Source organism: Geotrypetes seraphini, chromosome 3 (assembly GCF_902459505.1).
Source record: "Geotrypetes seraphini chromosome 3, aGeoSer1.1, whole genome shotgun sequence".
Lineage (NCBI taxonomy): Eukaryota > Metazoa > Chordata > Amphibia > Gymnophiona > Dermophiidae > Geotrypetes > Geotrypetes seraphini.
This window is the reverse complement of record NC_047086.1, coordinates 39,504,368-39,576,456: the sequence shown is the minus strand read 5'-3', so window position 1 is coordinate 39,576,456 and position 72,089 is coordinate 39,504,368. Positions and strand designations below refer to the sequence as shown.

The 72,089-nt window shown below is 45.6% G+C and overlaps 1 protein-coding gene across 2 annotated transcripts; it reads left to right on the top strand.

Moving 5' to 3' along the window:
• The first annotated feature begins 34,055 nt into the window (after positions 1–34,055).
• Positions 34,056–47,627, top strand: PRSS35 (serine protease 35). Of its 2 annotated transcripts, XM_033935536.1 has the most exons (3): positions 34,056–34,242; positions 38,915–39,080; positions 45,747–47,627. In XM_033935536.1, the coding sequence occupies exons 2-3, from the start codon at positions 38,968–38,970 to the stop codon at positions 47,017–47,019; spliced, it is 1,386 nt and encodes a 461-aa protein (XP_033791427.1). In that variant the 5' UTR covers positions 34,056–34,242; positions 38,915–38,967; the 3' UTR covers positions 47,020–47,627. The 2 variants fall into 2 exon arrangements, with proteins under 2 accessions (XP_033791427.1, XP_033791428.1); XM_033935537.1 differs by lacking the exon at positions 38,915–39,080 and having other exon boundaries at positions 34,057–34,242; positions 45,747–47,624.
• Positions 47,628–72,089: the final 24,462 nt, after the last annotated feature.

The window sequence follows — 72,089 nt, the reverse complement described above, 5'->3', positions numbered from 1 at the left end:
CCCGAACTCCAGTATAACCCTCTCTTACTCTCTCCACTAACAAATTGTACCTAAACGCATATAACTTTCCTTAAACTAAACTACTGTATTTCCCCCTTCTCTCTTTCTGCTATACTCTCCCTGTATTTAATTCTCTCCAAAATCTATAAATCCAATCACTAGACCTGTTGTACTACTTGAAACGAACAGGATCCGTTTCTAGGCCCCGAAATAACATTCTGTCATCTGGAGGCAATTCCCCTCAGAAAGAAAGATAGATAGCCAGTATTCTAAAGAGATTTTTGCCTGATTTATTATGAGTCTGCAAAACATTTATATATCTGTTACATGGGTCAGTGGTAACCATCACAACAAAAGGGGGATAGAAACATAGAAACATAGAAAGATGACGGCAGATAAGGGCTACAGCCCATCAAGTCTGCCCACACCATCGACCCTCCCTTTTAAGTCTAATGTCCCATTTAAGTAGATTTGTAAGAATGCCATTCTACTGCCCCGCTCTTTCAAGTCTATACCCTAGTGATCCTATCCTTTGGCTGACCCTCGTAGGGATCCTACATAGGTATCCCATTTATTCTTAAAGTCTGGGACGCTGTGTGCCTCTATCACCTGCATTGGAAGCTTGTTCCAATGCTCAATCACTCTCTCCGTGAAGAAGTACTTCCTGGCATCTCCACGAAACTTCCCTCCCCTGAGTTTGAGCGGATGACCTCTTGTGGTCGAGGGTCCCTTCAGGAGAAAGATATCATCTTCCACCTCGACCCGTCCCGTGATGTACTTAAATGTCTCAATCATGTCGCCCCTCTCCCTACGCTCCTCGAGAGAGTAGAGCTGTAACTTGCTCAGTCTTTCCTCATACGGGAGACCCTTTAGCCCCGAGACCATCCTGGTGGCCATCCGCTGAACCGATTCAACTCTGAGCACATCTTTACAGTAGTGTGGCCTCCAAAATTGCACACAGTATTCCAGATGAGGTCTCACCATGGCTCTGTACAATGGCATCATGACTTCAGGCTTCCTGCTGACGAAGCTTCTCCTGATACAACCTATCATCTGCCGTGCTTTAGATGAAGCCTTCTCCACTTGAGTGGCAGCTTTCATATCAGCACTGATGATTACTCCTAAGTCTCGTTCTGCCGTAGTTCTGGTTAAAGTTTCTCCATTCAGGGTGTAAGTTCTGCAAGGGTTTCTGTTTCCGAGATGCATGACCTTACATTTCTTGGCGTTGAAGCCCAGCTGCCAGATCGAGGACCAGCTTTCTAGAGTACGCAGGTCTTGCTCCATAGCATCCTTTAGATTATAGTCGTTTACTATATTGCATAGTTTGGCATCATCAGCGAATAAGGTTACCTTGCCTTGAAGCCCTTGAGTCAGATCCCTAATGAATATGTTGAAGAGGAGAGGGCCCAGGACTGAACCCTGTGGCACTCCACTAGTCACTTCCGACATTTTAGAGAGAGTACCATTAACCACTACCCTCTGAAGTCTGCCACTAAGCCAATCTTTGACCCATGTAGTTAGAGTCTCTCCCAACCCCATTGATTTCATCTTGTTCAGCAGCCTGCGGTGTGGGACGCTGTCAAACGCTTTGCTGAAGTCCAGGTACACGACGTCTAAGGACTCGCCTGAGTCCAGTCTTTTTGTTACCCAGTCAAAGAAGCTGATAAGATTGGACTGGCATGACCTACCCTTGGTGAATCCATGTTGACTGGGATCCCGGAGATTTTCCTCGTTTAGGATCGTATCCAATCTATACTTAACCAGTGTCTCCATGAGTTTACACACTATTGAGGTGAGGCTTACCGGTCTATAGTTCGCAGCCTCAGCCTTGCAACCCTTTTTATGTAGAGGAACGACGTTGGCAGTTTTCCAGTCCAACGGTACTTTCCCCGTACTTAGTGAAAGATTGAAGAGCACTGCCAACGGTTCTGCCAGAACATCTCTCAATTCTCTGAGCACTCTTGGGTGTAGATTGTCCGGTCCCATGGCTTTGCTCACCTTGAGTCTTGCCAGTTCGTTATAGATGTCCCCAGGTGTGAACTCAAAATTCTGAAACGGGTCATCCACGTCTTGTTTCTCTTTCAACTGTGGTCCATGTCCTGGTGCCTCGCAGGTGAAGACTGAGCAGAAATATTCATTTAGTAGTTCTGCTTTCTTGGAGTCCGCCACTGCGTAGCTTCCGTCCGGTTGTCTAAGGCGTACTATACCGTCTGTGTTCCTTTTCCTATCACTGATATACCTAAAGAAGGATTTGTCCCCCTTTTTAATGTTTTTTGCCAGATGGACAAGAGAGGGGAAGGGGTGCGTGAGCAGGATATGTACTTCATTGTTTAAATCTTAAAGGTGTTAAGAGCTGTGGGGGGTTGAGCCTTCCTGTCTCAGACAACTAACCTAGTTAACATAAATTAAATGACCTCTTCCCAAATCATTAAGAGAGTAAACACCCAACATTCTACATTTGATTACTTCCAGCACAGGCAGGAACAAAAGACATAAAATATGTGTGTCCTTTTCAAATGTGTCCTTTCATAGACAGAGACAGAAAATCTATCCTTTCATTACACTACTTATATGTCTAGTTACTCCCCACTGTGTATGTTCATTTGTAAACCGTTCTGAGCTACTGGGAGGACGGGATAAAAATCCAAATAAATAAATAAATAAATATTTAGCTAGCACTGACTGCCACTGGCTGAATTAGCCCCCTGTGTTCAGTGCTGGGCCATGTCCGGGCACCGGTACTGAATATTGCAGGCTAAGTGTGAGCGGGCACGCTCGAGCTTATGCAGGTGTGAAAAATAAGGGGAAAGCCTTGAAAAAGCTTCAGGCAAAACATGTCGGCTGCATTTTCCCTAATCATGAGACCACAAAGTAATTGAAAATAAAAATGTTTAAGATATAGTAATATTGAATTGAAAAAAACCACAAATGCTTTATATTGTTAAGAACCAATGACAAATGGGCACATAAAGCTTAAGGCAATGAAATGCTTGAGCCTTAAGTAGTGTCGCTGAGGTTCTTGGGAAATAGTGCTTTAAACCTTGGGAGAGAGAAAGTGGGTATATGTTTAGAGATCTATATACAAGTATGTATATAGCACGATTATCTTTGAACCTCAAGAAAAGATTTGTGCCAGAACTGAAGATACATTATCTCAGATCATACTTTAACGTGGCCAAAAAAGACTCTGGTGGGCCCCAGGGCGCCCGGAAACATGCTTCCCTTCTTTAAAAACAAACAACCTATGGCCCAAATCCTCTCTATTTGCAGAAACAATTCCTAGTAGCACAAGTAGGCCATAAACCCTTCCTCAGCCCTAACTTATTAAATGCCCAGAGGCAAGAACGATGTTCATTCACTCCTGCCTTTGTTATCACCATCTTGGAAATTGATACCACCTAACCCCTACCATCAGTTCTTTACTGACCCCTGGTGGTACATTCTGACATGCCACCAGGAGTCGGGTACTGTTATTTCAAAGCCAATGATGAAAGAAGAGGATGTCACTGAATGCTTCTCTGGGACCAGGCAGTGGTAGTGTAAGGGGGAAGGTGGGGGGAGGGGCAGGGTGCACTGGCTGGCATCTCTCCTCTCTCCCTCCCCTCGACAATTGGGAGGGGGAAAACATCTTAAAGTCTTCCTGTTCTTCACTGGCAGTGAGCAGGACCTCCTCCTGCTGCTCATGCCAGCCCTGAGCCCTCCCTCTGACACAACCTCCTGTCCGCAGGACCAGGCGAGTCGGCACAAGCAGCACAAGCTCTCTGCCGGTGAAGAAGACTTTAAGAGGTCCTGGGGGAAGTGTATTTGAGAGACCTCCAATCACTGGGGGAGGGGGCGTGGGGGAGAATGCCAGGCACCATCTTCCAAGTTTTATTTAAAATTTGATATCCCGTCAAGCGATTAACATCAATTATTATACAAAATTTCTAAAATTTAGGGGGAACCTAATTAAGACTGAACACCAACAGGACTCATACAAATGAGCAGGGAAGGGGGGAGAAGCACATAAAAGGTTAGTTTTATGTACATGAATGGTGGGGTACCTCGCTATACCATTGGGACCAGGTGAATATTAATGGTCCATAGGCTGTTGCAGTTATGAAGACTCTGTGGTCACTGATCTAGGACCTTAAGGTTTTTATGTGGTTTGCTATGTTGACTTTTATATACCTGTATATATTTTTAATAATAGAGTGCATCTCAGGAACATCATCGCTCCACAGTGTTTTTGGGGGTCTTTCTTGGACTCTTTATTCTCTGTGGATCATCCAGGGTCAATTTCTTTGTTTTCAATGATCTCTTTGCGCCAGATACCCAAGCCAGGGGTGCCCTGTTCCTGAGAACCTCCTTATATGGAGAGAAATATAAAAAGTAAGACTTCTTTCTGTTGTAGAAAACTGCCTCACGACTCTTGTGTGCGGATTACTCTGCTCGTTGGAGAGGTGTAGATTTGATTCCATTTCTGCATTCCATAGAAAACTTGAAGCAATCGACCAGCTGATATTCAGCCTAAGGCGCTTAAATCATAAATTCAGTGCCGAGCCCTGCACAGGCTTTGACACTGAGTTTCCTTTTTTTTTTTTTAGCACTTGACCAGTCAAATTAATACTCAGACTTAACCAGCCATCGGTTAGCACATAAAGATTGGACAAACACTTATGCGGTCCTATCTATGCGCTAAACCTGGCTGGTTGGATCTGAATATTGGGGCCTGACTAGACTCTGCCCCCGGAACGCCCCCAACATAGCAGGCCTTAAATTTGGCGCAGCCTGTTAAACGCCGCTGATAACGACAGGATACCTGTAACCAATTGAGTTAACCAATCGGTGGCGAGTTAACTGGCCAATTAACTTGCTTTGCATTGGCGGCTGTTTAGTAAATGTTGGCAGATAAAGAGCTGCATGGTCCATCCAATCTAACAAGGCAGCCAGAGCCGTATCCACTGCTCCATGCAGGCTGCAGTTCTTTCATGATTGAACAAACTGGGCAGTAGGCAACCAGTTATGTATGATGTAATCACACAATTAAGGCAACAATATTGCTAACAACATTTTACTCTTTAATTTCAACCTTAAAAATGTCTTCAACCCACTCCCACTGAGATACACAGCACTTGCACTCAAAGCAGATGATATGAATATGATGGAAAATATGCATACTTGCTTCTGATTTGTCTTGGCCATTGTTGGAACACAAACTGTTGAAGTCTGCCAAGCCCTGGACTTATTTTCCAACTACTGGAGCCGCCTTCAAAGTACCGCTCCCACCCTTCCTGATTTGTCTTTGCCATTTTTGGGACACAGATCGTAGCAGTCTGCCTGGCACTGTTCTTACGTCTCAAACACTGGAGCTGCTTTAGAAGCCACACTTTTTTTTAACACCGCGCTAGTTCGCAAACCCTTACAGAGGGAGTAAAGCAAGTTGTTTGGGGTTTTTTTTTTTTAGGACATGCATAATAAAAAAAACTGTGCTCTTAAGCTCAGCACATAGTTCTAACACATGGCTTGTTACATCAGCCCCTCTGAGAGATGCAGGTCATTTCCTCCAATATAACCCCCTCCCTGTATCCTTCTACATAGTTTCCAAGCCCCCTAGATGGAACAATGAATAATTTTAACATAGGCTTAGCGTGCTCCTCGGTTCTAAAACCTGGATTCTGAGTCGTAACTGTGGACATAATTACGGGCTTCTTTTACGAAGGTGCGCCAGCGTTTTTAGCGCACACACCGGATTAGCGCACGCTAGCCGAAAAACTACCGCCTGCTCAAGAGGAGGCGGTAGCAGCTAGCGCCTGCGACATTTCAGCGTGCGCTATTCCGCTCGTTAAGGCCCTAATGCGCCTTCGTAAAAGGAGCCCTATGTTAATTACAGTACCGTTGTTATCATGCGTATCTGTGAACAGGAGGGTTTCTGATTGATTTATTCTTATTCTTTTCTGTAAACACCCTACTTCTGTAAACAATTTACGGCATTTTTATTTTACAGAAGTGGTCTAAACTTTACATCCCCCACCAACATACATTTTTATTATTTCCAAGAAATTAGAGGTAGGGCGAGAACATCTGTCCATCTGTATTTGGGAACCATTTTGGCATGGAAGAAAATGGTGAAATGAGTCAGACTGGATCTGGCATTCCAGCAAAATAACCTCCATCACAAAATAGCCTAGTGTATTTCTTTCTCTTTTAATGTGTTTATTCGTGATTTTTATTTTTGGTTGCAAAAGAAAGAAATACCTTCAACCAAGAGAGATGCCATTTGTTATAACAATAATATGAATATCCCTGTACTTCTCACACAGACTTACTACTATACAGCTGGGTTTGTGCCTTCCATGAACAAGTTAGCTCTTCATTATTCATAACCTAAACTAAACTAAAACATAAGTTTGTAGACCGGATCATCTCCAAAAGTTGGAGCTCAACTCAGTTAACAATCATTAGTTAAATTACAATAAAGAAACAGAATACAGAAAAATGTAAGCCAGAAAATCATTTTTTAAAAATAAATCTTTATTCATTTTAAAGCCAAAAATAAGTGCTACATATTATACAGTCAGTTAGGGTGCTGGTCTTTGACCAGAGGGACGACGTGTGAGCGGACTTCTGGGCACAATTGACCACTGGTCTGACCCAGTAGCAGCAATTCTTATATTCTTATGTACTTTAACAGCACTTAAATTCAATCAAAATTATATTCTTTAACAAATACATATATCACCCCTCTTCTACATATCCAACAATTTGCACTCAAATTAAAAATATATCTTCCCACCCACCCTGGACGTGTATTATCAAAGGGCAAAATCAACAGTCACTCCTTACAGAATTCTGTCAATGGCTCCCAAACATCCATAAACTTCCTATAATGTCCCTGTTGTATGGCCATCATACGTTCCATTTTAAAAGTGTGACATAGAGATTCCTACCAAAAAGTATAATCTAACCGCTCCCAGTTTTTCCAGTTCCTCAGAATAAGTTGTATGGCAACCCCTGTCATTATAAAGAGAAGTTTGTTATTCCGAGCAGATATTTGGCTTTTAGCCCTCGTTAGCCAGAAAATCATTGACGTAAAAGAGAAAGACTACTTTACCGAACTAATTCATTCACGTTTTGAAAACAGCACAATCCTCCATCTCCTCATATTTCATAACAGTCATATAATACACATGGTACACATTAACCATCACTCGGGCCCATCAGGCAGATCGGCTTGCTTCCACCTGCTGGTTATTGACAGTCTCACCACCACATGTCACACAAACTGGACTTTATGCCAGTCCTTGGGCTCTTTAATAACCATATCATCATTTCAGATCCTGCTCCACCCTCAGCACTTACCCCACCCATGCAAGTACCCTGCCAAAACGCTTCTGCTTTGGGGCAAGTCCACCACATCTGTTTATATGTTTCCAGGGCCCCACAACCTCTCCAACAGTCCTCATTTCCCATTTTGTATATTCACTGCAGTCATTGTATACCTGTTTGCTATCATACAGCTTAGCAAAGAAAACATTCAACAGCCTCTCCACTCAAATGGTTTGAATTAGTACCCAGATTCTGCCGCATTAACTCTGGAAATTCTGTGGCATTCCCAAATTGAATTATAAGAATCTCAAAATGTGCGATATGGCTTCCTTAAGGGGGCCAAAATAAAAGACTCCGTGGAGAGTTGATGTTCCTGAATTAGACTTTATTATAAGTTATCTTGATAAATCCACATAAAAACCTAAAGACATTGGATCCCATGTTTCTAGTGGATTGGGTCCACTAGAAGTCCACTTTAAGTTTTTATGTGGATTATCAAGATAACTTTTAATAAAGTCCAATTCAGGAACATCAACTCTCCACGGAGTCTTTTATTTTGGTTCTACATTAGAGAATGACACGGTGACAAAAATTCATCACCGTTCCCGTCCCCGCAGATAACCCATCTTCATGTCATTCTTTAAGGAGAGAGGGAAGAATCAGAATATGAATGACCACAACCACTGACCCGCAAGCTTTGCTTTGAAGAATGCTGGTGTAGAAGGACTGAGGTTGAAACAGACACTACAGAATAACAGTCTCTGGTATCCAGAGCAGATATTGTGATGTCATAATGCCTCATTCCACCAGTGCCTAAGAGCCAATCACATCAGTGATGTCACAATGGCTTAATTATCCTTGGCTCACATAAGAATCAGAGTATGAATGGCCACAACCATTGACCCGCAAGCTTTGCTTTGAAGAATGCTGGTGTAGAAGGACCGAGGTTGAAATAGACACTAGAAAATGACATGGGATTATTTCCCGCGGTTATCCGCGGGGACGGGAACGGTGATGAATTTTGTCACCGTGTCATTCTCTATTCTACATTTCTCTACTGTGGAGTTATTGGATCAATTTTTTGTTTTTGTTCCTTAAGGGGGTCCTATGTATATTTCATTTTACACTGGAATCTCCTCCTTGACCAAGTCCCACAATGCTCTCCTCTTAATATTCATAATATTGGAAATGGTCTCACTTGTCCTGCTTAAATCTAGCACTCAACTTCTCGGAGAAAAATATTTCAAAATCCAGAAGCCGTTACTTCCCAGTTACATAAAAACTTAAGCATAGTCTTACTGGGTCAGACCAATGGTCCATCTATCCCAGAATTCTGTTTAGGACAGTGGCCAATCCAGGTCATAAGTACCTGGCAGAAACCCAAATAGTAGCAACATTAAAAGAACCAACTTCTTGTCCTGGTTTAATTATATTTTATTGGAGTATAATAAAAGTACTGCAGACAGAAAACTGTTTTTCGGACTGGACCATATGGATCATAAATGGGTTGGGACTATAACCACTCTTCCTTCTAGGGGCCTTTCAATGAAGTTACAGAGTAATAATTTAAAAACCAATATGAGGAAATTTTTTTTCACTTAGAGAACAGTTATGCTCTGGAACGCATTGCAAGGGGATGCGGTAAGAGGGGTTAATGTAGCTGGTTCAAAAAAAAAGTTTGGACAAGTTCCTGGAAGAAAAGTCCATAGTCTGTTATTGAGAAAGACATGGGGAAGCCACTGCTCACTCTGGATTGGTGGAATAGAATGCTGCTATTATTTGGGTTTTTGCCAGGGACTTGTGACTTGGATTGGCCTCCGCGAAGACGGGATACTGGGCTGGAAGGACCAGTAGTCTGACCCAGTAAGGCTATTCTTATGTTCTTATTACTGGTAATCAGGATAATGACCACAAAGGTCTCCCAGGCATGGACTGCTGTTCATTAAGAATTCAATGTTTACAATGCAGCACACTCTTCTAATCTGCAATAGAACCACCATATAACAATTCTGAAAATTGGAAATACTCAATCCCCTCTTTGGCTAAACTCAGGAATGGTCCTTGTTGCAAATGTAGCTAAACACTTTGTGGTAGAGGATCCTAAAGTTCTCTTCAGGTAGCCCAAACGGAAGAACCATAAAAAAGATACAGAAACATAGTTAAGCTCTGGAGCGCATTGCCATAGGTTGTGGTAAGAGCAGATAGCGTAGCTGGTTTTAAGAAAGGTTTGGACAAGTTTCTGGAGGAAAAGTCCATAGTCTGCTATTTAGAAAGACATGGGGGAAGCCACTGCATGTCCTGGATCAATAGCATGGAATGTTGCTACTCCTTGGGTTTGGCCAGTTACTAGGGACCTGGATTGGCCACCGTGAGAACGGGCTACTGGGCTTGATGGACCATTGGTCTGACCCAGTAAGACTGTTCTTATGCTCTTACATGTGCCAAGTATAGGACAATCAAGCCATTGTAACATCACTGATGAGGATGGCTCTGAGGCACTGTGGAATGAGGCATTATAACATCACAATCTCAGCTCTGGAATGTTGCTGTCATTGGGGTTCCGGAATCTTGCTATTCTTTGAGATGCTACTCTTTGGGTTTTAGCTAGCTACTAGTGACCTGGATTGGCCACCGTGAGAACGGGCTACTGGGCTTGATGGACCATTGGTCTGACCCAGTAAGTTTGTTCTTATGCTCATGTGTCAAGTATAGAACAGTCAAGCCCTTGTAACATCACTGATGAGGTTGACTCTGAGTCACTGTGGAATGAGGCATTATGACATCACAAGCTCAGCTCTGGAATGTTGCTCTCATTGGGGTTCCGGAATCTTGCTATTCTTTGAGATGCTACTCCTTGGGTTTTGGCCAGGTACTAGTGACCTGGACTGGCCACCGTGAGAATGGGCTACTGGGCTTGATGGACCATTGGTCTGACCCAGTAAGGCTATTCTTATGTTCTTATAAAGAAAAGCATCGTATTAATAGCATTTACCTAGCCCACCCAAAAGGGTCCAGGTCAGTTTTCTTTCTCGAGCTCATTTGCCATGTCCCTAGTATAATTTTGTTCATACAGATCACCCCAATCTAAGTTGAACTTCATCATCATATCTTCATTTTTCTTATGATGCCTCTGCTACAATGTCAAAAATAATGTACAGTATATCAAATTTATTCAATAGCACTAAATTCTTGTTTCAATGTTTGTATGAGGCTAATAGAACGATACTAACATTGATGTAATTACTTCAAAAATACATCCGTTATAACCCTCACAGCAAATAATTTTTCAGGTCCTCAGCGTCACCACCTTAGACCCAAATAATCTCACTGTCTACGTCATTGGATCTTGTTTATCGTAAATTAAATTTAGGGCTCCTTTTACGAAGGTGCGCTAGCGTTTTTAGCGCATGCACCGGATTAGCGTGCGCTAGCTGAAAAACTACCGCCTGCTCAAGAGGAGGCGGTAGCGGCTAGCGCGCGGCATTTTAGCGTGCGCTATTCCGCGCGTTAAGGCCCTAATGTACCTTCGTAAAAGGAGCTCTTTAATCTTTAACTTTTATATTTGTATTTATGCTTTAATGCTTATATATATAGCACAGTTACTTACCGTAACAGGTGTTATCCAGGGACAGCAGGCATATATTCTCACATGTGGGTGACGTCATCTACGGAGCCCCGATGCGGAAGCATTTTCAAGCAAACTTGATTGAAGATTTAAGTTTGCTCTGCTGCTCCACGCATGCGTGCCTTCCTGCTCCACTAGGGGGCGCATCCCCTCGTGGTCTCCAGTTCACTTAACTAGCCAAGAAGCCAACCTCGGGGAGGTGGGCGGGTTGTGAGAATATATGCCTGCTGTCCCTGGATAACACCTGTTACGGTAAGTAACTGTGCTTTATCCCAGGACAAGCAGGCATGATATTCTCACATGTGGGTGACCTCCAAGCTAACTGAAAAGGGATGGAGGGAAGTTGGCAATTTAAGCAAATAGATTTCGCAGTACCGATTGGCCGAACCGGCCATCGCTTCTGGACAGTGAGTCCAGACAGTAGTGGGAGGTGAAGGTATGAACCGAAGACCATGTGGCAGCCTTGCAGATTTCCTCGATAGGTGTGGACCTGAGGAACGCTACGGAGGTTGCCATCGCTCGGACTTTGTGTCCCGTTACTCGACCATGCAGCGCGAGACCAGCCTGAGCGTAGCAAAAGGAGATGCAATCGGCCAGCCAGTTGGACAAGGTGCGTTTGGAAACTGGGTGGCAGGGGGTCACGTGATGCACTCATCCTGATCAGACGTGTCTGAGTACCTCTCCCGAACTCTGGGCTGATTTTTAGCCATATCCCGCTATATATCTGCCTCTCCAGCCTGTTTTCTTTGGCTATAGTTTGGGGCAAGTTCTTGGCTGCTCGTCTGTACCAATTCTGGCAGGGGCTTTCCGTTATGCCGGCCAGAGTCCAGAGGTCTGCTAAAGTTGTAAGAGGCCCTGCTACACCAGCTAAGATGGCGGACCATACTCCATCTGACCGCATGCAGCTCACCCCAACCATCATGCTGCAGGCCGATGCGATCGAGGAGCTGAAAAAACATCTTACAACCTTTTTAGATGACAAACTAACTCGATTGCAATCCACGGTCGACGGTCTTAAGGACTCGGTGGAGCGGCAGACCACTCGCCTGCAACACGTGGAGGACAGGGTCTCAGCGCAGGACGATCGCACGGTGGCTCTGGAGGCGGGAGTCCGAGCCCTGGAGGAGAAATGCCGCAAGCTGGAGGACCGGGCTGAGGATATTGAGAACAGGAGCCGTAGAAATAACATACGGCTTATCGGACTTCCAGAATCATTATCGGGTGCGGACTTGCATGCCCTGGTCTCCACGTGGTTACCCAGGGAGCTGGAGATGGATACTGGAGATTCGCCCCTCCTGGTCGAGAGAGTGCATCGGATCGGAGCTTACAGGGAGGGAGAACGGAAGCCGAGGCCGGTCATTGCCCGCATTCTTAATTTCGCTGATAAGAATAAGCTTATGCTTCAATATAAAGCGAAAGGCAATGTCACGTATGAGGGCCAGCGGCTTCTCCTGTTTCAGGATTACTCTCCTCGTGTCTCCGAGCAGCGCCATGCTATGGCTCCGTATTGCACGCAGCTCCACTCGAAGCAGCTGCGTTTTGCCTTGCAATACCCGGCAAAACTGAGGGTCCACCATGCCAACAAAACGCATTATTTCAACACCCCGGCGGAGATTCGATCCTTTCTAGAGGGCTTGCCAGACTGAGTATCCTGCCCTTGACTGTACCTTACCTTTCCAGTCTGCACCGCATTGGAGGCTAGATCCTGCTCTGTGCCCCATGAGGATGTTACCCTGCTGCAACATTGCTGATCTGGACATTTTGCGATATTTACTTTTCTGCTTTGGCTTCTTTCCTCCTTCTCCCTCTATTCTTTGCTGTTTGGGGTCCCATGGGATCCGGGTGTGAACCGTTGTCTCCAGTTGGGAGTGTGAGCTGGTGATCCTTGGGCCCTAGACCGAGCGGACATGGCTTCGGGGTCCTATATCTTGTTCTTCCTACTTCTTTTTTCTATCCTGCACCTGCGATCTGACTATGCTTATTCTTCTTGCTTGGAGGGGGCTCGGGGCTGTGTGCTCCTTTTGTAGGCCTGCTTCTGCTCGTTGCTGCCTTCATGGCTTCTGTTATCAGCCGGGCAGTGAGTGGGGCCCTTGCTGTTGAGCCCCCCCCCCCCCCCCCCGCTTTTCTGATTTTCTCCTTATCTGGGGTTCTGTTTGCTGTCTCTACCGTCTTCTCACTTTCCTCTCCTGGACCTTGGGGGGGGATGGGGGGGTATCTGGGACCGGGGTGGATTGTTTGGATATGAGGGGGTAGCCGTTCTCTGGCTCTAGTGGGTCTCCGGGTGCTTGTACTGAGAAATAATTGTGCTTTGCTCCTATCTTGCTTTGTATTTGCTTATCGATTTGACTGGTTTTGCCCCCTGATGGGATGCTGTTCTTAGGACTGCTGGGCATTTCATCGGGGCATGAGGGGATTTCCTTTCCCTTATTTTTGGGAGGTAGGGGCTTCCGGGTTTGTTGGGAGTATTGCTTTGTTGGGTATGAGTTAGTGGGCAGGGGATTGGTATAGACTGGGGTGTTTTGGGGTGGGGTTGGGAGTCAAGGTTCGTTTAGCGGGATTTTCTTTTCTGCCTGATATCGGCTGAGGGTACGGGAGGGGGGAGGGATGGTTGAGTGCAGACAGTTTTCCTTGGGATTGGGGTTTTGGAAAGTCAGGGGAGGACTTTCCGGGAGTGGGGAGCGAGGTGGTAGGTGGGGTAGGATGTGTGTTGCATGGCTGTGGATGTTTGTCGGGGGGTGTGTGAGTCGGGGGGGTGGGGTGGAGATTAAGGGTCGTGATGAATGGGGGACTGGAGGGGCTGCGGGACGCCTGTTTGTCTCTGGAGCCGGGCTTGGCTGGGAGGTCCGGTCTCTGGCATGTTTTTCTTTCTTTGCAAATAGATTGCTATGGTGGCTTTTTCTGCTCAGTAGCTATGGTTAATTTAACTGTCGTTACTCTGAATGTAGATGGTATACACTCTCCAATTAAACGCAAGAAAATTCTCACTTGGCTTCGGCAACACCACGTTGACGTAGCCTTCCTGCAGGAAACACACCTGACAGGTACTGAACATGAGAAACTACGGAGAGAATGGGTGGGAGATGTGAGTTACTCCGCTTACAATGGAAGGCAGAGAGGGGTGGCCATTTTAATGCACAAACATATACCGTTCCACACTCATAAGATTATTCCAGATAGAGATGGCCGATATGTCATTGTGTTGGGAGAGGTCTGGGGTTCTCAACTCCTCTTTTGCAACCTTTATGCCCCAAATGTTTATAGTCATAGTTTTTTTTCTGGGCTGCTGGGAATTCTAGCTCAATATCCCACTTACCACTTGATTGTGGGGGGGGATTTTAATATTGCTGCTGATTCGACCTTGGATTGCTCTCCTGCCAAGCCGCGGCCTAGACAATATGCTCGCATGGGGGTGAATTTTTTATGTGCTCAGCTGGAGGTAGTGGACGCCTGGAGAACTCTTCATCCATTTGATAGGGAATATACCTTTTACTCTAACCCTCATTCTGCGTATTCCCGTTTGGACTACATTCTGGTGTCCACTAATTTTTTCGCCTGCGTGGATAGGGTTACTGTTGAAGATGTCTCCTTCTCTGATCATTCGGCGGTGGTGCTTACTTTAGGGATCACGGGTCTGAAGGGGGATAGAACTTGGCGGTTCCCTGCTGCTTTGTACTCGGACCGGGATTTCGGAATCTATTTGCGGACCCATTGGCTGGAGTATATTGCGCATAATGATACCCCTGACGTGGACGCCGAGGTGTTCTGGGACGCCTCTAAAGCGGTGATGCGGGGCCATATTATTCAATATGTGGCCACTAAAAGGAAACAGCAGGGAGAGAAACTTCTTGCGCTCGCGGACAGCTTGGCTGTGTTACGTACCCGTCACCGGACGTCCTTAACGGAGTCGGATGGACAACAGATCAAATTATTACGCCGTCAGATCAATGAGATCTTGGACTATCGGGCTCGTCAGGATCTCTATTATCAGAGGTTTCGGCTTTATCGGTGGGGTGGTAAGGCGGGTAAACTTCTTGCGAACCTAGTTAGGCCCTATCGGAAGAAACAAATCATCCGGCAGGTGAAGAATGCTAGGGGGGATAGCTTTACGCAGGAAGCCCAAATCCGGGAACAGTTTGTGGCTTTTTATAGCGCTCTTTATGCGCGAAGGGATTTTACGGAGGAGGACCGCGATTCCTTTTTCCGGGATATTTGTCTCCCACGGATCTCCATTACTCAGGCTGAACAACTGAGTGCCCCTATCTCTCTAGAGGAAGTCCGTTTAGGGATCCGAAAGTTGAAGCTTACTAAGTCTCCGGGGCCGGATGGTTTCGGTCCGGAATATTACAAACTCTTACCTGATCTACTTGCGCAGCCCTTGGGGAATTTCTTTAACTTTCTAGCCGCGTCTACCTCTGGTCTCCGGAGCAACATAGCCCACATCACCCTGCTCCCTAAACCCGGAAAGGATCTTACGCAGGTAGGATCCTATCGACCGATTTCGTTGCTGAATCAAGATGTTAAATTGTTGGCTTCCATCCTGGCAGCACGACTGAATTTGGTCTTGCCCCAGCTTGTCGCGGATGATCAGGTTGGTTTTGTTCCCCAACGGTATGCTTCTATGAATCTTCTTAAAGCTTTGACGGCGATCCATGAACATCGTGATGGAGGGGGCACCTCTGCTATTGTTGGGTTGGACATGGAGAAAGCCTTTGACAGTATTTCGTGGCAGTATCTCTTTTGGGTGCTTCGGGAGTATGGAATGGACGGGAACTTTCTTATGTGGATTCAGGGCTTATATACCTTACCGCAGGCCAGACTTATCATTAATGGAGGCCTTTCATCATCCTTCTCGCTATGTAGGGGCACGCGTCAGGGGTGTCCCCTTTCCCCTCTTCTTTTCGTCTTAGCACTGGAACCGCTCGCCATTAAGATCCGTAATACGCCTCTGTTGCGGGGTATCCAGATAGGGAGCGTGGAGTGCCGTATCACGTTGTTTGCGGATGATATCTTACTATTTTTGGACCAGGCGCCCCTTCATTTGCCGGTGGCGTTGCGTTTGGTAGCGGAGTTTGGTGTATTGTCGGGTCTCCAAGTAAACTGTGCTAAGTCCGAGCTTCTTCCTCTATCTGGCCTGGGCCCAGAACCTTGGCATGCTAATTTGCAGATACCGCCGGTGCAGAAGCCGATGAGATATCTAGGTATTTATCTTCATACTGATCCTCGGGTTATGTACAAAAGTAACGTGCTAGTTGCTATTGATCAAATTCAAAACTTGTGCTCTGCCTGGCGAGATCTCCCGCTGACCTTGTTGGGGAGGGCGGCCTTGGTTAAAATGATCCTCCTACCCAAATTGCTGTACCCTTTACAAACTGTGCCCTTTTGGGTGCTGCAGCGAGATGTTGGGCGGCTTCGGTCCATTTTTACCTCGTTTTTATGGCGCCAGAAGGCGGCAAGGATAGCTTATGTGAAATTGACTCTTGCTAGACGAGAAGGGGGCTTGAGCCTTCCGGACATCCGTGCGTATAATGTGGCGGCTCTCTTGCGTTTTGTCCATGAAGGGGTGACTGGAGTTGCTCGTTTTTCTCCGTCTGGGTGGCTGACTGGGTGGTGCGCACCTTACACTTTTATCAACCTTCTCCATGTGTCCTCGAGTAAGACGGGGGGCGGAGCGTTGCTCTCTAGGTTGCGGTTCTTGCGCCCTTTTCGTTTAGCCTGGCAGTGGTGGCGTAGACTACAGGACAGGTCCCCGATTGCCTCTCCATTTTTGCAACTTCAGGGTAATCCTGGCTTCCCCCCGGGTCTCGGCCATTCTCCATTCGACTCCTGGGCATCTAGAGGGGCCTCTAACCTATCTTTTCTGATTGAGGCTGATACGGGTGCTTTTGTCTCGTTTGCTTCTATTCGGGACCGATGGGGCATCCCTAACCAGCAATTTTTTGCTTATTTACAAGCCCGGCACTATTGCCAGACTTTGCATCAACAGTTTGGAGCGGATTGGCTGTGTGGCTCTTTGGATGATTACCTACTTAATATCCCGGCTTCTCAGGGCTCCTTGTCGGTATGGTACAGGGTAATTCGTTCTGTAGCCTCCCAGGACCATTTCTCTGCTCTTAGAGAACGATGGAACAACGATCTTGCCGCTCAGTATACCCATGATACTTTTCTCGATCTTTTTTACACTTTGCATGCTTTTGTGAAGTCTGCGGCTTGGCAGGAAACTCAATTTAAAATCCTCCACAGGGCTTACATTACTCGAGAGCGAGGGGCGGGCATGGGATTATGGGAAGACCCGATGTGTACTAGGTGCTCAGGGGCCCCGGGGACGCTCATCCACTCCTTTTTGGAGTGTCCTCACCTCTCTATCTGGAATTTTTCTTTTGCACAATTGCAGTTGGTCTTGCAGCGATCAGTTGAGTGGGATTACAAGACATTGCTCCTCGGGGACCAGTCTCTGTTGGAGGAGCAGGGTTTCACGGTGCCGCAAAGGCGCTTCATTTACATGACTGTACTGACGGTTAAACGTACAATCTTACAATATTGGGTGCAGGCAGGATCTGTCCCCTTGGACAGCTGGCTGAATCAGATGATCGAGCTGGCGCGTTTCGAACTTTGTTATTTTAACTGTTCTTTTAACCCTGAGATTCTGGCTTACCTGGCTCTTTGGAGGGTGTTCCTGCAGCTACCTCTGGTTCTCCGGCGTGGGGTGGGTGGGGAGGGGGGGATGGTGTGACTGGATGGGGGGAATGGAGAGTATGGAAGGGGTTTGCATGTCTGGTTGACTGATCTGCGTTGGTTGGTATGTGTGCTTATTCCTTTCTGGGACCTTATAGGGGGTGGGTTGGGTCTGTTTTCCAACAACACAAAAAAAGTCCTGAGGCTTACATAAGAGGCGGGCTGTTACTATTTGGAATGACTTGTGCTTGGTGGTTTCTTTTGTTCTTCTGTTGAGGATTGTTCTGCCTCTGTATTGCCAGCATGTATCTGCAATTTTGTTTTGCACTTGTGTTCTGTATTATTGGATTTTTGCCTGTTTCTATTGTGGTCTCTTGAATAAAAATGATGTTCAAAAAAAAAAAAGGAAACTGGGTGGCCTAACCGGTTTGGGTCGAAGGACAAAAACAGTTGTGGGACTTTCCGGTGTGACTGAGTGCGTTTTAGGTAAAAGGCCAACGCTCTCTTGCAGTCAAGAGTGTGGAGCGCCACTTCTCCGGGGTGAGAGTGGGGCTTAGGGAAAAATACAGGTAGGACAATGGACTGATTGAGATGGAAATCAGACACTACCTTAGGTAAGAACTTTGGATGGGTGCGGAGTACCACTTTGTCGTGATGGAATACCGTGAAGGGTGGGTCCGCTACCAGAGCTTGTAGCTCACTAACCCGCTGGGCGGACGTGAGCGTGAGTAGGAAAATTACCTTCCAAGTGAGGAATTTTGGATGGCATTTGTCTAGGGGCTCGAATGGAGGTTTCATTAGTTGAGCCAGAACCACGTTAAGGTCCCAAACCACCGGAGGAGGTTTGAGAGGGGGGTGGACGTTCAGCAGGCCCTTCATGAAGCGAGAGACTAAGGGATGGAGCGAGAGGGCTTTCCCTTCCAGGGGCTGATGAAAGGCCGCAATCGCACTGAGGTGTACTCGAATGGAGTTGGTCTTTAGGCCGGAATGAGATAATTGAAGTAAATAGTCAAGGACCAGGGGGACGGGGACCGACACTGGGTCCTGGCTGTGGGCGGAGCACCAGGTTGAGAATCTGGTCCACTTTTGGGAGTAGCAGGTTCTCGTCGAGGTTTTTCTAGAGGCCTCCAATATCTCCTTGACTGATTGAGACACGGGTAGAGCAGTCAGGGGGAGAGAAACCAAGCATTCAGATGAAGAGATTGAAGATTGGGATGTAACAGTGAACCCTGGCCCTGTGATAGTAGAGAGGGAAACAGAGGCAGAGGCAGTGGATCTCTGACACTGAGTTGAAGTAGAAGGGAAAACCACGGCTGGCGTGGCCAGCGGGGGGCAATCAGGATCAGGGTGGCTTGTACTGTTTTGAGGTGTACAAGCGTCCGCAGTATCAGAGGGAACGGCGGGAACGCGTACAGGAACCTTCCCTCCCAGTCGAGGAGGAAGGCGTCGGCCTCGAGCCGGTCCGGGGTGTGTATCCGGGAGCAGAAGAGAGGCAGCTTGTGGTTGTGAGGGGATGCGAACAGATCTATTTGAGGCGTCCCCCACCTTTCGAACACCCATCGTAGGGTTTGAGAGTGTAGTGACCACTCGTGTGGCTGGAGGAGGTGGCTGAGTCTGTCCGCCAGACAGTTTTGTTCTCCTTGTATGTACACCGCTCAAAGGAAGGTGTTGTTGGAGATTGCCCATTTCCAGAGGCGCAGGGCTTCCCGACAAAGGGGCCAAGACCCTGTCCCCCCCTGTTTGTTTACGTAGTACATCGCTACCTGGTTGTCGGTTCGGATGAGAACCACTCGGTCGTGTAGCAGATGTTGGAAGGCTACAGCTGCGAGATAGATGGCCCGAAGCTCTAGCACGTTGATGTGGCAGCGACGGTCTTGTGCTGACCACATCCCTTGGGTGCGTAGGCCGTCCAGATGGGCTCCCCAAGCATACTCCGACGAGTCCGTGGTGAGTACCTTGCTATGGGGTGGGGTGAGGAAGAGCAAACCTTTGGAAAGATTTGAAGAGTCGGCCCACCAGAGGAGCGATCGTTGCAATGAAGGAGTCACTGTCACGGGACGGTCGATCGGGTCCCGGTCTTGACGCCATTGGGATGCCAGGGTCCATTGAGGGATTCTCAGATGGAGGCGGGCAAAGGGTGTGACATGGACGGTGGAGGCCATGTGGCCCAGGAGAGTCATCATCTGTTGAGCTGATACCGAGGTCAGCAGGGAGATCCTTCAGCTCAGGCTTACTAACGCCTCTAGGCGCGGAGGGGGGAGGAAGGAACGGAGGCGAACCGTGTCCAGCATGGCCCCGATGAACTGTAGGGACTGCGAGGGGTGTAGTTGGGATTTTGGGAAGTTTATTTCGAACCCCAGACTTTGTAGGTAGGTAATAGTCTGTTGGGTCGCTGAGATAACCCCTTCCTTGGACGGGGCTTTGATTAGCCAGTCGTCCAGGTAGGGGAATACCTGGAGGCCCTGGGAGCGTAAGGTTGCTGCGACCACCACGAGGCACTTGGTGAAGACCCGAGGTGATGATGCAAGTCCGAAGGGGAGGACTCGGTATTGTAGGTACCAGTCCCCTACTTGGAAACGCAAGAACTTGCGGTGAGCGGGGTGCACTGGGACATGTGTGTACGCCTCCTTGAGATCGAGGGAGCAGAGCCAGTCGCCCTCGTCGATCAGGGGGTAGAGTGTCGGTAGGGAGAGCATCCGAAATTTTTCCCGTACCAGGAATTTGTTGAGGCGTCTCAAGTCTAGTATTGGGCGTAGGTCTCCCGTTTTTTTCGGTACCAGGAAGTAGCGGGAGTAGAAGCCCTTCCCCCGTTGGTCGGGGGGAACCTCCTCCACTGCTCTCAGGCGAAGCAGGTCTCGAGCTTCGGAGAGGAGTAGGGGTAGCTGAGTCCGGTTGGGAGGGCAGTTCCTTGGGGGGTTGTCCGGAGGAATGGCCCGAAAGTTGAGAGAGTACCCTGATGAGATCACGCCAAGGACCCATGCGTCCGACGTGGTTTGTTCCCAGCGAGGGTAAAAGGCTTTGAGTCGACCCCCGATGGGAAGGGGGCCTGTGGCTATGGCGGAGGGGGCCCGCCCCCTTCTGCATGTCCCGTCAAAAGGACGGGGATGGTTTGGTGGTCACAGGCGGTTGGGATTTGGGCATGGCCCGGTGGTGGGCTTGCGGGCGCCTGGGTGGGGGCCGCGAGAAAACCGGGGTGGACTTTTGTGGGTAGCGGCGCGGAGGGGCCCTATACGGCCTGGACGTGGGCGGTTTGGGCTTTTGTCGGACCAGGGAGGCGAACGAGCGTTCGTGTTCGGAGAGGCGTTTTGTAGCCGCCTCGATAGTGTCATCGAACAGTTCTTTTCCCACGCAGGGGAGGTTTGCCAGCCGGTCCTGTAAGTTGGGGTCCATGTCGACCAGGCGCAGCCAAGCTAGTCGGCGCATGGCGATAGCAAAGGCTGCCTCTCTGGAGGAGAGTTCGAAGCCATCGTAGGCCGCGTGGAATAGATGAAGGCGCAGGTTGGAGAGGGACTCCAAAAGTAGGCCGAACGTTCTTTGCCGGGAGGCCGGTAGGTCAGTCTCAAAGGCTCTCAATAGTCCAATGAGGTGTTTGAGGTAGGATGTGAAGGTGAAAGTGTAGCTTTGCACCCTGGAAGCCATCATTGCGTTTTGATACAGTCTCCTGCCGAATTTGTCCAAGGTTCGGCCTTCTCGGCCTGGGGGGACCGCTGCTGAGACCCGGGATGGGTGAGCCTTTTTCAGGGAGGATTCTACTAGCAGCGATTGGTGGGAGAGCTGTGATTGTTTGAATCCCGGGTAAGGTACTGTGCGGTACTTGGCCTCCATTTTGGAGGGTACGGCTGTGACCATGTAGGGGGTCTCCAGGTTCCTGAAGAAGGCCTGTTGGAGTACCGGGTTAGGTGGTAAGCGAAGGGACTCTCTGGGCAGTGATGGCATGTCCAGCTCTGGCAGGTACTCCTTGGAGTATCTGGAGTCGGACTGGAGGTCTAAGTCTAGGGCGTGGCCCATGTCCTGGACAAAGCGGGTGAAGGATGGGCGGGATGTTCCCGGGGCCCCGTGCGGGGTCGGTGAACGAGACCTTCGTCGGGTGGAGAAGGATGGGGAGGCTTCCCTCGAATATCGAGGTTCCTGCTCCGATCCATGCTCCGAGGCCGGGGAAGCACTGTGAGAGTGTTCCGGGGTTGTGGATCTTCGGTGTCTCGAGGAGCCCCTCGGAGACGATGCCGGGGTTCGGGGTACCGATCGATGTCGAATCGGTGACCTCGATCCGGACTCCCTCGGAGAATACCTGCGACTTTGGGTCGGGGTTCCGGTCCGAGGGGGAGTTCGGAGGATGCGCGGGTTGGAGAGTGATAACTCAGCTACCCTTAGTGGTCCTGTACGAGGTGTGGGAGAACGGCCTCGTAGAGTTGGTGAACCTCGGGCCTTCTTGGAGGTACGGCGGTTCGAAGTTTCTGTTGTTTTAGCCCGACGTTTTGCCCCTCGGCGGTCTGCGGAGGGAGAACGTCTCGGGCGCCTCGGGGAGGAGTCCGAGGAGGATGGGATGCGGCGAGAATTGCGCACCTTTCCTCGAGGTTGCTCGATGCGAGGCTCAGGCTGGTCTGGCACATTCGGGGTCGAGGTCGAGGCCAATTGAAACTGGGCCATTGCAGCGGACAGCTCCGACGTGATCATCGCTCGGAGTAGGTCCTGGAAGACGGGCACGGACAGCATCGAAGGCATGTCCCCTGCCTCGGTGCACTCCACCGGGGGCGACCTCGTGTCAGAGTATTCCCGTGTGGTGGAGGCACGGCCCGAAGGCTTGGAGGGCTTAGCCGGGGCTGTAAGCATGGGGCTTGCACCATGCGTCGACGTTGTCCCCGAGGCTGGCTTCTTCGATGTTAGGGAACCTGAAGAGGGAAGAGGGGACTTACCCGGAGCCGAGGCTTTCTGTTGTCCCGAGGACTTCGGAGTCGAGTCTCGAGGTGAGGTATCCTGGGCCGAGGTCAAGGCCGGGGCTGAGGCCGAGGCCGGGGCCGACCTCGAGGCCGAGGTGGAGGGTTGGTCCGGGGTGAAGAGGTCCGCCATGCGGGCTTTTCTTCGACGGAAGGCCCGGTTCTGGAAAGTAGCGCACTGGGGGCAGGAGTCGGTTGGATGAGCCGCCCCCAGGCAGAGAATGCACCGGCGATGCGGATCTGTGAGGGAAAGAAGCCGCTCACACCGGGTGCACTTTTTAAAGCCGGTCAAAGGCCGGGACATTAAATCGAAAGTAGCCGCGGCTCGATTAGCCACGCGGCCACGGGGACCCGGAAGCCTCCGGGTCGTCACAAACGAAGCAGGAATTAAGTTAAAAAGTAAAGAATTCGCGCACAGCGACTTAATCGTGAAAACAAAAAAAAATCGCGGTGCTAGAAGGCAGTTGGGGCAGAGCCTGAAAAAACACGACTTCTAGGCTCGAGAAAAATTTTGAACTGGAGACCACGAGGGGATGCACCCCCTAGTGGAGCAGGAAGGCACGCATGCGTGGAGCAGCAGAGCAAACTTAAATCTTCAATCAAGTTTGCTTGAAAATGCTTCCGCATCGGGGCTCCGTAGATGACGTCACCCACATGTGAGAATATCATGCCTGCTTGTCCTGGGATAAACTTCATATACAGCGGTACCTTGGATTACGAGCATAATCCGTTCCAGGAGGATGCTCGTAATCCAAAATGCTCGTTTATCAAAGCGAGTTTCCCCATAGGAAATAATGGAAACTCGCTTTGATATGTTCCCCCCCCCCAAGAACCAGCAGTGCTCCCCCCGAAGGCCCCTCCCCGCGAACCGGCACCCTCCCCCCCTGCGATCCGGCACCCCCCCTCCCGCCGCCATCAGGCACCCCCCCGCCGCGATCTGAGGTCCCCCCAACCCACCCGAACCCTCTTCTTACTTTACTATAGCCTCCGTGCCGGATCGCAGGGGGGAGGGTGCCGGTTCGCGGGGGGGGGGGGGGCGCTTGCAAATCGAGGCGCGCTCGGTTTCCGAGGCGCCGATTTTGCGAATGTTTTGCTCGTCTTGCAAAACACTCGCAAACCGGTGCACTCGTAAACCGAGGTACCACTATACTTAAAACGTACTTAGCTGCATGGTCTTTATCACTTAGGGATTATTGAGCCAACATGTTTCACCATTCAGGTTTTGTCAAGGCTTTCATCCCTAGTCTATTCATGCCAGCTCCACAGACCATAATGGTCACATAAAACCTTAGACAGTGAGATTGAGGGGTCCTTTTACAAAGGCGCGGTAGCGGTTTACCGCGTGGAATACCGCACATTAAACCGCCTGCCGCGCTAGTACCTAACGCCTCCATTGACGAGGCGTTAGGATTTTAGGCTGCCGTGGGGGTTAGCGCTTGATGAAATGTCCGACGCGCTAACCCCCCCCCCCCCGTAGCGTGCCTTGATAAAAGGAGCCCTGAGCCTGAGGTGGTGACGCTGAGGATCTGAAAAATTATTTGAAGTGAGGGTTATAACGGATGTAGTTTTGAAGTAATTACATCAACGTTCGTAGAAATAATATATAAACACAGATATGATGAAGTTTAGGATGATTTTCGCAGTTTGAATGATATGTGGCTTCTTTATCGAAGCTATGGTGAATTTGAATTTGCAATTGTGATGAAGTTCCTCCTGAAGAAGTTTTAAAGTGAAACTCGGCCTGAGTTGAAGAATCTGAAGGGGATATATTTTTAATAAACTGTCATGCACGAATTATTTAGTCAGACACTTTATTTTTCACTTTTCACTTGTTATTTTTTGATTGTGGATGCTGTGGTGAATTCGGGAACTGGTGATATCGTCAACTTTTTTAAAAAAAAAACATTTTTCCTGTGATTTATTGCAAGACCAACTAAATGAGTGTGACCGTTACAATCGTGGACCAGATTCAAATAAGTGGCCATTCATTCTTTATTTAGATTATTGATATAGCAGACACAATGAAGTTGATTTAGCTGACTAAATTACTAGCATAGTTTAATCCATGCTATAACCGTTCATGCAAGCAAAGGGCTCCTTTTACTAAGGTGCGTTAGGGCATTAACGCGCGGAATAGCACGCGCTGAATTGCCCCGCGTGCTAGACCTTAATGCCAGCATTGAGCTGGCATTAGTTTTAGCCGCGTAGCATGCGGTAATATCCTGCGTGCACTAAAAATGCCAGCGCACCTTAGTAAAAGGAACCCAAAGTGTTGCTATGATAGTTCCTGACCCCACAGGTCCTGATCATTTGACCTTTGAGTTGGAGCACTGAACACACTGACTCTTCCTAAGGCATATTTATTTTATTGTGTTTGCATAATTTTTTAGTGCTCCTTATGCTTTCCTGACCACTTCCCAGCTCCTTCTCACACTCCAGGCCCTGATAAACAGACTTACTACTGGGCAGCCTATTTCCTTTTATTTTTTGTAACCTATAGCAGTGTTTTTCAAACTTTTTACACCTATGGACTGGCAGAAATGAAAGAATTATTCTGTGGACCGGCATCGGTCCATGGACCGTCGGTTGAAGAACACTGGGCTAAGTCGTGGGCCAGACCCCGCCCATCTCTACCCAATCTCCACCCCAGACCCCGCCCCCATAATAGTACTAATTGCACCTTGCACGTCCCATGCCTCATCTGGAAGCCTTCCCTCTGACGTTGCAACGTCAGAGAGAAGGCTTCCGGTTCAGGCACAGGATGCCCGTAGGAGCCACTGCCCATGGCTTTGTGCACTGAATCGGTTAGGAAGAGGGAGCTGGCTCGAAGATAACGCCGCATCGATCGCACCGTGGACCGGCGGTTGAAGAACACTGTTTTGGGCCTGATGCATGTGCTGGCCCTGTGGACCGGCAGGAAATATCAGTGGACTGGCACTGGTCCGTGGACTGGTGGTTGAAGAACACTGACCTATAGTATACTATGAACCTAGTAACGCAACACACTTTTTTTTTTTTAATAGTTGCTATTTGTACAGCCAACTGACACCAAGGGCTCCTGTTACTAAGGTGTGCTAGCGTTTATAGCGCACACACAAAATTACTGTGCGCTACACCACGTGGTACGCTTCTAGAATGATGCCAGCTCAATGCAGGCGTTAAGGTCTAGCTCGCGCGCGCCAATTTAGCGCACACACTTCCACGCGTTAAGGCCCTAATGCACCTTAGTAAAAGGAGTCCCAGGTGTTTAAACTGTATAATCCATTTTGGGGGAAATCTATTTTCAGTGCCATCTAATGGTTTGAAATATTATCACACTTGATTTCATTGTATTATTCTTTCCAAACCAACAGAATGTTTGGCTACAGTTCTATTTTTGACAATCAACCGCACTTATGGGGTACTCTTTCATTGCTAATGGCCTTTTGGTACTTCAGCAAATGTTTGAGATAATTCACTGGGCTTTTAAATGCTGTTGCTACACACAGCTAATTAGCCTAAAGTGATCAAGCAGCACATACAGATCTTTTTGTGTTTTTTCATACATGCTAACTGTTCTATGGGTTCATAGTCAAAAGCGCGTGACGATAAAGGCGCGCCGACAACCCAGCGCAGACAACTGAGCGCAAGGCGGAAGCGCGCCGAAGAAAAACAGTATTTTAAGGGGCTCCGATGGGGGGGTGTTGGTAGGGAACCCCCCCTTTACTTAATAGAGATCGTGCCGGCGTTGTGGAGGGTTTGGGGGGGGTTGTAACCCCCCTCATTTACTGGAAACTTAACTTTTTCCCTCTTTTTTAGGGAAAAAGTTAAGTTTTCAGTATAATGTGGGGGGTTACAAGTTACAACCCCCCAAGCCCCCCCCCCCAACACCGGCACGATCTTTGTTAAGTAAAGTGGGGGGGTTCCCCTCCACACACCCCGTCGGAGCCCTTTAAAATACTGTTTTTCTTCGGCGCACTTTTGGCGCGCTTCCGCCTTGTGCTCAGTTGTCTGCGCTGGGTTGTCGGCGCGCCTTTGACCTGTCACCATTCTATGGATTCTGATGAATGCTAAACTCTAAGGGCTCCTTTTACAAAGCCGCACTAGGGCCTTAACGCACGGAATAGCGCATGCTAAATTGCCGCACGCGCTAGCCGCTACTGCCTCCTTTTGAGCAGGCGGTAGATTTCCGGCTAGCACGTGCTATAGCGTGCGCTAATCCAGTGCATGCATTAAAACCACTAGCGCGGCTTTGTAAAAGGAGCCCTAAGATATAACATTTCCTTCGGTTTCAATTCAATCCCATTCTGTTGACTCACTTAATTATTTCAATGGCTTCTAAAACCTCAGATACACCACTCCACCGTCCAATGTATATTTTTGTCAGCGGGGAATTTTTGGTGTTGAATCCTCATAGATTTTAGCATTTAAACTTAATGAAATAATTTTTTTAAGACTTTTTTTTTTAATCTTAGACTTAGCTGAATGATTGTACATCTTATAAATAGATTTAAGCAGTTCATGCTGCTGGACCCGACATGTTTCACAATAGCTTCGTCAGGGATCCGCTCGCTGCCGCCGTCATCCGACTTACATATACAATTTTTAAAGTAAGATCTATATTCTATGGAGGCAGTCTCTGCTCCAGTATTTCCAGTTTCTAACAAGCTTTCTTCCCTAAGGGCTCCTTTTACATAAGAACATAAGAATTGCCGCTGCTGGGTCAGACCAGTGGTCCATCGCGCCCAGCAGTCTGCTCACGCGGTGGCCCTCTGGTCAACTGAGACTAGCCCTATCAGTGTACGTCCTTGTTCAGCAGGAACTTGTCTAACTTTGTCTTGAATCCCTGGAGGGTGTTTTCCCCTATGACATCCTCCGGAAGAGCATTCCAGTTTTCCACCACTCTCTGGGTGAAGAAGAACTTCCTTACGTTTGTACGGAATCTATCCCCTTTCAACTTTAGAGAGTGCCCTCTCGTTCTCCCCACCTTGGAGAGGGAGAACAACCTATCTTTATCTACTATGTCTATCCCCTTCAGTACCTTGAATGTTTCGATCATGTCCCCTCTCAAAAATCTACCGCCTGTATTAGTTATAGTCAACGGGTTTCCTTTTGGGTTATTCCATGGTATAATGAGTTACAATAGTCTATGTGTGAGATGATCAGTGAATGGATTAGAGTTTGGATAGAGGTAGGTCCTAGAACAGAAGTTATGGAGCGAATTAAGCGGAGTTTATGGAAGCAGTTTTTGGTCACTGAGCTAATTTGGTCATGGTAGGTGAGATGTTTATCAAAGATGATTCCTAGAAGTTTAAGTTTGGACTCAATTTGGAGGGGGGCGGAGTCGATAGTTATTTGTCCATTGCGGCACTCCACTGTTTACTCTTCTCCATTGAGAAAAATGACTATCATCATTAATGCTTTCTCTTCCCTCAGAAAAATGTTTAATCCATTTGTACACTGCCATTTTCTTCATGGTGTTATCCCCATTAACTTGGACTAACTTGTCCCTGATTTCACTTCCACTCTTGCCAAGTTTAACAAGAATTTTAATGTTTGTCCATTGGTCTATTTCAAACTCCAACATTCTCGTGATGGCACACAAAGACATGCAACAATAATTAACACCACTCAGAAAGACATTGCCAAACATCAACACAAACATAGCTGTGAGACACTGATATACCAAGGTTATGAAACCTTACCGAACTGTATGTACAATGTAAGCGCACAGTGGCAAGTTCATGAACTTAATTGTCAGTTCTTGAAGATCTCTTTGCTTCTCCTTACAACAAAAAAACTTTTGCTGTTCTGCTCCAAACTCTATACCCCCAATCATATGACATCAGAAATCTTCCTCATTAATTGAAGGGAAAGATTCCTCTATGTGTTTCCTCTGATACCTTTCATTGGGAAGACTCTACTCAAACTTCGCCTAGATCAGGGCACCATGTTTCTCATAGTACTTCGGCCACGTCAACCAAGGTTCCCACTCCTCTTAGAACTCTTGTCCAAGGGGCCATGCAAGCTCCAGCCATTCCCGACACTCCTGACCAAGAATGATGGATCCCTCTTTCATACTAACCCTTAATCATTAGCACTAACAGCATGGTTTCTTTCACCGAGCAAGTAAATGTCTTTTGCCTCTCGACTATAGTCTCGTCTGTCATTGAAACATTTAGGTACCTTCTACTCAGCGATGTTATTGCTTCAAATGGTTGAGATTTTTTTCCTGGTGTGCAATGCATTTTCTTAGAAACATAGAAACATGAGGCTTGACCCAATCATATGTCTACTTCCATCTGTCCTCAACTTCCTTCTTCACCACTTTGAAAGGAAGCTCTGGAATGAAAGGGTATAGGATGAAGTTAAGAAGTGATAGGCTCAGGAGTAATCTAAAGAAATAATTTTTCACAGAAGAACTGGTGGAGACAGAGACTGTGTGTGAATTCAAGAAGCCGTGGGATAGGTGCGTCAGATCTCTTAGAGGAAGAGATGGATGGGCAGACTAGATGGGCCATTTGGCCTTAATCTGCAATTATGCTTCTATGTTTCTAAAACCAATTTGGTTTGAGTACATCCCAGTACCATCAGTGTGTTTCACTCTGCCGTCGACAAGAAACCTCTATCTGTTCATCAGATTCCATATTCATGAAAGGACTTTACCACACTAAGTCATCTATTAAACCTCTGCATGTTTCCTGGGATCTTAATGTGGTCCTATCTGCTTTTATGATGTCTCCTTTTGATCCACTTACAACCTGCTCTTTCAAATTTCTCACTTGGAAAGTTGTTTTCCTCATCGCTCTCATGTCCGCATGCTATAAGAACATAAGAACATAAGAAGTTGCCTCCGCTGAGGCAGACCAGAGGTCCATCTCGCCCAGCGGTCCGCTCCCGCGGCAGCCCATCAGGCCTATTGCCTGAGCAGTGGTCCCTGACTATCCCTATGACCTACCTCTACTCCTATCTGTACCCCTCAATTCCTCTATCCTCTAGGAACCTATCCAAACCTTCTTTGAAGCCCTGTAACTTGCTCCGGCCTATCACAGCCTCTGGAAGCGCGTTCCGTGTATCCACCACCCTCTGGATGAAAAAGAACTTCCTGGCGTTTGTTCTAAACCTGTCCCCTTTTAATTTCTCCGAGTGCCCCCTTGTACTTGTGGTTCCCCATAATCTGAAAAATCTGTCCCTGTCTACCTTTTCTATACCCTTCAGGATCTTGAAGGTTTCTATCATGTCTCCTCTAAGTCTCCGCTTCTCCAGGGAGAACAGTCCCAGCTTTTTCAGTCTGTCAGTATATGGGAGGTTTTCCATACCCTTTATCAGTTTAGTTGCTCTTCTCTGGACTCCCTCAAGTACTGCCATGTCCTTCTTGAGGTACGGCGACCAGGACTGGACACAGTACTCCAGATGCGGGCGCACCATTGCACGATACAGTGGCAGGATGACTTCCTTCGTCCTGGTCGTGATACCCTTCTTAATGATACCCAACATTTTGTTTGCTTTCCTTGAGGCTGTGGCGCACTGTGCCGACGCCTTCAATGTTGTGTCTACCATCACTCCCAGGTCTCTTTCAAGGTCGCTCACCCCTAGCAGTGATCCCCCCATTTTGTAGGTGAACATCGGGTTCTTTTTCCCTACATGCATGACCTTGAATTTCCCTATGTTAAAGCTCATTTGCCACTTTTTGGCCCACTCTTCCAGTGTAGTTAGGTCCCTTTGGAGATCTTCGCAGTCTTCCGTGGTTTTAACCCTGCTGTGAGTGAACATCAAGCAATTGTGTCTGCTCCTCCCTACACAAGATTTTTCCATGACAGAGTAGTGCTCCAAGCTCATCCAAAATTCCTACCCAAAGTTGTCTCAGAATTTCACATCAACCAGTCCATAGTGCTGCCTGTTTTCTTTCCAAAACCACATTCCTAGTCTGGAAAGCAGCTCTTCACATCTTGGACTGCAAATGCACTCTAATATACTACCTGGACTAAACCTTGTAGAAGATCCTCCCAGCTCTTTCTCACTTTTGACCCTAATAGACATGGAGTTCCTGTTACCAAGAGATCCATCTCTACTTGGCTGGCAGGCCGTATCTCCTTTGCTTATACTCAGGCTGGGTTGATGCTGCAGATCCATGTAACAGCCCACAGTGTCCAAGCTATGGCTTCCTCAGTAGCTCACTACTGTTCCACCTCTATTGAAGACATCTGCCAAGCGGCTTCTTGGTACAAAAGTCACACCTTCACCTCTCACTACTGTTTAGAGCAAAACTCCAGGAGAGACAGTCAATTTGGACAAGTAGTTCTGCAAAATCTTTTTATTTCCTGAGTGCCAACTCTTCTTCCAACCGTTTTGGGTTTTGCCATCTTCATATATGGTTTTATTTTATGAGCTATATGATGAATGTTATAAGTTAAAAGAATTATGTTGTGTGTTTATGTTGTGTTATTGAGTAACTGCATTGTTTTTATTTTATGAGTGTGATGCTGTAACACCCCCCCCCCCCCCATAGATTTTGGATATGCGGGATATAAATAAATCAACACGGAAATAAATAAATAAAATATGTAGATGTAGAAACGTATATCCATTATCCTTTTCCAGAGTCAGGATCCTGGTGGCTTGGGAATCCCACGTGTGAGAATGTCCTCGGAGAAAGCAGGTGTTCTCTGAGGACAGCAGGTATATTACAATACATTAGAGATTTCTATTCCGCCATTGCCTTGCGGTTCAAGGCAGATTACAAAAGAATTACTAAAAATGTATTACAAGAAGATATCTGGTAATTTCTAGAGGACATAAAGAGTAGATAAAGTTGAGTTGAGGAATCGGGAAGGTATTGGGAAGTGGAAGGAGCTAGCGGTATTAATAATAATAATAACAGTCTATATACCGCAGGACCGTGAAGTTCTATGCGGTTTACAATGATTAAAAGATGGTACAACTTGAGTGGCATAAACAGAGTTAAGAGCTAGTGATTAACAGGTATTTTGGAGTAAGAATTGTACAGGTCAGCTGCCTAAATACTTTAGGAACAGATATGTTTTTAGACATAAGAACATAAGAACATAAGCAGTGCCTCTGCCGGGTCAGACCAGAGGTCCATCCCGCCCAGCAGTCCGCCCCCGCGGCGGCCCAACAGGTCATGACCTGCCTTAATCACCAGAAGGGGCCCCCTTGCCCCCTAGGTTTCTCATCGAAGTCCTATCTTCCCATCAATGTCCTAACCCTCCGGCCTTGCACCTGCACGACCTGGTGAGCTGTCTATACTTATGCAACACCCCAGCACCTCCCTCAGTACCCCACGATCCCCTTTTCCCTCAGGAATCTGTCCTAAATTCCCCATACGTAGTAGGCGTAAGCAATTGGATCTAGATCTTTACCCCATAATGCTGCCTGATGTGAGAGAAGGTGTTGATGATATCTTTTAAGTTTACATCCTCTAACTGGAGGGGAAACAAAGTTCAAGTGTGAACTTCTCTTATGTCTGTTGGCCGAGAAAGAGAAAAGGTCGGTTATATATGTTAAGTCGTTTGCAGGAATTTCTTGAAGAGTAGAGTCTATTTCTTTTCTGAATGTTTTGTAGTCTGGGGTAATAATTAGTAGATTGGAGATTTGGTTGTCGAGTTTTGCTGCTTGTGTAGCTAGGAGGGCATCATATAGTTTTTTCCGTTTGACTTTTTTGATTGGATGGTGTGTGAAAGGAGTGTAGGTTTTCCTATGTCTAGTTGATGTAGTTTGGATGAGGCGGATAGTCTCACAACCCATCCACCTCCACTAGTTGGTTTCTTAGCTTTGTTACTAAACTGTGGGTTCCACGAGCCAACATCGGGCAGGATGGCACCAGCTGATTCACAGTATGGGCACTGCTTTAAAAAATTCAAAATTGTCATGTAGTGTCTGTACCGGGTTCTGTGGATAACGTTACTCACATGTGAGAATATATGTAGTGGCATAATAAAGGGGGAGGTGGACCACTTTGTGCGTCATCTTGGCGACGGCGCTGGTGCCTCTCTTCCTCTCCCCTCCCCCGCCTACCTCATGAAACATTCACCAGCATGCGCATCATCTTCCACCTCTTGCTCAGACTGGCCTCAGCTCCCTTCTGATGCCACTTCCTGGTCACGGGTCCAGGACATAGAAACATAGAAACATAGAAATTGACGGCAGAAAAGGGCTATAGCCCATCGAGTCTGCCCATACCAATAACCCACTCCCTGATTCTTACTCTCCTAGAGATCCCACATGAATATCCCATTTCCTCTTGAAATCTAACACGCTGCTGGCCTCAATCACCCGCTGAGGCAGCTCGTTCCAATGATCGACCACCCTTTCGGTGAAGAAGTACTTCCTAGCATCACCCTGAAATTTCCCTCCCCTGATTTTCAGCGAGTGTCCTCTGGTTACCGAGGGCCCCGTAAGACTGAAGATATCATCTTTCACCACTATACGCCCAGTAATATACTTAAAGGTTTCAATCATGTCTCCTCTCTGTCTTCGCTCCTCCAATGAGTACATCCGCAGTTTTTTTAACCTTTCTTCATACGTGAGATCCCTGAGCCCCAAAACCATCCTGGTAGCCATTCGCTGAACCGACTCAATTCTCAACACATCTTTTCGGTAGTGTGGTCTCCAGAATTGAACACAATACTCGAGATGAGGTCTCACCATGGATCTGTACAGTGGCATTATTACTTCAGGTTTTCTGCTGACAAAACCCCTACGGATACAGCCCATCATTTGTCTTGCCTTGGACGAAGCCTTCTCTACCTGATTGGCAGCCTTCATATCGTCGCTAATGATCACTCCTAAATCACGTTCCATCGTGGTCCTGGACAAGGTTTCACCATGACATGACATCATAAGGGACCCGAAGTTGGCACGAGCAGGAAGTGAAAGATGCTCGTGCTGGCAAACATTTCAATAGGTATGCGAGGGTGGGGGAGGGTGCTCAAGTACGGGGTGCATGGCGTAGCACTGCCCCGGGCACCTCTCTCTCTTCTAGGCCACTGAATATATCCCTGCTATCCTTGGAGAATACCTGCTCCAGGTAAGTATCTTTGCTTTCTGTACCTGTTTGGAGTTATTTTCATTTTGCTGGGCCCCTATATTTTGTGCGGTTGCAGGATGGGGGGATGTTTTAGATCAGGGGTGCCCAAAAGTAGCCCGCAAGCCAAAAAAGTGTGGGCACCCCTGTTTTAGATCCTTAATTGTATGTATTGAGTTTATATAATTAGAAGAAATACAACAGTAGTCAATTTGTGACACAACCCTGTGCGACTCCAGGGACGAAGGAGCTGTATGATGTAGACAAAGTCTCTTGTGCTTGTATGTTACCAGTTTAATGCATCCCTCTGTTTTTCATACATCTCTCCGTGATGCTTGCTGAATAACCATAAAAGCTGTCCAGAGGGATGTTGAAGAAGCTGTCTCTTTCCGAGGATCCTCCCTTCTCCTCCTCCCCCTTCCTCTTTTTTTTCCTGTGTGATTTGTGAGCTGGGAAGCGAATCCACTTGCTTCCTCCCTCGCCCCCCCTCCTGCGGGAGCACAGAGTGCTCTCTTTGACTTGGAAGCACTGGCGAGGTGACAGGACTTGTAGTGGTGGCAAGCTTAAACTCAGGAAAAAAGCAGCCAACACCAGCAGCCTCATCCCTCCCAGTCACTGTAGAAGGGAGAGGGTGAGTGGCAGTTCTCGAGCCTGACAAGTGGTGGAATTGATTTGTGCAGGTAAGATACGAGACTGAAGCCTTGCGCACAGGGTTTAATGCTGCATGTTCCATCGTAGCGCTGTATGACTAACTGTGACTGCTTGCTGGAGTCAAGGCATCTTTAATTCTGTCTGTTTTCTGAGAGCTCAAAAGTCAAGCCTAGTAAATCTAATTCACCCGGTAAAACTTTGCCAAGCATGTCTGTAGGTTTGCTTAAGCTGTTTCTGAACAGTATTTCTTCTTTTATTTTTTAATAATGGCTCAATTGTTAGACCCTTCAATAAAAATTGTAATCATAATAATAACCAAAGGGGAAGAAAGGAATGGAAATGTCTGGCTACTTAAATTAAAAGACAGGTAGGTATGTTGCCAGCTGTAGGGCTTATACGGTTGAAATCCACTTTAGGGCTCCTTTTACTAAACTGTGATAGCGTTTTTAGCACGCGCTAAACCCGCGCTACGCAGCTAGAACCAATGGCGTTGGTGTCTAGCGCACTGGGTAATTCTGCATGCGCTAAAACTGCTATCGTAGCTTATAAAAGGAGCCCTTAGTGGAGATCTAGATGAAAGGAAAAGCTAAGTAAGAGGGATTTGAATGTGCAGCTCTGCTAAGGGTGTGTGCAAATTAAATTCCAGGGAATCTCCGATCGATCGCCCTCTTTGCTACTCATCGGCATCCTGCTCTATTTGACTGAATGCCCCACTGCCTACTGCATCAAGGGGCAGTAACCCGAAATGAACTCATGGAATGGTTTACTTTCAGTTTCATTGTAGGGGTTTATTTCTGTGTCTCTTCCATAATATCAACAATTACGAAACTTCCTTTTTGCCAGAACTGTGGAGAAAGATTCATTTTTTTAATATTTGTTTTAATGTACGACATATGTAGTTTAAAAATTATGCCAGAAAAACAGAGTGGACATTGAAAATTCTAGCAAAACTGCACAGGCTACAGAAGGGGTTTCCAGGTTTTGAGTAGTGTTGCCCGATTCGCCCACGAGGTGAATCGATTCGAATCAATTCACTTTTTAAAAAAAAAGTCGGACTCACTGATTCAGTGAGTCCTGACTCCAGTCATACCTCCGAGCCTCTTAGGTAGCAGCAGCGGTGACTGTGACTGGCTTGGAAGACGCAGCGCCAAGAACAGGCTTCTCCTTGCCTGCTTTGCCTGGGGCCTTCCCTCTGCTACATCACTGATGATGCGGCAGAGGGAAGCTCTGGCAGGCTGGCCACAAGAAGCCTGTTCACCACGCCCCCATCTCCTGTCCCAGCCAATTCTAACAATATTTTTTACCCTTGCATACCTTTTTTCTCCTTTTTGAATCCCTGATGGTCCAGTGTGTATGTGCAGCAGTGAGCTTTCTGCGCTCCTGCCCCGCGCTGAGCCCCTCCCTCCCTGGATGGCTGCCTCAGATCTCACGGCCAATAGTGCACCTGGTATGCAGGAACGAACTGTTCAAGCTCCCGTCCAGCCCTGCACCACTCCCTGAATGACTGCCACTAGTTTTCGCGGGACTGACGGAAGCCGTTCAGGGAGCAGCACAGGGCTAGGGGGGAGCTCAAAAAGCTTGCTCTTGCGTGCCAGGTGTGCTGCTGGTCATGAGATCTGAGGCAGGGGAGGGGCTCAGCCAGGGCAGGAATGTGGAAAGCTCGCTCCTGCCCACACACCACTGCTGGACCACCAGGGATTCGAAAAGGCGAAAAAAGATACATGGGGGGGATGAGGGTAAAAAAATTGTTTGAATCGCCCGGGATGGGAGACAGGAAGGATCCCTCCTGTCCCGGTCTACCACTAGACACTAGAGGGGGTATAGAGTACAGGGCAGGAAGGTGGTACAGTGGCCTACAACAAGTTCAGGAAGGGGTCATTTTGGGGCCTTTTTTTTAATCCCCAAAATCCCACCTTATATTTGAGTATATATGGTACACACATCTATACCCTATTTTCCTGTATAATACTGCTTCTCAATCCAGTCCTTGAGACACACCTAGCCAGTTGAGTTTTCAGGATATCCACAATGAATATGCATGAGACAGATGTGCATGCACTACCTCCTCAGTCTGCAAATTGCTCTCGTGCATATTCGTTTTGAATATCCTGAAAAGCCGACTGCCTGGTGTACCCTACGGACTGGGTTGAAAACCACTGCTTTGTAGAAAAGGTGCCCTCTATGATCCTAAATAGAGTCTCACTGTTGTAGAATTGACCGGTGGTGTAGTAAGGGGTGGGGTGGACTGCCCCGGGCGCCGTCTTGGTGGGGGCTCCAGCACCTCTCCTTTTCGCCACCCCCTCATAACTCTTTGCCGTTTCGCGCTGGCGCAGGTGCTGCTTGTGCCAGCGAAGAGTTAAAGAGGTATGGGGGAAGGGAAGTTATGCACACAGCAGGAGGGGGGGTGGGGAAGGAACGGGAACGGGAAAAAAGGGTGGGAGGCACTACGCCACTGGAATTGATTCCTAAGTCGAGGTTAGAATAATGGGCTAAAGATGCGTGTTCAAATCTTGCTTCTCCAATTGACACACCTCATGATCTTGCATCACTAAGGGCTGGATTCACTGAGCAAACCGATCGTGCACCAATCGGTTTGCGAGCCCTTTGTGACCCGATTTCCCTACGACCCGATTCACTAACCTCTGTCCCGATCATCCTCTGATCTGCGCATGCAAATGAGGGGCAACGTCATTCAAATGATGGCACGCAGCGATTCACAAACAAAAACCTGCAACACCGACTGGACTGGCCGAACACAAACAAGCGATTGCTGAGGACCAGTCGCTCAGGTCCTTTCCGACTGCCTTGCCTTCTGCTGCCCTGCTCTCTGTCCCAAACTCCTGCTTTCAGCCCTGATCTCCTGCCTGCCCCAAACTCCTGCAGCCCCGACTCTCCCACTCTTCCCCGCAGTGCAAGCCCATGGTTTTAACCCGCGGGCTTAAAGCGGGTTAAAACCACGGGCTCGCAAATAAGTTTAAAAGTTTTTTTAAAAAAATTATTTGCTGGGCTCTGAGGGCTAGTGCATGCACAGACCATCTACAGATGCTCTGCGCAGGCGTTGGGATCGCTATAGAGTGAGCCAGGCAGGCGGTTGGGGGCGTGATTCTGATTGCCCTCATTTGCATAAAGGCGATTCATGAATCAACCCCACTGGACCTCCCTGGACAAAACCCCTGGACACCCCCCCTGGATTGGATCCCTTACGGATCGGATCCGTGCCTTTAGTGAATCTAGCACTATATCTAATCTAATCTAATCTTCTATTTGTGTGTTGCCCATACCTATACAGGCTCAAGGCGACTGTAAAGAGAGGTAAGAGGGGAGAGAGAGGAGGTGGATAGGTAAGAGGGAGAGAAAAAGAGGGTAAAAGGAGATATATCTCCCTCTTAGACTTTGAATCCTACAGGATAAAGACTTTTTCTATCTGTATGTAATTTGATGAAGGCCATGCTGAATAAATCCGTTCTTACTGAATCATCAACCCAAAAAATAAAAGTATTCACCCTTTATCCTTATCCATAAAACTAAATGAAGAAAGCAGATAAAAGAGAACAGGTTATGAAGCATGGGTTTTCATGCTTTTAAATTCAGATTTATTCTTGAATTAATCTATATTTGTTTGAGTAAAGTCTTGGATTAAGAAAGAAACTGAGAACATAGCAGTATAGGGTATCCGTGCCTTGAATAAATCAATACAACTGAACTGGTTCAGAATCCAAACAGTTTGGGTGGTTTGTTATAACAATAATGTGTGAATTCCTCATCTTTTAACACCACCACTGGTCCAGCTGTTTACCAGGCAGGCCAAGTATTAAGATAATAGAAATTCTTCATGTTAGGACTGATGAATGTTGACAGATCTATTTGTTAAAAGCACCTGTTAACGTTATGTTTGGATCCTTCCAAGACCAGGATCCTTCAATTTTATGAACATCTGAATACGAAAATCACACACACACAATAAAAATCCAAAACATGACGGTGTTTATTGTAGGGGGGCACATATTCGCCTTGCATTATTTACACAACCTTGGCTTTCTCTTAATGAATATGTTTTAGTACTACTCTTTAAGCCCCGTTACATTAACGGGTTCAGATGTGTCTGTCTGCCTTTCTGTCTCTCTTTCTCCTTGGCTGCTGTCTGTCCGTCTTTCTTTCTCTCTCCTCGGCTGTCCTCCACCACCCTTTGCCTGCTCCCCCTGTCCAGCAGTAGCCCTTCTGTGTGTGCCTTTCACTCCCACCTACCTGACTTTCAGTGTGTGTGTCTCTCTTTATCGTGCCCCTTCTCCCACCTACCTTTTTTTTATCACGGGCAACCGGCACACAGTAAGCTGCCACACGTGCACTCGTTGTAAACCGCCAAACGCACCGAACCCACACTAACATTTCTCTGCCGGCCACGGAGCTACTGATCACGGAGGCAGGGATCACGCAGGTAGGAGTGCGTATGCGCACTTAGGGTTTTATTATTAGTGATGACTACGCACAATATATGAAAATAAATTGATGGAATATGCATAGTCAGGAGATCTAAGGTTACTTGAGTTTTGTCAATACATCTGTCCAAGTCTGCCATCTAGTGTTCACATGTTGAATGGACGCTGTGAAAGATTCATAAACTCACTGGATTATAGCAATATAAATTGTATCATACCGAATCAGATGAAAGGCCCATTGAGTCTAGTATTCTTTCTCTGATAGAGCCAATCCAGGTTACAAGTACCCAGAAGGCAACCAAAGAGTAGGCCCAATTCATGGTGTGCATGCTCAGGGACAAGTGGCTTTCCAAAGACGCAAGAACCTTCCTTACATGCAGGACCGATGGTCTACCAGGGACAAAGTCCACCTGCTTTTCTGCCACTAAAAGGTAGGTAACTTCCCCATAAGTCTATTAGCTAAGATTTTCACAACAATTTGAACATCAAAATTTAACAATGAAATAGGTCTATATGACTCTGACATAAACACATCATCACTTTAAGAATTACCTTTGGTCATCTCTTGGAAGAAGAATTCGTGTACCACTTCCTCAAAAATGGACACTACAGGAAGGACCACAAGGTCCTTTAATGTCCTATAAAACTGTGCAATGAGTTCATCCGGTCTTGGGGCCTTACAAAGCTTTGCTTCCTTGATTACTCCTTGTACCTCTTCCGTTGCTAAGGGGGCATTTAATTCCTCTCACTTGCATCCAATTTTGGCACCTGCAAGTCCTCTGGAAACCACTGCATTCCCTCTGTGTCTGTGCCTCCCCTCTCCAAAATGCCCTCCCCAGTGGAGCATTTAGTCTTGTCTCCTGATGCGTTCAGATTAGGGTTACCGGACGTCTGGATTTGCACGGACACGTCCTCCTTTTGAAGACATGTCTGGGGATCTGGACGGCTTTTCAAAACCCGTCACTTTGCCGGGTTTTGAAAAGCCTCCCTCAAAATTGCCATGAAGTCATCGTGTCGCATGCGTGCATGTTCTCCTGCCTGACTATGTGTGCCGTCTCCTCCTTCTTTCTTCTCCCCATTCCCATTTATCCACCCTAGTTCAGATAAACTTGGATTGAATCAGGTTGGGCAGACTGGATGGACCATTCGGGTCTTTATTTGCCGTCATCTACTATGTTACTATGTCTCAATCTGTCCTCTTTTTTTCTGGATCCCTATGGTAGTCCAAATTTACAAACTTAAATTCCTGCTCAACTTTTGCATCAAAAGCATTTGTATTTGGAGCACTCTGTTTACCATATAAACTACTATGCAAGATCATAACTACATTACTTGAACAGTATTACACACACATTTAAAAAAAGAATACAAAGAGTAGCGCCCCAGACCACTTTACAATCCCTTGTGGTCTACTGATGTAGTCAGGGCATGAGTGATCCTCATTCGCTCTTACCAATATCAGCTTTATTCTCAAAATAGCTGCTATGACTTCTTGCTGCAGCAGTCTCGCGAGATTGCCCTTAGAGGTAACGACAGCCATTTTGAGAGCAGAGCCAGCATGAACAGAAAGGACAGGGGAATCACTCATGCCCTGACTACGTGCCTATACTGCCAGACAGGCCTGAAGGGGGCATCTACAGGCGAGTAGTGTAGGAGAGGCAATTATTGGCCAGAGGGGAGGGGGAGAGAGCAAGACAAACAGGATAAAACACAAATCTTTGGCTTCCATTGAAGACTCAACGGTATTGCCTTAGCCTGTGGCCGAAACTGAAACCATCCTGAAAATGGATTTTGGGCCAGTTTCGACACCATAATCAAAACCAAAATTTGGTCAGCCACTGCTGAATTTGAAACAACATCCATGGGCTAAGGCTTACATACTTTCTCAGATTATCAATTTTTTATTTAAAATAACCAACTAATTCCGCAGGCCCCTGAGATGGTATTTCTTTGTCTAAAAGTAAGTTTTCAACCTTAGTTAAATGATTGACCAATGAAAATAATGCCTTCCTATCTAATGAGTTTGTATTAATTTGAGTAATAGTTATTCTTGCTTTGTTATTGAAATTTATATTTATTGATTGCTTTCCTCCAACCTTGTCTAAATTAGAGGAAAGATTAAATTAATTTTCTTCCATTCTCTCTAATTTTCTACAATTTTCCTTAAGTTCAAATAGATCTTTAGTAAATCATTTGAAAGAGTCTCTTTTAACTCTAACTTTTCTACTGGTAAAGCCACTTCATATAATCATCATCATCTCAAGTGACTCTATTCTACTCATCCAGGATAATGTTAGTCCTGCACATCTAACCAAGGGCTAGATTCACTAAGCCCACGGAGCTGATCCGATCCATGGGCGATCCAAGACCAGGCGACCGATTCAGAACGCGCCTGCATGCAAAGCAGGCCGGTCAGAGGCACACCCCCATCCGATCGCACGGATCACTGAAGAGCGATCCCGGCGCATGCGCAAACCATCCACTTTGCCTGTAGATGGTCTGCGCGTGTGTTTACCATCCATGCTTTTTAAAATTTTTAAAAACTTTTTTTACTCACGAGCCCGTGGTTTTAACTCGTGGGTTTAAAGCGGATAAAAATCATGGGATCGCGCTGCAGGGAAGGGAGGCAGAGCAGGAGAGTATAGGGACGGTAAAAGGCAGGAGAATCGGGGCAGAGAGCAGGGTTTTAGCACAAGTGGCTGGTCCTCACCTGTCGTTAGTTTTTTTGATCGGCCAGCCAGTCGTTGTGCCAGAAGAAAGTTTAGTGAATCGCGTCCTTCCTGCTTTGCATGCCGATTCCCCTCATTTGCGGGATCAGATCGGTACACAGGTCGGAGGGAAATCGGGTCGCAAAGGGCTCAAACCGATCGGTTTGCTTAGTGTATCTAGCCCCAAGTCTTGAGTGACAACCTTTAGCAGTGGGTTATAATTGTATTGGTAACATATATTAATATCCCCCCCAGTGTATTAATCCCTAAATAATAAAACATAAGTTGGTTACCAGCTAAAGGGGTAAGTAAGCCTGCCAGAGCAGTTTCCATATCCCTAGGAATGCTAATATTCAAAATTTCTGACTTTGTTATATGAATCTTGAAACCAGAGGCCTCCCCAGAGGCCTGTAATTCCCTCATCAGTGATTCTAATGTTTTTTGAGGACAAGCAGGTGACGTCATCCATGGAACCCAATATGATCAGATACTGAGTGTACTGTCACTTTAAATTTTAAGGCACTATCTTTATGCCAGTGCCTTATTTATTTATTCATTTTTCTATACTGTTCTCCCAGGGGAGCTCAGTCGGTTAACATGAATTTATTCAGGTACGCAAGCATTTTTCCCTGTCTGTCCTGGGAGGCTCAAAATCTATCTAATGTATGTAGGGCAATGGGGGATTACCGTAAGTGACTTGTATATTATTCTTCTTCAATTCTAAGACTGAAAATGTAGATGTGATAGCTTGATCACTATTTCTATTAGAGCCTCACCACTCTTAAGCTCTGACAAAATGAAGGAAAAACCTCAGGTCCCAGTTTGCCACGATCGTTACGGGTGTGGGGGGATGGGCTGCCTGGGCCGCTGAGCCGATCGCAGCAGCTACGATCAGCTCAGTGGCCCGATTCGTAACTTATACATGTTTTGAATCGGTCTACGTCAAAACGTATAAGTTCCATCTGGCAACCTATCAAACATTTTTGATTATGGCCGTCAGGCGACTAAGTCTAGGTCAGCCCGCCTCCCGCCCTATCCACTCCTCCTAAAATGCCCCTTTTCGCTCTGGGCTTACAGAGGCAGTGAAAAAGCTTAAGCTGGTTTTACATACGTTTAAAATCAGTTTTGATTATCGGTACTTGGAAAACCTATCTTTTTGATTACCCAAATACTGACTTAGGCCGGTTTTTGGAGGGGTTGTTTTTTTTTTTTTTTTTTTAATGAGTCCCTTAGTGTATAAATCTTTTATCGAGTAACTGCAGACTGCTAGTTGGGATTTGGAACTGCGTATTTTGTTTGCTTCTTCGATTTCATATATGCATCTCCGAAAACTATTAAAGACATCTCTTTTTGTAAAATTCTTAGGAAAGTAAGGAAGATGATATTTCTATTGTGTGTACAGTCTCTTGATGATGTAAACCGCATCGATCTGGAAGGTATTGCGGTCTAGAAATGTATTTTAATGTAATGGGAGTGGTATGGGCCGGTCAGGGGCAGGCCCAGCATGTATGCACTGAGGTTACTGAATGCTGTCAATTACGTGTGTAATATAATTGATAAAATTAGATACTAACTGGCACTAGCTACTAATAGGGGGAGAGTGTGGCACGGTGGTTAAAGCTACAGCCTTGGAACCCTTGCGTTGTGGGATCAAACCCACACTGTGACCTTGGGCAAGTCACTTAATCCCCCCATTGCCCCAGGTACATTAGATAGATTGTGAGCCCACTGGGACAGACAGGGAAAAATGCTTGAGTACCTAAATAAATTCATGTAAAACCGTTCTGAGCTCCCCTGGTAGAATAGTATAGAAAATGAAATGAATAAATAGTGTGAAAAGCTTCAACTTCTGATAACCAGAGCTGGTGTTGTGACATCACAATACCTCATTCCACCAGTGCCTAAGAGCCAGCCTCATCAGTGATGTCACAATGGCTTCATTGCCCTATACTTGGCTCATTTCTACTACATTTTGATTTCTAGAGTGGTGCAGTGGTTAAAGCTACAGCCTCAGCACCATTGGGTTGTGGGTTCAAACCCACAGTTCTTTGTGACCCTGGACAAGTCACTAATCACTCTATTGTCTCAGGTACATTAGATAAATTGTGAGCCTGCAGGGACAGACAGGGAAAAATGCTTGAGTACCTGAATAAACTCATGTAAACCATTCTGAGCTCTGGGCTATAATTGGAGTTAATTGATGCTAATTTGCAGTTATGTGCATACTTAGTCATAATTCTACAACCTTAGGGCCTGATTCAGGAAATGGCACCATTTCCAGAATCATGTCTATTTTCTTCTAAAGACACCTTAAATGTAGGCCAGCATTTTAAAGGCCTGCATTTAAGGCATCTGACTCACGCCTACAAGAAGCACCTAGGCATGTCTTCGGATGCCTAAGGCCACTTCTGGCGTAAGCAATGCCTACGCCAGCCTTCGGCATCCATAGGCATGCCCAGACATCTACGAATGCATGCGAGCAACGCCTACATTAATAGGCATCCTTCGTCCCATCAATTGTTTTTTTAAAAAGCTATGCATCTCAATTGGTTTGTTAGATGGCCGTAGGATGCCGTTTTTAGAATTGGGCCCTTAGGGTGTAACTGCTAGGGAGGGTTCATAGACAACGGCGCAAAAGACAAAAGCGTGCGCCGACAATTGAGCGCAGTGCGCGCCGCCGCGCCGCTCTAAATTACAGTTTTTAGGTGCTCCGACGGGGGTTTTTGTTGGGGAACCCCCCCAGTTTACTTAATAGACATCGCGCCGGCGTTATGGGGGGCTTGGGGGGTTGTAACCCTCCACATTTTACTGTAAACTGAACTTTTTCCCTAAAAACAGGGAAAAAGTGAAGTTTTCAGTAAAATGTGGGGGGTTACAACCCCCCACACCCCCCACAACACCCCCACAACGCGGCGCGATGTCTATTAAGTAAAGTGGGGGGGGGTTCCCCCCCACGCCCCCTGTCGGAGCACTAAAAACAGTAATTTAGAGCGGCGCGGCGGCGCGCACTGCACTCAATTGTCTGGGTGCGCCTTTGTCCCGGCGCGCTTTTGACCTGACACCGCTAGGGAGTGTAGATGAGGGAGGGGTTTGGGCATGTTCAGAGCAGGTGTCCTCCAGCTGCATTGCTACCACTAGGGGGTGGAATATTTTCAGTCGCTAAGGACAGGTATGTTCCCTGGAGGCCTGCAGAACTTGCCTGTCCCTCACAATTGAAAAATGTGACAGTAAAACAGCACCCTCTATTGGTGAGACTGTAGGTGGAGGACTCCTGCTCAGCTTAGAGGGAACAATATATGCCGCATAAGCCAAGCCCATTCAGTCACCAGCATTTACATCCGTTTTTGACATGGCATAAGTGGCCATGCCTAAATTTAAGCAAGCAAATGTGGAGTTATGCTAATATGCTAGAATGGCAATTAGGCATGTAATTGTCAGTGCAGAATTCATGTTTAGTGCACACACTTTAGGGCGCTAACTTCTAGGGGACTTTTACGGAATTACCCCATCTGTCTTTTAGCCAAAAATTTAACTTTTGTTTTAAAGAAATCTTTGGAGATTTAGGGGGCCTTTTATTAAGGCGCGCTAACCGATTTAGCACGCGCTAAAGATTAGTGCGCACTAATCCCCCCATTTCGACGAAACTGCGTTAGCAGTTTCTAGCGCGGGGAGCTGCGCTGAGTGGCCCGCGCTGCTCCTGATGCTCATAGAGTTCCTATGAGCGTCGGGAGCAGCGCGGGTCATTCAGCACGGCTCTCTGCGCTAGAAACTGCTAGCGCAGTTTCGTCGAAGAGGGGGGGGTTAGTGCGCACTAATCTTTAGCACGTGCTAAATCGGTTAGCGCGCCTTAAACAAAGTCCCCCTTATGTAATGTAAAACTGTGACCTCTTTGTAATTGACTAGCTAATACCACGACCACTTACAATTTCTCTAGCGCTCCAGATGAATGAAGCACTGTATATCAAGGGCTCCTTTTACGAAGGCGCATTAGCGGGCTTAACGCGCGTGACTTTTAATCACGCGCTGACCCCCCACGCTAGCTGGAAAACTACCGCCTGCTCAAGAGGAGGTGGTAGCGGCTAGCGCGGCCGGCGGTTTAGCGCGTTCTATTACACGCGTTAAAACCGCTAAGCGGCTTCATAAAAGGAGCCCCAAATCTTTTGTATTCCATAAAGAACCTGGTAGGTATTTAGTAGAATATGATTTATGCATCATATTATATTGGCTTTTAACAGTGGTATTGCCTCACTATGGAATTAATTTTTTCTAACTTAAGAGGTGAGAATTCTATATAGTTTCATTTCTTTTAGTGCATTGTCATGTCATTTTTAACCACTAGGTTAATGTTTGGGGGTTTTTTCAATTTATTTATTTATTTTTCAATTTTAGATCAAGATACACTGACAAAATGAGATTTACACTACTTTTTCTACTGCTGTCAGTCCCTCCATCAAGCTTCATCAAGGGCGCGGAAACGGAACAAGATTTCATCTGGCACTTTAAAAAATTGCCATTAATTGTGGGCCAAAGGACTTTTCGTCTCGAGAGTCCAAAATTCCAAGCAGAAATCAAATTGGAATTAAACGGAACCTGTGGTATCGAATGCCAAAAAACACTGCCACGTCCAAGCCGGTCTGACCTTGAAGACTGCCTTTCTTACGAGACCATCTTTGAGAATGGCACACGATTAAGGACGGACGTGAACATCCAGGGTTCCTTACCTCAAGTAAAATCGGAGAACGCCACCTCTGTGACAGGCAGGCTCAGGAGAAAGAGACAGGTCTACGGCACGGACAGCAGATTCAGCATCTCTGACAAGCACTTCATGACCAATTATCCCTTCAGCACTGCTGTTAAGATCTCCTCAGGGTGCAGTGGGGTTCTCATTTCACCTAAGCATGTTTTAACAGCTGCCCACTGTGTTCATGATGGCAAGGACTACATCAAAGAGGCCAGGAAGCTGAAGGTAGGGCTGCTGAAGATCAGATCTAAAGGCGGTGGCAAGAACCGCAGGGGTTCAAAACAGAGAAAAAAAGGTTCTTCGGATGCTCAGGATCCCAGAACACCGGTTGCGAAATCCTTGAACAAGAGATCCGTTGAGGGGAACAAAAATCGCAAAGGCTCAAGAAAGAATAGGGGTGAATCTCAAGGTAATCCCTCTTTCCAGTGGACCAGAGTGAAGAAAACCCATATCCCAAACGGTTGGCTTAAAGGCGTAACAGCTAAAGATGTGGCACTGGATTACGATTATGCGGTCCTTGAACTTAAACGTCCTCAGAAAAAGAAATACATGGATTTGGGCATTAGTCCGACCACACAGCATATGCCAGGGAACAGAGTCCACTTTTCTGGCTTTGACAGTGACAGGCCGGGGCAGCTGGTTTACCGTTTTTGCGGGGTGAGAGACGAATCCAGCGATCTCTTCTACCAGCACTGTGACGCAGAGCCAGGTTCCAGCGGCTCCGGCATCTACATCCGTCTGAGGGAGCCGCAGAGCAAGAAGTGGAAACGCAAGATAGTGGCAGTTTATTCGGGTCACCAGTGGGTGGACCTGAACGGAGGACAGCAGGACTATAATGTAGCTGTAAGAATCACACCCCTGAAGTATGCACAGATATGCTCCTGGATACATGGGAACGCTGCTGACTGCACGCATGCTTGATGGAAGCCAACACAAAGTGCCCCAGCATCTGCAACCAATTGAGATCTTCTAGCCAAAGTTACTGTATGAACACTACCGCATACCATACAATAATAGAAAAGAGTGGTTTTGAAATTAAAGCCTCGTATTAAAAATTACATGCAGTGAGCACTGCTATTACTGGAAGATTAGTAGATATGTTCAAATAAGGATTTTTTTTTTTTTTTTGTACACACACGCATTTAAAACATTGCTTACGTTGCTATTGTATAACACTCAGACTGCTACTTATTCTCTTTGCTGCAAAGAGCAGTGATGCTTTTTAAGCCAGTGTGCGATCTCTTTGCACATTGCTCTTCTCAGGGGTCTTCTCTAACCAACGTTTCGTTAGCATCCAAGGTGCCCGTTGAATATCTCTGCACACGCTCTGTGCAGTAATCTTAACAGCTCGATGTGTGCGGGTAAATTGTGCTGACCCTGAGAAGTATAATTCTGTTTCAATAAGATGGACGCATTTGAAATTCCACAGTTTAAGGAAGAATATATTTTGTATTTGATTTAACTATGTATAATTTATATCTAGGGGCTCCTTTTACGAAGCCGCGTTAGTGGCTTTATCGCAGGCGAAAAACTACCGCCTGCTCAAGAGGAGGCGGTAGCGGCCGGCGCGGCCGGCACATTAGCACGCGTTAAACCGCTAACGCGGCTTCGTAAAAGGAGCCCTAAGTGTTAAGAACGTAAGATGCGCCCTGCTGGGTCAGACCGGAAGTCCACTGAGCCAGTCTAGGTCACAAGTACCCAGCAGGATCCCAAAGAGTTGATCCAGTTGGTATTGTTCAATCAGAGGGTTTTAACCCCAAGTGTGTGGATTTTATCTCTAAAAACTTGTGGAAACGCAGCGGTTTCTCAATTCATTCTCAGGGACCAATCTGGTTTTCAGGATATCCACAACGAATACGCATTACACAATAAATGGTACAAATATCTAGTGAATTCTAGCTTCAATTAATTCTACACTTCACATATAAAGAAGCCAATTCAAGAGTAAACTATTTTATTTCGTAATTTTATTTATTAATTTTAACTCATACAATGACAATAAATATTCTTACACATTTCAAACCCACATTTCCAGTCACATAAGGAGGCCTTCCCTTCTCCTCATAACTTTAAAAAAAACCTTGTCACAGTTCATCGTGAAAAGCATCACCATTTGCCAATAAAAACGCCAGTGTTGTCCAAAGGCGTATATCATGTACATTCATCCAGTGCTCTAGCAGAACTTATATGAACTTTTATGAATGTGATATAGCCACAAGGATGCTCTGCTAGAGCATTGGATGAATATGCCTTTGGACAACACTGGCGTTTTTATTGGCAAATGGTGATGCTTCTCACGATGAACTTTGATAAGGTTTTTTTTTTAAAGTTATGGGGGGAAGGGAAGGCTTCATGTGATTGGAAACGTGGGTTTGAAATGTTTAAGAATATTAACTAAAATTACTAAATAAAATAGTTTACTCTTCAATTGTTAGTAGTCAATGGCTTTTTTATATGTGAAGCAATGAATATGCATGGGATACAGTAGCATACAGTACCTTCATTTGTATGCAGATTACAATAATCAGGTATACTTAGGATCAAAGCCTGAACCAACAGCCTGTATTGAAGTTCCAAAAAATAGCCCTGAAGAACACGGAGCTTACGCATCATTTAAAAAAAAACAAAAATGCTCTCTTCCTCACAGCTTATATAATAATAATAATAATTTTATTCCTTATATACCGCTATACCATAAGTTCAAAGCGGTTTACAACAAGATACATGCAATGAGAGTATGAGATGTTTACAACAAGATACAAACTATGAGGGTATGAGATGTAAGGGGAAAAGAAAAAGTACTTTCTGGGATTCAAATTACAAATGGAAGAGAACCAAGTTGGTTTCAATCAAAAGGATGTATCTAGTCAGAGATTGGGGTGCAAGGGGAAAACAATTTGGGTGGAATACAATTGCAAATGGGAAGAGCATGAGTTAATCTAAAATCAAGGGGATTGGGATGAGGATAACTGAGGGGGATTGGACAAGAATTGGGATTAGAATTTGTGTGTGGCCTCATAGTAAGGCCCATCTAATACCACTCCCAGAAGCCTCATAGTAGTGGCAAAAAAAGACTCGGCAAACCGTAAGCACATCACTAATAGATGTCCGATTAGCAAGAAAAAACTTAAGTTTTGTCTGAATTTAACTTCTGCCTATGCTCAAGCATCCAGCCCTCAACCAAATCCAAGGCAGCATGCACCTTAGATAAGACTGAGGACACCGCAGAAGGCACTGGAATTAACAATGTTAATTTCATTAGCCTAACTAAAGCAAGTAAACCTATTCCGATACGATTTGTACCCCAACAAGACATCGATACAGGCCTGTGCTATTGGATAACTGATATTCTTTAGATGAAAACAGATGCACTATTCATTGATTTGAATTTAAATGCTCTCTTGGTTCTTCTTATATTTAACAATAAACAAGGTGTGAGCCATCATTAAGTCATGTTATTTTACTACTAATTCATGCTGTTTTAGCACAGGTTCCATTTTATGTAAAGAGACCTAGTTACTAATAACTTGGATTCTAGTGTAATAGGTTGTGTCATTCTGGGCAAGTGGGTAGTGAATCCAAAACCCGCATACTTTGCAGACGGTGTCAATCGCAAGTCTTCAACTCCTCCTCCTCCGGTGGAGTGTGTTGCCCCCTTCAGTTTTTCCTTCTATATGCTTGCAGAACGGACATCTTATCTAAGCTGCCAGGGTTAGGGTTACCAGATTTCCTCCGGTAGAGTGTGTTGCCCCTTCAGTTTTCCTTCTGTATGCTTGCAGAACGGACATATTATCTAAGCTGCCAGGGTTAGGGTTACCAGATTTCCTCCGGTGGAGTGTGTTGCCCCCTTCAGTTTTTCCTTCTGTATGCTTGCAGAACGGGCATCTTATCTAAGCTGCCAGGGTTAGGGTTACCAGATTTCCTCCGGTGGAGTGTGTTGCCCCTTCAGTTTTTCCTTCTGTATGCTTGCAGAACGGACATCTTATCTAAGCTGCCAGGGTTAGGGCTACCAGATTTCCTTTTTTTTTTTTTTTTTTAAAAGAGGACACGTGGCCCCCCACCCCAGCCCTGCCCCACGTGGCCCCCCACCCCAGCCCTGCCCCGCTCCAACTCCCACACGAGCCTCATGTTTCCTTCCCCAAGCTCCGAGCTGTTAGACGGAGGTGCAGACGTCGACATGATGACATCATGCGCACATGTGTGCGATGCCATCACATCGAGGTCTGCACATGTGCAGAGGCTCTCCAGACATGGCTTCAAGCTCGGGACCTTCCAAAACCCGCACAAACTGCTGACAAATATCTTTCTACTTGGGGCCTACAGGTGCAGAACACAGATAAACCCTATATAAATATAGGTCCACAAACTAAAAGTCCTACTATACACAAATGAAACCCTAAGATGTCAGACTCTGCATGCAGTACAACACCAGAGAAATAGAAAGAAATGTATTTCTTCCTGAACAGTGCAAAATATAGACAGCAGATGCAAATTCTGAAAACTGACATATTTCAATCACTAAATTGAAAATAAAATCACTTTTCCTAACTTTGCTGTCTGTGATTTTATTTTTCTACTAATCTTTTCCCAGTCTCTAGTTGTACTTCCTTCTGTCTGTGCTTTTAATTCTTTTTCCATGGACTTTCTTATCCATTTGCACTTTTTCTCTCCTTCACTTTCTACCCATCCATCTTTGGCATTAACTTTTAACATTCAACTTTCTTCCATTTTTCTGCTTCTTCCTCAAATCTATCTACTTTTCCATGTCTTCCCTTCCCATCTATCCATGCACACTATCACGTTTCTCCTCCTCTCTGCTCTTCCCCACCATCCATGTGTGCCATCTCCTCCTTCTTTCTTCTCCCCATTCCCATTTATCCATAAACAGCATTTAGTCCATCTGTCTTCCCTTCCTCGCCCCTCCCATCCCTGAGCACCATGTCCTCCCTCTCTCTCCCCTTCCCCTCCATCCCTGTGTACCATCTCTTCCCTCTCCTATGATCTGACATCTGTCTTCCCCCTCCTATGATCCTTCCTTTAGGGCTCCTTTTACAAAGGTGCACTAGTGGTTTTAGCGAATGCTTAGCACGCACTAAAATGCCGTGCGCACTAGCTGCTACCGCTTCCTTTAAGCAGGCATTATTTTTTCGGCTAGCGCATGCTAATCTTGTGCGTGCGCTAAAAACACTAGCGCACCTTAGTAAAAGGAGTCCTTAGTCTGGCATCTCTCTCTTATTCCCCACTTCCCCATCCAATGGTCTGACATCTCTTTTCTTACCTACCCCCCTCCTGTGGTCTGGCATCTCTATCTGCCCCTTCCCTTTCTTCCCTTGGAGGTGTGGCATCTTTCCTTCTCTTTCCTCCCCATCCATGTGGTCCAGCATCTCTCTTACCCTCACCATGCTATCTCCCCCCAAGTGTGCTTGCTCACTGTTCTTCCCAGCGACACTGTTGTAACTCTTCAGGCCTATGGCAGCATGAGTGAAGTAAACACGCTGCCTTCAGCAACCTGGACGTTTTTCCTCTGCTACTGCTTCCTGTCCAGCACAGGTGGAAAGCAGTAGCAAAGAGAAAGCTTCCGGGTTGCTGAAGACAGCGTTTTTACTTCATTCATGCTTCCATAGGCCTGAAGAATTAGTGCCACTGGGAAGAACGGTGAGCAAGCACTGGATCTCACTGGTGGTGGGGGTAGGGGGTGGAGGGTGGTGGAAGAGGACTCCAGATAGGTGCACTAGATAGGGGACACTAAATAGGTGCACTAGATAGGAACTCCGGATAGGTACTCTGGATAGGGTTACTACATGTTCGATTTCCCCGTAAAAAATAACAAAATAAAAAATCTGCCTGGACTCCTAACAGAGTCCTCAAAAAGAGGACATGTCCAGCAAAACCTGGACAACTGGTCACCCTAGCCAGGGTTCTCCTGTGCTGTCTGGAGATGCTCCAGAGACTACGCATGGGGACTTTACCTCAATGAGCACTCTCCCTCTGGAACAGAGTACAAGAAGTTCCAGAAGCAGAGGATATGTCTGAAAGGGAGGATGGGGAGTCTGAATCTATGCCTTTACTGGCCCAGAGTGAGGCTTCTCTGTTGGAAGACTTGGGGGTCCCATCTAGGAACCGGTAGGATGCGGTGGTAGCCCTAGATCAGCGGGAGGACCCATCTGTACACCACATGTTCAAGTCTACGGCATTGCAGATTATTACAGAATCTTTGAAGGAACTAAATCCAGAGAAAGGAAAATGGTAAAAGCAGAGGACATAATTTGAGGTTGAGGGGTGGTAGATTCAAGAGCAATGTTAGGAAATTCTACTTTACGGAGAGGGTGGTGGATACCTGGAATGCGCTCCCGAGAGAGGTGGTGGAGAGGAAAACGGTGACGGAGTTCAAAGAAGCGTGGGATGAACACAAAGGATCTAGAATCAGAAAATAACATTAAATATTGAACTAAGGCCAGTACTAGGCAGACTTGCACGGTCTGTGTCGGTGTATGGCCATTTGGTGGAGGATGGGCTGGAGAGGGTTTCAATGGCTGGGAGGGTTTAGATGGGTTGGAGTAGGTTTTAACGGAGATTTCGGCAGTTGGAACCCAAGCACAGTACCGGGTAGAGCTTTGGATTCTTGCCCAGAAATAGCTAAGAAAAAAATTTAAAAATTTAAATTGAATCAGGTTGGGCAGACTGGATGGACCATTCGGGTCTTTATCTGCCGTCATCTACTATGTTACTATGTAAATTAAGATTCTCCATCCACAGCTGCTACATTGTGTTCAGTCATGAGAGGTGTGAAGTCCCAGCCTACATCCTTCCCCTGGCATCCCAACATTAAGGTACTAATGACAGAGCATTGGGATGCTCCTGAAGATCCCTTAAAGGTGGAGGAGTGGCCTAGTGGTTTGGGCTGCAGCCTCAGCAACCTGAGGTTGCAGGTTCAAGCTCAGCGCTGCTCCTTGTGACCATGGGCAAGTCATTTGACACTCCATTACCCCAGGTACATTAGATTGTGAACCCATCAGGACACAAGGAGAAATACTTAAGTACCTGAATGTAAACTGCTTAGTCTATAAGCAGTGTATAAATACTAAAATAAATGTCCATGGCTCAGAAATGTCAGGAATTGTTTACTAAGCCCAAAATGGACTCTGGTGTCCCAGGTGACTAAACATACCTCCCTACTAAGTGAGGGAGGTGTTTTAAAGGATACTCAGGATCAGAGAGTGGATGTGATTCTCAAGAAACAGTTTGAGGCCTTAGCCTTGGGAGTTAAAGCAGCAACAGCAGCCTCGTTTGTGGTGCATACCTGCCATACCAATTTCCATCAGACTTCCTCAGGGGAGTCTGAACCTTTCCCCTCGCTTATAGTAGCAGGGGTAGATTACATAGCTGATGTCTTATATGATATAATCAGAGTTAGGTCTCGGCTTATTCTATCTCAGCCTGTAGAATGCTCTGGATAAGGCAATGGGTAGAAGACTCAGCTTGTCAGTTTTGCCAATATTCAGGAGTCTTGTCTCACACACCCTATCAAGGATCCAAGCAGAGATTCATAGGGGCCAGGAGGCGTCAGTCCTTTAGTTCCCGTCCAGGAGCAACCACTAAAAAAATCTCAATGATGTCAGGGCCAAAGCATCTTTTCCGCAAATAGGGGGACAGCTGTTGGACTATATGGAGGCATGGGAACAAATATCTACAGACATATGGGTGCTAGATATCTTTCAAGAGGGCTACAAGCTCAAAGTCACCCATCCGTTACCAGATTTGTTTGTAAACTACCCAGCAAGAAGGCCAGAGAAAGTGAGCAAAGTTCTCTCTATAGTACAGAGACTGTTGGACATTGAAGCCATAGAGCCAGTACCACCCAAAGAATCAAGCTTGGGCAGATACTTCATATACTTTGTCATGCCCAAGAAAGGCTTGGATGAAGACCTATTCTGAACTTCAAGGCCATCAATGTGGCCTTGAAAATTCCACGTTACCATAAGAACATAAGAATAGCCTTACTGTGTCAGACGAATGGTCCATCAAGCCCAGTAGTCTGTTCTCACGGTGGCCAATCCAGGTCACTAGTACCTGGCCAAAACCCAAGGAGTAGCAACATTCCATGCTACCGATACAGGAACTTGTCCAAACCATTCTTAAAACCAGCTACGCTATCCGCTCTTACCACATCCTCTGGCAACGCGTTCCAGAGCTTAACTATTCTCTGAGTGAAAAAAAATTTCCTCCTATTGGTTTTAAAAGTATTTCCCTGTAACTTCATCGAGTGTCCCATAGTTTTTGTAATTTTTGACAGAGTGAAAAATCGATCCACTTGTACCCATTCTACTCCACTGAGGATTTTGTAGACTTCAATCATATCTCCCCTCAGCCGTCTCTTTTCTAAGCTGAAGAGCCCTAACCATTTTAGTCTTTCCTCATACAAATAATAATAATAATAATAACTTTATTTTTTCTATACCGCCATAATCTTGCGACTTCTAGGCGGTTTACAGTGAAAGAGAGCTGTACAGTCAGCAAATTACAATGTGAGAACAGGTAGGAAGTCACTGAGTAATCAGTGTTTACAGGTTACAAATAGGTTACAGTATAAACTTGAACATTTTACATCAAAGGTCAGCGAATTACAGAATACAGATGGTGAGGAAGACACTGAATAGTTAAGAGAAGAACAGAATACATTTGTGAAGAAGCGTAGTATCAGCATAAAGAGAAAAGTTTTAGGATGGGGGGGGGGCTTTGTCTGGCTGGGAAATAAATCTATTGAATAGGGCGGTCTTGTTTTCTTTCCGAAAGGCGCCATAGGTCTGCCTGGCTTTGTCAGTGAAGTTGCCTAACCAGAGGAGTTCCATCCCCTTTACCATCTTGGTCGCTCTTCTTTGAACCTTTTCTAGCGCCAGTATATCTTTCTTGAGATAAGGAGCCTAGAATTGAACGCAATACTCCAGATGAGGTCACACCATGGAGCGATACAGGGCCATTATGACATTCTTAGTCTTGTTAACCATCCCTTTTTTAATAATTCCTAGCATCCTGTTTGCTTTTTTGGCCGCTGCCACACATTGGGCGGAAGATTTCATCATATTGTCTACGATGATACCCAGATCGTTTTCTTGGGCGCTAATTCCCAAGGTGGACCCTAGCATCCAGTAACTGTGATTTAGGTTATTCTTCCCAACGTGCATTACTTTGCATTTGTCAACATTAAATTTCATCTGCCATTTGGACGGCCAGTCTTCCAATTCCTAAGGTCTAAGAACATAAGAACATAAGAAATGCCTCTGCTGGGTCAGACCCTAGGTCCATCGTGCCCAGCAGTCCGCTCACGCGGTGGCCCAGCAGGTCCAGGACCTGTGCAGTAATCTATCTATACCCCTCTATCCTCTTTTCCAGTAGGAATTTGTCTAATCCTTTCTTGAACCCCAGTACCGTACTCTGCCCAATCACGTCCTCTGGAAGCCTGCAATTTTTCATGTCTGCCTGCAATTTTTTCACAATCCGCATGAGTTTTAACAACTTTGAAGAGTTTTGTGTCATCTGCAAATTTATTTTCATAGATATAATAATGGTCTCTGGATAATTCTCTGTACATTTAAGAAACATTTCATAGACTTCGTCAGTACCTTCTGTATATAGTAAACTTTCCTCTACACAGAATAGTGGCACCAAAGATCGTCATCGGTCTCACAATCAATAGTAATATACTTATATTCTGAATTAAGATATATTAGTACTCATCTCAGTCTACGAGGGTGGGAGTTGGCACTCCGACACCGAAACTATGTTTCGCCCTAATCGAGCTTTATCAAGGATAATCCCCCTGCAAAATATAAATATAATCTCAATATAGCAGATAAAGCATTGAATGCAGGGAGCATGAGTCGTTCGGCTTGAGGTACTTATATACATATTTATATCTCTATTTAACTTATTTATGAACTAATATTTAAGACATTTATCTAAAAATAGTACTATATTGAGATTATATTTATATTTTGCAGGGGGATTATCCTTGATAAAGCCCGATTAGGGCGAAACATAGTTTCTATGTCGGAGTGCCAACCCCCACCCGCGTAGACTGAGATGAGTACTAATATATCTTAATTCAGAATATAAGTATATTACTATTGATTGTGAGACCGATGACAATCTTTGGTGCCACTATTCTGTGTAGAGGAAAGTTTACTATATACAGAAGGTACCGCCGAGGTCTATGAAATGTTTCTTAAATGTACAGAGAATTATCCATAGAGACCATTATTATATCTATGAAAGTATTTGAGTGAAGGGTCTGTAGAAAAATTGATTGCTGAGTAGCTGATTTGTTCGTTATCTGCAAATTTAATCACCTCACTCATCGTTCCAATTTCCAGATCATTTATAAATAAGTTAAATAGCACCGGTCCCAGTACAGACCCCTGCGGCACTCCACTGTTTACTCTCCTCCATTGAGAAAAGTGACCATTTAACCCTACCCTCTGTTTTCTATCCGATAACCAATTCCTAATCCACAACTGAACTTTGCCACCTATCCCATGACACTTTAATTTTCTCAGGAGCCTCTTGTGATGAACTATCAAAAGCTTTCTGAAAATCTAGATATACTTACTATATCAATCAGCTCACTTTTATCCACGTTTATTCACACCTTCAAAGTAGTCAAGCAAATTGGTGAGGCAAGATCTCCCTCGGCTGAACCCATGCTGACTCCATCTCATTAAATCATGTTTGTCTATGTGTTCCAGAATTTTATTTTTTATAATCATTTCTACCATTTCGTCCGGTACTGAAGTGAGGCTTACTGGTCTGTAATTTCCAGGATCTCCCCTGGAGCCTTTTTTAAAAATCAGCGTAACATTAGCCACCCTCCAATCTTCAGGTACTACAGATGATTTTAGCGACAGGTTACAGATCACTAACAGCAGGTCAGCAATTTCATGTTTGAGTTCTTTTAGTACCCTGGGATGTATACCATCTGGTCCTGGTGATTTATCACTTTTAACTGGTCGATTTGGCTTAGTACATCTTCCAGATTCACTGATATTTCTTTCAGTTCCTCCACATCATCACCCTTGAAAACCATTTCTGGTTCAGGTAGATCTCTAATACAAAATACAACAAAATTGGTATAATAGGTGATGATCTCTCCTACATGTCCCTGGGGGGAATGCTGGAAAAAGAAGAAAAACTAAGTTTCTCCTGATTTGGACATTGAAAAAACAATCAAGCCAATAAATCAAATAAATCAAAGGAAACAGTCAGTACGGGCCTAGCACCCTCGATTGAACCAATCGGCCCCGGGCAGTGTTTATGCAGTGACAAGCACTAAGAAATAAATCTAAATAAACTCTGCCCAGTACATCATATTGTTCCTTTGAAATATATATAAAATGAGTATAAGTAATTATAAATGGGAACGCTGCCGTCCCCAGGTGTTGACATCGGGAGAGAAAATCATGCCAAAGAAAATCTCCCTGAAACCTAACTATGCAACAACACAAAATGTGAAAAAAATATAAATAAATAAAAAAATCAAAAATGTGAAAAATAACTGGAAATATCAATACTTACATCTTCTTACATCTTCTGTAAAGACTGAAGCAAAAAATTCATTCAGTCTTTCCGCTATGGCCTTATCCTCCCTGAGCGCCCCTTTTGCTCCTTGATCATCCAACGGTCCCACAGATTCCCCTCACAGGTTTTCTGCTTTAAAAAAATTGCTACTTTAAAAAAATTGCTTTGAGTTTTTGCCTCTTTTGCAAGTTTCTCTTCATATTCTTTCTTAGATGTCTTTATCAATGCTTTGCATCTAACTTGTCAGTCATAATGGCTGTAGCACCTGGGGGAATTCTTGGTTTCCCTGGATTTGATGGAGGCCTACCTGCAGATCCCCATTTTTCTGAAGCACAGAAAGTTTTTACAATCCCATATGTTGCATTTGCGTCAGTTCTCAGTGCTTCCTTTCAGACTGGCAACAGTGCCTTGCACTTTCACCAAGTGCAAGGTGGTGCAAGTGGTGACAGTGGCACACCTCCGCAAAGCGGGACTACAGGTATATTGGTCTCTGCAAAAGGATTTGCTCCAGATGCCACTGCTTTGGACAAAGGAGGCATGAACCAGCAGGTGCTGGTGGTTACAATTGCAGTCCCTCTCAAATGGCATGCCCCTTCAGCTGGATTCATGGGAGATTCTGACAACAGATGCCAGCCTGTATGGCTAAGGAGGCCATTGCAACAGTCACCCAGTTCAAGGCTGATGGACATTGACTCAGAGGAAATGGTCTATAAACACACTGGATCTAAGGGCCATATGATTAACGTTGCAAAACTTGGAGAAATTTCTGGAAGGCAAGGTAGAGTCTTTTTAGACATATGGCTGTAGCTTATGTCAATCGGCAGGGAGGCACCAAGAGTGCATGCTATAACTGGAGGCCCAGTTGTTCAGATAGGCAGAGGCCCACCTACAAGCGATATCTACAGCTCATGTAGCAGGAGTCGACAATGTTTTATTTTATTTTATTTTTTTATTTTTTAATATTTGATTGTATTTTGTAAACTGCTTGGACCAGTAAAATGAATGAGTAGTATAACAAGATTAATAAACCATAAAAGTGCAAACCGATTTTCTCAAAAGATTCTGCATCTGGGAGAATGGTCATCATTTTCAGCAGCCTTCCAAATCATTGTGTGACACTGGGGTCGTCTAACATTTGATTTTATGGGCTTGATTTTATGACCACAGCACAGAACAAGAAAGCAGATCATTTCTTCAGCTGCAGATGCGAGTACGGAAGTATCGGCTTGGATGCCTTTGTAACCATGGCCAGAAGGCAAACTCTTGTACATGTTCCCCCCCCCCCATGGCCCATGATAGACCTAGTAATCCATAGGATTGCAAATCAACCAGGGGTGGTAGCTTTGGTAGCCTCAGATTGGCCACGAAGGCCTTGGTACATGGATCTGATCCATCTCCAGAGGGACATGTGTCTTTGGTTCATAGTACATCCACAACTACTAACTCGGGGACCATTTGCCTTAGATGAACCAGAATGTTTTGGTCTTACGGCATGGCTCTTGAGCACATAGAGTTAGAGCGCAGGGGATATTCAAATGTGGTTATTGCTACACTCCTTAGAGCCAATTAGCCAGTTATGGTCTCAGCTTCTGATAAGGCCTGGAAGATACTAAAGGGAGATCCTGCCAATCCAACCTGATCAGCTTCTTTGACTGGGTGACGAGGAAGCTGGATGTTGGGGAGTCCCTGGACATCGTATATCTGGACTTCAGCAAAGCATTCGATAGCGTACCACACCGCAGGTTGCTGAGCAAGATGAGTTCTATGGGATTGGGTGATACATTGACAAAATGGTTTGGGAACTGGCTTGGAGGTAGGCTTCAGAGGGTGGTGGTGAACGGCACCCCCTCCGAAATGACGGAGGTGATCAGTGGGGTGCCGCAGGGCTCCGTCCTGGACCCGATCCTTTTCAACATCTTTATAAGAGACTTAGCAGAAGGGCTGTGAGGTAAAATGACATTATTCGCCGATGACGCCAAACTGGGCAATGTAGTGGGCAAAAGCACAACGGACATAAATTCAATGCCCGACAACATGATGCACAACCTACTACTACTGGAGCGCTGGTCTAGGTCCTGGCAACTCAGCTTCAATGCCAAAAAATGCAAAGTCATGCACCTGGGTAGCCATGCAAGACTTACACCCTTAATGGTGAGATCCTAACAAGAACTGAAGCAGAACGAGACTTAGGGGTGATTGTCAGTGAGAACATGAAGACTGCCTATCAAGTGGAGCAAGCTTCATCAAAGGCAAGGCAAATCATAGGTTGCATACGCAGGAGTTTTGTCAGCCGTAAGCCTGAAGTCATTATGCCATTGTATAGATCCATGGTGAGGCCCCACCTGGAGTACTGTGTGCAATTCTGGAGGCCGCATTACCATAAGGATGTGCTGAGACTTGAGTCGGTCCAGAGAATGGCCACCAGGATGGTCTCGGGACTCAAGGATCTCCCGTACGAGGAACGGCTGGATAAATTAAAGCTATACTCTCTCGAGGAATGCAGAGAGAAGGGTGACATGATCGAGACATTCAAGTATCTCATGGGCCGCATCGAAGTGGAAGAAGATATCTTCTTTTTCAAGGGTCCAGCAGCAACAAGGGGGCATCCGTGGAAAATCAGGGGCAGGAAACTGCACGGGAACACCAGGAAATTCTTTTTCACTGAAAGGGTGGTTGATCACTGGAATAGTCTTCCACTTCAGGTTATTGAGGCCAGCAGCGTGCCTGATTTTAAGGCCAAATGGGACAGACATGTGGGATCTATTCACAGAGAAAGGTAGGGGAGGGTCTTTGGGGTGGGCAGACTAGATGGGCCGTGGCCCTTATCTGCCGTCTATTTCTATGTTTCTATACTTCAACACTGATGTGTTAAAGACAAGGTGGAGCCCCTTCAAGTCCCAGTACCAGTGGTGCTAGCTTTTCTCCAAGTGAGACTTGAAAAGGGGTGGGCAGTCAGTTATCTTAAGGTGCAAGTGGCAGGTATTTTTCCAAGCCCGAGGAAACAACGTATCCCTGGCTTCTCACCCAGATATAGCCAGGTTCTTGAAGGGGGCTCTCAGATTGTGTCCACCTGTTTGCCAGCCCATCCTATCATGAAACCTTAACATTGTGTTACAGGGCCTCACTGAGGCCCCATATAAGCCTTTGCAGTAGGCATCATTGATGGATCTCTCAGTGAAAACAGCTTTCTTAATAGCTATCACATTGGCAAGAAGAGTCTCAGAGTTGCAGGCACTCTTCTGCAAAGAACCCTTAAGATTTCAGACACAGGGGTTTCTCTGTGCATGGTATCTTCCTTTTGCTTAAGGTAGTGTTGGCTTCTTATGTCAATCAAGAGGTACGACTGACAGAATTCCAACCCATGGGGTCAGAGAAAAAAGACAAAGTTCTATGGTTGCTAGAAGTGCATAGAGCAGAGTCACTAATGAGTTTTGTCTCTTCGATCATTTATTTATACTCACCAGTCAATCTAAACTGGGCAAGCTGGTGTCTAAGTCCACTATATCTAGATGGATTCACAGGACTATCGAGTCAGCTTACATTACCAGCAGTAAACAGCCTCTGATATCTACGAGAGCTCACTCAATGAGAAGTATTGCCTCCTCATGGACAAAGCTCAGGTGATTCTGCCTGATGAGATCTTTAGGGTGGCTACCTGGTCCACTCTTCTTTCTTTTACAAAGTTTTAGAGTGGATATGGCGGTGAGAACAGATGCTGCCTTTGAGTCCTTGATGTTGAAAAACAGGATCCTTATTCCTATCCTAGGCTCCAGAAACTGCTTTGGTACATCCCACTTGTCCAGAATGACACACCTATTGCACTAAAAAGAAAGATTAGGTTCTTACCTCGATAATCTTCTTTCTTGTAAATAGGTGTGTCATCCTGGAGCCCCACATTGTATGTCATATGACTTGTCTGTTTACTGTGTACTGTCTCACACAGAAATGGCAGTCTCTAGTCTGAAAATCTTCATGCCAACCAGAGTCCAAGAGTTCAAGCACAGGATACTGGGCTTGATGGATCTTCAGTCTGTCCCAGTATGGCAAGTCTTATGTTCCTATAATTAAAAAAAAAGAGAAAGACGTATGAGAGTAGCAAGGAGGTTCCATCTTGGGGACTGTACGAGCTCCATAAATGTTAATCTTATGATTGGTTTTACACTCCCCCCCCCCCCGTATTTGCGGGGGTTAGGGGCAGAGCCAGCCCGCGAATATTAAAAAACTGCAAATAATATTTGGGCTGGTTCTGCCCCTAACCCCCGCTTCGCCCGGCTATTTTAAACCCTGAAAGCCCCCCCTTAAGCCTTACCTGGTGGTTTAGCGGGTTTTCTGGCAGGAGCGATCTTCCCACGCTTCTGCCCCATGCAGATCGCTCACAGGAAATGGCTGCCTTGAGCTCCCATAGTCTCTCGAGCCATTTCCTGTGAGCGATCTGCACAGGGCAGGAGTGTGAGAAGATCGCTCCTGCCCCGAAAACCTGCTAGACCACCAGGTAAGGCTTAAGGGGGGGGGGGCTTACAGGGCTTAAAATAGCCTGGAAAATGAAAATGCATTTTTTAGTTTAAAACCGTGAATAAGCAAATCCGTAGGGGGAAGTGTATACTATTTTTTAAATTAGTTCACATGGTTCATATATTGTATTTAGTACACTTTTTGCAGAGCAGAGCAGAACTATGTTATCAGAGAAGATCCCCATTCCTCTCCTTATATTCTCTTGTAAGGGCTAACACCTGCTTTGTTACAAACTGAAGGAGGCAGAACACCTCTAGAGAAGGAGGAGGAGTTGACGACTTGTGATTGATACCTTCTGCACAGAATGTGGGTCTGGATTCACTAACCACTTGTCCAGAATGACACACCTATTTACAAGAGAGATGATTATCAAGGTAAAAACCTAATCTTTCTTTAGCAGTAAAATAACATTTCTTCTCAGTAATCTACTTTGATAACATCTCCCTTTAATCAAATATGTTATATAAGATATATTGCATGGGTTCATAGACAAAAGGGCGCGACGACAACCCAGCGCAGACAACTGAGCACAAGGTGGAAGTGCGCCGAAGAAAAACAGTATTTTAAGGGGCTCCGACGGGGGGTGTTGGTGGGGAACCCCCCCCACTTTACTTAACAGAGTTCGTGCCGGCATTGTGTGGGGTTTGGGGGGTTGTAACCCCCCTCATTTACTGGAAACTTAACTTTTTCCCTCCTTTTTAGGGAAAAAGTGAAGTTTTCAGTATAATGTGAAAGCTACAAACTGCTGAGTATCTCTGAGATGTTGCTGCATATCCTCACTACACATCTGGGGCAAATCCCACAAGATCTACATAGATACCGGTAATGTTCCCTTTAATCATGTTTTGATGATTCTTAAATAGGAAGGAATGCTGATATCTCAATGTAATCACCTATATTTTTGCCAGGAGTGTAAACCAGTGAAAGATTGCAGGCAATGTCAACACACGCCAGTGTTTTTGTATGGCCACTGTTACAGAAGATAGAAGACTGTGATGTATATGGCAAAATGCAAATTGACATTGTGAAACCTTATAGTGTAACTATAATTCCCTTTGCACGTACAATGCGCTTTTGTATGTCGCATTTATTACACACTCTGGATACCCCTGGACTTATAGATAGACTGGCCTTTAATATCATAGGATATGACTATGAAACCGAGAAAAATTGTGCCGTTTCTCACTACTATAGCTAGCGAGAGGGCTTGTAGAGTTCTAGATTAAATTTTGGCATGAAGGATGCAAAGAACAAGATGGCTTTCACCTATCGCAGATAACGGTAATCATTTGGCAACATCAAATTAAGACTCTTTCCAATCCTCAAAAGAACTATCATATATGGTGTATCATTTATTGTCTTTTGTTTATTATTCTTAATGATGCTTTATGATCATATGCAACCTAGTCTGAAGTTAATTGTGGTGTTAGAAACCACACATTCAGGGTGCTAATTTAATATAAATATGTAAAAATGATTACAGGTTCTGGATATTCCATACACACTAAATTGTATGAAGGGGTGCTGAAAAATTCTCAACCCAACCAACCGACCTCCTAAATTCTGAATGTTATTGTACCACTGTAACTGAAAAGAGTTATCTTATTTCTATGAAGTGCCAATTTGCAGAAACGAAATTCTGTTTTGACATTGTTTCAGATCACCGATTGAACCATATCCACGCCATTCTCTTCTTGGTTGGGCTGAGAACTTTTCAGCACTCTCTCGTATATGGCTTGTCCATCTGCCCAGACTCTTGAGAAATAATTTGCTGTTATGATTGCTGATTACCTTTAAATGAAGGACATAATGGGCCAAGAACTATTCCTCAAGAACCTGCATGATGAATTTGAGGAATCTTTTAATTTTAACTTAATGGGTACTAAAATTATACCTGAAGTCATTATGCCATTGTATAGATCCATGATGAGGCCCCCACCTGGAATATTGTGTGCAATTCTGGAGGCCGCATTACCGTAAGGATGTGCTGAGACTGGAGTCGGTCCAGAGAATGGCCACCCGGATGGTCTCGGGACTCAAGGATCTCCCGTACGAGGAACGGCTGGATAAGTTGCAGCTGTACTCACTCGAGGAACGCAGAGAGAGGGGTGATATGATCGAGACATTCAAGTATCTCACGGGCCGCATCGAGGTGGAAGAAGATATCTTCTTTTTCAAGGGTCCCGCGGCAACAAGGGGGCATCCGTGGAAAATCAGGGGCAGGAAACTGCACGGGGACACCAGGAAATTCTTTTTCACTGAAAGGGTGGTTGATCGCTGGAATAGTCTTCCACTTCAGGTTATTGAGGCCAGCAGCGTGCCTGATTTTAAGGCCAAATGGGATAGACATGTGGGATCTATTCACAGAGAAAGGTAGGGGAGGGTCATTTGGGTGGGCAGACTAGATGGGCCGTGGCCCTTATCTGCCGTCTATTTCTATATGTTCTATATGTTTCTATAAGTTGAGATTTGTCAGCATGATTATGTAATTGTTTTGAAAATATAAAATCTAGCAGTTTTAAATAGAAGGATAACTTTTTTCTAATACTTTTTAAATCAAAACATTAATACTTGAGCATTTGTGTTTCCATGCCAGATCGAGTCACTTATGTCCAACCTGTTTATGTTTAAATCTTTTTTATTAAATTTTTCAAACAGTACAGAGAGTTAAAGTGCAAACAAACCCAACACAAAGGCAGTTAACTCCCACTAAACAGCGTCAATCAATCCATCTACTCCCCCCACCCAATCCCCTCACCCGTCCTTCCTCCCCCCCCATCCACCCACCCCGGGAACAGCACTAACCAATTCAATCAAACCAAATCAAGAACAGTCAAGAAAAAATAAAACAAGCAAGCCAATATCAAATTTCTTCTTTAATATAAGGTGTCAAGGAACCGCAAAAGGGAGTCCAGCATTGTACAAATAGGTGACCTGCACGAGAGTCCAGATCAGGAATATCTCTGTGTTCCAGTAATACTTGGTGTATCATGTAGGATCTCCATTGAGATATCGTTGGCAGGTGTGGAGAAAGCCAACAAGCCAGGATGGATACTCTTCCTGTCCAGCAGAATGGTCCTTCGAAGGAAAGCCTTACAACCTGGCTGTAGGGGATGGAGGCGTGCGTTCATTGTAAAAAGAAAGCTAGGATGTAAGCGCCAAGCACAGTCCCATAAGCCCACTACATAAGTCAAGAGTTGAGTCCAAAACTGAGAAATATAAGGACAGGTCCAAAACATGTGACCCATGCGCCTGTACATGTCGCTCCTCCTAAACTTACTTGCTCCACTTCATCACTGACGCTGAAACCGTGGATTGAAGACAAAGTTTTATTTTATTTTTCTTTCCAGCTTATGATTTATCTTTAATCTTATCTATTGTTTTGCCTTTTGTCTTTGTTTTGTTCTATTTCTATCATTTAAATTTCTCCAGAATTCTACTGTTCAACGGCTCCCCCTTCTGCTTCTATTCCTTTCTCTCCTCTCTTCTACCTTCCAAAGTATTTAGATCAATGCTGTCTTGTTAAAATGTTTATTTTATTTTTATTTTTCCTCTAACTCTACTTTTCACTTCTCTATTACCCTCCAGGTACTTTAGTTAGATTGTGAGCCTTCGGGACAGTAAGGGAATTTTTCAAGTACCTTTCTTATTTCTAATCTTAATGTATATTTTCTGTAAACCGCTTAGAACCTAACAGATGTAGCGGTATATAAGAAATAAATTACATTACATTACATTACACATTTAATACAATGGTCACTGGCACAAATTTTCATCTTGAAAGCCCTGTTCGGTGCACAATAAGCTCTCAACAGAAATTTGTAATTCCGTTCCTTCTCAATGGCTTGGAAAATATATTTAATACCTAAGCAAATACCCTGCTTAATCGTGTTGGACATGATAGGGACATAGAGATCCAGTGTCCACTTCCACATAATCCAGTTCTCCCGCCAGTTCCTGTAAATACCTATGATGAAATCTCAGCGGGATAGGAACTTGAGCCGTGAGACACAACGCTTCCGACATCTTCTGCATCTCTTCATTCAAAACCGCAGTTCCAGTTCAAAACAACACTTCCCTTTCAGTTCCGTGGGCAATTGGGTCAGGATGTACCATTAGAGTGGCACGAGCGCTGCTCAATGGCATAAGCACTGCTCCAACAACAGACTAGGGGAGAGTGTGGTGCAGTGGTTAAAAGCTACAGCCTCAGCACCCTGAGGTTGTGGGTTCAAACCCACGAAGCTCCTTGTGACCCTGGGCAAGTCACTTAATCCCTGCATTGCCCCAGGTACATTAGAAAGATTGTGAGCCTGCTGGGACAGACAGGAAAAAAATGCTTGAGTACATGAATAAATTCATGTAAACCATTCTGAGCTCCCCTGGGAGAATGGTATAGAAAATTGAATAAATAAACCCCAAAATTAATCCTTCATTTACCCAAGCCTAACTCAGGGTTCAACCCGCCCTCCCCCCTTCTCTCCATTAGAGTCCACTGAAGATATTGTCCCCAGTTCCTTCACTCCAAGTGGAAAATGGGAATAGGGTTCCTTAGCTAAGCTCTCAGGCTTCTTTTATAAGGCCAGATTAAAAAAAAAAAAACCAAAAAACCCCAACACACCCAACTCCAAACAAAACACCCTTTAAAACATGGGCTACAGTCCTGGGCATGCAGTCAGTTTGTGCTCAAAATCCTTAAATAGCCCATAAGGCAAAAATAAAACTTTTACTGCTCTGAGGCATTACTTACATTCCACGGATTTCTCGGGCAAATCTGGTAGATCTCCTGCATCCCAGTCGTTTCTTTAGATGATTCAGGCATCTTCAAGGTGATGAGTAGAAAAGTTGTAATGGAGAGCTGTAGAAAATCCGACCGATGGGAACCGGCGGAAACTAAAGACTGGGGATTAGGGGGAAGCAGGGGGAAATGGGTGGGGCTCGGGCATGCCCAGTGGGGCTCAGGCACTGCATGTGCTCAGAGAAAAATCTCTCTGAGCTATTGGAGAGCTTATCCGCAAATTGGGAGCTGTTGGGACAACACCCATATGTGGCTGACTCATCCTGCTTGTCCTAGGAGAACCTAGCTCCCACTCCATAATGATACTGCTTTCTTCCCTGGATTCAGGCTCACTCATTTCCCAATCCTGGGGCTCTGCTTTCACCCTTTCCTCTTCAGGTTGCTCCTTCTGGGCAGTGTCCTTACACTTCTCAAAAGTGTATCTCTGCAGGGCTCCTCCTCCCCCGGGCTGAAATAGCTCTGTTCTTAAAGGGACCAGCCCTGCTAAAGTGGACTTCAACTCTGGTGCACTTCAAGGAACTGTTTCACTAATGTTTTTTTTTTTTTTTAAACAAGACCTCTCCCAGCCTTTGGGGTTCTTTCAGTTTTAAATGCTGGATCCCTGGTAGGACTAAGCCAGGGGTGGGCAACTCCGGTCCTTGAGGGCCGGAATCCAGTTGGGTTTTCAGGATTTCCCCAATGAATATGCATTGAAAGCAGTGCATGCAAATAGATCTAATGCTTATTCATTGGGGGAAATCCTGAAAACCCGACTGGATTAAGGCCCTCGAGGAACGGAGTTGCTCACCCCTGTAGGCAATCAGCCGGCGCCAGCACCTCGCCTATCCAGCCCTCTTCCTTGCCGGCATCCCCCACTGGTATCTCAGGGCCCGTCTGAAAGGCCTTTACGCATGCACAGACGTCGGCATGACGTCATCACAGTGACGCCCACGCACTTACGGGTGCCTCGAGCTGCAGCCACTACCTTTAGTGTGCCGCAGCTCGAGAAAGTTTGCGGGACACTGCTCCAGAAGCACAAAGCCCTGGCTAGCCGGATCGCTGTCACAGTGCATAAAGTTGTGTGGTAAGGCCATTTTTTTGGAAGATAGGAACTGGAAGGAACATGAGTGGAGAATGGACATGGGGAGTGTTTGGGTCAATCTGGAAAGAGTGAATGGAAATTGTATTTACACTGGTATGATATATAGGCCTCCATAGACAAAAGAAATGGACAGATGTAATTGAATAAAAGACTTCCTTGGGTTGCTCTTTATAATGAACTGGCTGGCCTCAATGGGTAAATTTTGCGTGGCTCCATCAGGGAAGCCCTACAGCAGGGCTGCCCAATTCTGATCCTTGAGATCTACTGGCAGGCCAGGATTTCAGCATATCCACAATGAACATGAATGAGAGAGATTTGCATACCAAGAAGGCAGTGCAGGCAAATCTCTCTCATGCATATTCATTGTGGATATCCTGAAAATCTGGCCTGCCAATAGATCTCGAGGACTGGAATTGGGCAGCCCTGTCCAACAGCATAGTCTCTTCTAGGGATCTGTGTTTTGCACTCATCTCCTTGCCTTTTCTAATACTGCACACTATCAAAAAGTTTGTGGAACAGAAGATCAGATGTACCATAGTAACATAGTAACATAGTAGATGACGGCACATAAAGACCCGAATGGTCCATCCAGTCTGCCCAACCTGATTCAATTTAAATTTTTTATTTTTTTCTTCTTAGCTATTTCTGGGCAAGAATCCAAAGCTCTACCCGGTACTGTGCTTGGGTTCCTACTGCCGAAATCTCCGTTAAAACCTATTCCAGCCAATCTACACCCACCCAGCCATTGAAGCCCTCCCCAGCCCATCCTCCACCAAATGGCCATATACAGACATAGACCGTACAAGTCTGCCCAGTACTGGCCTTAGTTCAATTTTTAATATTATTTTCTGATTCTAGATCCTCTGTGTTCATCCCACGTTTCTTTGAACTCAGTCAACATTTTACTCTCCACCACTTTTCTCGGGAGCGCATTCCAGGCATCCACCACCCTCTCCGTAAAGTAGAATTTCTAACATTGCCTTTGAATCTACCACCCCTCAACCTCAAATTATGTCCTCTGGTTTTACCATTTTCCTTTCTCTGGAAAAGATTATGTTCTACGTTAATACCCTTCAAGTATTTGAATGTCTGAATCATATCTCCCCTGTCTCTCCTTTCCTATAGGGTATACCAGTGGCGTACCTAGGGTATGTGGCACCCGGGGCCCATCATTTTTTGACACCCCCCCCCCCCCTCATGTAAAATTTTATTTTTATTTTTTTTTTTTGCAATAACCATGAAATGGAATAAATGGTCAGAATAGAAACAGGCAGTGAAAATTTTCTTTTTTTTTTTTTTTTTTTTTCCAAAGTATTTTTATTGAGAATGGCAAAAGGTCCAGACAAGCAACCATGGTCTGTACAGAAACTTATACATTATCAAAAAGAACACAGAATGAGAGTAACAGCAACAACAAGCATGAACAAGCCTCTCCCAAGAGAAAATTGCCAATGAGAGGCATAGCAATACACAACAAAAGGCCAAAACTTGGGGCAAGCAAACAAATCCCACCCCAGAACCCACAAGAATAATAAGCCGGACTAGACCCTCAGCCATATTTTATAATGAAAAAAACCCCCACAAGCAACAACACCCAGACCGCTCACCAGACACACCAATCCGCACAACAAGCACCCAAGAAACACCCAGCCACCACCCAGACAAAACTACCAGACACACCTACCCCACCAAGCCCAGACCCAACCCCCCCTCCCCAGAGAGTGCAAGCGCAAAGTGGACCGTGAAAAGGGCAGCTGCAGAAGTGGAAAGCCCCAGATAAGTAGGTTAGCTAAAGAAAGCCCACAGATAGAAGAAATCAGGATAACAGAAGTTCCAACAAATGCTCCCACAGAAAATTTTCTTTTATTGAACCTCATTTATGTAACCATTATTCCAAACATAACATAACATAAATTATGTCATGAATTGTCAGAAGTACATATGGAGTAGTTGCAGGTGATGCTTGGGACAGTTCTGATTATGTTAGTTTGGTTTTATGTGTTTTTTTAATAGAAGGGTTTTTATTTCTTTTTTTAAGGTTTTGTAGTTTGTGGTCGAGGTCAATAGGTTGTAGAGTTGGGGGTCAAGTGTTGCAGCTCGAATGGCTAGGAGGTTGTCGAACAGTTTTTTTCTTTTGACGTTTTTGGTTGGAGGGTGTGTGAATGGTGCGTGAGTTCTCCTATGTCTGTTTGAAGTGGATTGAATTATTTAGCTGAAGAAATTAGTTACCCCCCCCCATTCCACACACATTAATTCTCTTCCATTTTTGTTCCCATTATAAAAAAACACTGATAAGTTCCCAGGAAAAAAATACATTAAAATAAGAAGTGAAAACAAAGGCCCCTACAGATGAGAACATAACATAAGAATAGCCTAACTGGGTCACACCAATGGTCCATCATGCCCAGTAGCCCATTCTCATGGTAGCCAATAGTGCTGCCCGATTCAGAGAAAAATATTTCATTCGATCCGATTCACCCTGTTGAATCGATTTTTCGATTAGATTCACTGTTAATGACACCGCTTTTTAAGTTTAAACAAAGTATAACAATAAATTTCACAACAACAATAAATTTCACAAAGTACTTAAAAAAAAAAAAATCACATTTTTCCATTAAAGCAGTTCTGGAGACATTTGCTTGAACAGTCTTTTTTCCCAGTCCATAAGCAAGCAATATGAAAAAGATTTCCTTAATTATCTACTCAAACATTTTTGCTATTTACTTTCATTGTACCTATACTATTATTCAGTAGAAAAAATGGACTTAACTGTGCAGGAAATGAATCTCCTCATACACCCACCATATAGTGCAAAAATGTGCAAAGGTCTGTTTTTTTTCTTTCGATCACTACATAGCCTAATGCCACACAAGCAGCGCTGTTACAAACATATTCTGAAGGTCAATGCTAAGGTTGACAAAGTTTCCTTCCTTGGACCAGAAGGAGATACTGACAAACCACTGGAAGAGATTCTAAAACAACTACCCAGAAATAACACCCAAAGACCCACTCAGTGTGTGAACCAGTTGAGTGGAGTGGACTAACTGGGGGTGGAAATGGGCCCAGAGTTTGCTCAGCAGAATTTCCCAGACTACCTCTTCCTCTCAACACACTGACATGCTACCACCACCACCAACACTAGGAACACCTCACCGAGTATGCCAGCAATGCTTATAAACTTTATAAAACACATTATTATATTTTCTTATAAAGCATATATTTTAACTGAACTCAGCCTTGCCATTCACAAAAATAGAAAAGTTCCCATTTCAAGCTGTCTCATGTACACTTTTCAAATCTAACATATTGTAATCACAAAACAGAAAATAAAATTATTTTTTCTACCTTTTGTTCTCTGATCAATATTCAAATCTTGTTGGTCCCAGGCTCTTGTTGTCTTGCTTGCCAGGGTCTCCTTTCTCCGTGCTAACCATCCGTCTGCCATCTCTGTTCTCCCCTTCCGTTTCCCTTCCCTCTCCCGGAGATCTGGCATCTTTCCTTTTTTTTTGTCTCCATCCACAGATTCACCTTTTCTCAACTCCCCACCACCCCAGGATCCACCATCTCTCCCTTTCTGTTCCCAACTATCCTCCTATCCAGTATCTCTATCCCCCCTCCACACCATCCCCTGTTTCCAAGTTCTCTCCCTTTCTGTTCCTTCCCTCCCTAAATCCCATTATGCACCATCTCTCTCCCACTCCTCTGTTTTTAGACCCATTATTTCTAACCCCCAAAGTCTGGCATATGCATGTATCTTTGAACCCCCCCTTCCCTCTCTCCCTCTGTGTACTTTTACACCAGGACCCCCCTCCCCCGAAGGTCTGTCCCCCCTCCGAAGGGCTACACCCCACCCCTGAAGACCTGCACCCCCCGAAGGACTTTACCTCCCACCCGAAGGTCTGTCCCCCTCTGAAGGCCTAAACCCCACCCCTGAAGGACTGCACCCCCCCCCCCCGAAGGCCTGCACTCCCTTGAAGGTCTGCACCCCCCCGAAGGCCTGTCCCCCCCTTGAAGGCCTGTCCCACCCCCTTG

Coding starts and splice junctions, on each gene's coding strand:
- PRSS35 (XM_033935536.1), top strand. CDS start 38,968: ATGGTGTGCATGCTCAGGGACAAGTGGCTTTCCAAAGACGCAAGAACC. Junction 39,081..45,746: donor TGCTTTTCTGCCACTAAAAG/GTAGGTAACTTC, acceptor TTTCAATTTTAG/ATCAAGATACACTGACAAAA.